The 69,752-nt window shown below is 48.2% G+C and overlaps 6 protein-coding genes, 1 long non-coding RNA gene and 1 other non-coding gene across 8 annotated transcripts in view; 4 read left to right on the top strand and 4 right to left on the bottom strand.

Moving 5' to 3' along the window:
- The window catches only part of LOC101761092 (mediator of RNA polymerase II transcription subunit 6), a 5,752-nt gene extending 2,951 nt beyond the window's left edge, over positions 1–2,801 (top strand). Inside the window, exons 4-5 of the mRNA XM_004964809.4 lie at positions 1,834–1,943; positions 2,195–2,801. Of these exons, the coding sequence (XP_004964866.1) occupies positions 1,834–1,943; positions 2,195–2,353 (269 nt within the window). The 3' untranslated portion in view covers positions 2,354–2,801. The remainder of the gene's footprint in view (positions 1–1,833; positions 1,944–2,194) is intronic.
- Positions 2,802–13,896: 11,095 nt separating this feature from the next.
- On the bottom strand, positions 13,897–19,533 carry LOC105914183. The gene is made up of 2 exons (XM_012845191.1): positions 19,397–19,533; positions 13,897–14,428 (listed from the first exon to the last, which is right to left on the bottom strand). Exons 1-2 carry the CDS (start codon positions 19,531–19,533, stop codon positions 13,897–13,899), a joined length of 669 nt encoding a protein of 222 aa, XP_012700645.1.
- Positions 19,534–32,559: 13,026 nt separating this feature from the next.
- LOC101760688 (MADS-box transcription factor 55) lies at positions 32,560–39,945 on the top strand. Its single transcript, XM_004964808.4, has 8 exons — positions 32,560–32,884; positions 37,398–37,479; positions 37,838–37,899; positions 38,009–38,108; positions 38,207–38,248; positions 39,097–39,138; positions 39,228–39,385; positions 39,616–39,945. The coding sequence occupies exons 1-8, from the start codon at positions 32,712–32,714 to the stop codon at positions 39,623–39,625; spliced, it is 669 nt and encodes a 222-aa protein (XP_004964865.1). The 5' UTR covers positions 32,560–32,711; the 3' UTR covers positions 39,626–39,945.
- A 76-nt stretch (positions 39,946–40,021) lies between these two features.
- Positions 40,022–40,095, bottom strand: TRNAV-AAC. The gene has a single exon. It is a non-coding gene; the product is annotated as a tRNA-Val (tRNA).
- A 3,632-nt stretch (positions 40,096–43,727) lies between these two features.
- On the top strand, positions 43,728–49,342 carry LOC101760283 (peptidyl-prolyl cis-trans isomerase CYP40). The gene is made up of 10 exons (XM_004964807.3): positions 43,728–44,106; positions 45,081–45,581; positions 45,950–46,037; positions 46,164–46,216; positions 46,779–46,883; positions 48,473–48,548; positions 48,633–48,670; positions 48,745–48,825; positions 48,909–48,984; positions 49,082–49,342. The coding sequence occupies exons 1-9, from the start codon at positions 43,885–43,887 to the stop codon at positions 48,918–48,920; spliced, it is 1,176 nt and encodes a 391-aa protein (XP_004964864.1). The 5' UTR covers positions 43,728–43,884; the 3' UTR covers positions 48,921–48,984; positions 49,082–49,342.
- Positions 49,343–52,416: 3,074 nt separating this feature from the next.
- LOC101759867 lies at positions 52,417–53,431 on the top strand. Its single transcript, XM_004964806.3, has 2 exons — positions 52,417–52,751; positions 52,881–53,431. The coding sequence occupies exons 1-2, from the start codon at positions 52,559–52,561 to the stop codon at positions 53,144–53,146; spliced, it is 459 nt and encodes a 152-aa protein (XP_004964863.1). The 5' UTR covers positions 52,417–52,558; the 3' UTR covers positions 53,147–53,431.
- An 883-nt stretch (positions 53,432–54,314) lies between these two features.
- On the bottom strand, positions 54,315–55,826 carry LOC101759462 (pentatricopeptide repeat-containing protein At5g18475). The gene has a single exon (XM_004964805.3). The coding sequence runs from the start codon at positions 55,824–55,826 to the stop codon at positions 54,315–54,317; it is 1,512 nt and encodes a 503-aa protein (XP_004964862.1).
- Positions 55,827–56,306: 480 nt separating this feature from the next.
- On the bottom strand, positions 56,307–58,153 carry LOC111257120. The gene is made up of 3 exons (XR_002677525.1): positions 57,625–58,153; positions 56,516–57,290; positions 56,307–56,382 (listed from the first exon to the last, which is right to left on the bottom strand). It is a non-coding gene; the product is annotated as an uncharacterized LOC111257120 (long non-coding RNA).
- Between the last annotated feature and the right edge of the window lie 11,599 nt (positions 58,154–69,752).

The following is a 69,752-nucleotide window of genomic DNA, read 5'->3' as shown; positions in this document are numbered from 1 at the left end:
TGACTACCCCGTGACCTCTTCTTCATCTGGTCGCACCCTCTTGCCCACTCCTTTACCTGAAACCCTAGCTCTAAGGCTACCCCCAATGAGCGGCGGCGACACTCCGGCGGCGAGCGCGAAATCGAGCGTGGCAACTAGCCTAACTCCAAGAAATAGAGAGCGCGTCACGAACAGGGGCTCACCAAGAGTCTATTTTGGTTGTTGGTTGCAAAAGGAAGGTCGGGGTGGTGAGGTGGGTGGTGACGAGTGGAGTTTTGGTCGGTGGCAATGGCGGCACGGGAGCTCTAATCCCTGGAGATTGGGGTCCTGGTGCCGGGCAAGGAGTGGTGGAGGAGGTAGCCGGGAAGGTTTAGCAGTTGTGGGAGGCCGTGATTTGGAATTGGTGGAGGGGAGCTCAAGGATTTGGCTGGCGAGCGGTGACTGCTTGCTCGATTCTTCTCTGTTTCTGCTTTGTCCAGCCGGAGGAAGAAGAAAGAAAAAGGGAGGGGAGAGGAGGCCGGGCGGTCAAGGGAGGAGATAAGGCCACAGTGTTGGCGTCTGTGCAGGGCCGAGCAGTGGCCAAGGATGGTGGGGATGAGCGAGCAGTGGTGAGCACGGGCGAGGCGGCGCTGGCGCGAACGTTCGCGGCATGGCGCGGTACGGCGCGGGATGTCCGTGGCATGGGCATGGTACGATTAGTCGTCCTGCGGGTTGACTGCGAGGGGGTCGTGCACGCGCGGTCGTCGGCGTGTGGCGGCATCGCGGGGAGCCCCGCTCTGTCACCCGCGACAGGGAAAACAGAGGGATGGGAGGAGGGAGAAAGGAGGAGTGACGAGTGGGCCCACGTCATTTTTTCGAAAAGATCTTTCCTCCTTGAAAAGAGCAAGTTACTACTGACCAAAAATCCCCCCAAAAAAAATATCCATTGTAAAGATAAAAACACAAAGAACACAAAGAAGCTTGAAACCACTGCAGAGCTCAATAGGTTGGCACAGAATTTGAAAAGGAAAACAGTTGAAATTGAAACTTCACTTAGCACACATCACCCAAAAAAATTAAGCAAAAATTCTGTAAATTCATCATTTTGCATCAAGTATTTAAATAAAATGAATAAATTTAAATTCATCAAGTATTTAAAGGAGCCACAATTATATTGCAAAAACTGAAGTTTCTTCACAGAGTTGCATTTGAACAATAAATGTCAATTTATCGGAGTTTAAACTGTTGCAATGACATGATGCTCATTATGCACTAATGAAGTTCTCTAATCGTAATATTAACACCCGGGGTGTTACACGGCTATAGTTCCATTCTTGGCTTTTGGAGGTGTGCTTACGAACCAGCAGCAACTTATGCATAAATTAGCAGCGCATGGATCACGGCAGTACCTGCCCTAACTTGCTTGGGCAGAAGGTTTTGTTGTTGTCCTTGTATGATTCATGGCATAAGCATTTCATTTGAGGGCCAGGTGGATAAATTAGTTCTTGTATTTCTTTCCCCATTCTGAAGAAGAGTATTTTGATAGTTTGATTCAGGCTTTTGCAATTTTTGGCAGTAGAGTCTGCAAATGAATTGGTAACTTGATCTATTTGCCAAATTAGTGCTTGGCTTGGCCTTCTTTTTTCAGTTCCTCTTGGCTTGGCTATTGGAGCTGAGAACAGAAACAAAATAGTAAGGGCAACTTAAGATTTGATGCAAAACTTCATTTTAACTTGACCCATTGGCCGTGCTCGATAGTGATAGTTGCATTAAAGATCATATGCATAAAATAGTTGCTGAGTAATTCATGAAGCACATCTAGCTTCACTTTGAAAGAGAAGTGTTACTAGGAATGTCTGTTTTTGTACATTGCAGTGGAAACTGAGTCTGATGCAGCAGCCTCTGAATCAAAGACACAAAAGGAAGCAATCGACCTGAAGGAACTTAAACGAATTGATCATATCCTCTCATCCTTGAAACGGAAGGTAATATGGTTTCTATTTTCTGTGGTTAATAACTTCGCATGTTATGTGGGATTGTGGCTCAGGGAGGAAATGCCTTCTATTATACGGTCACTTAATATAGATGATAACACTAGTTAGACAAAAGAGTAAATGCAGTGTAGAGATTCCTCCGTGGCTAACTTCTGAGATTACTGTTGATCCTGTCAACCTGCTACATCTCTTCCCTTGTTGGTTAATTATATTTTAAAAATTCTGACACATTTTCTTTGCAGATTGGTGCTGCCCCTCCCCCTCCACCTTATCCTGAGGGCTATGTCCCGCCATCAGCAGAACAAGAGAAAGCACCAGATGATGTGCTGGCATCAGAGGCACCGCCTCAACTTGACCCTATCATTGATCAAGGCCCTGCAAAAAGACCAAGATTCCAATGAGAGATTTGTAGCTTAAATACAGCTGACTCAAGAACTACCTGTATGTTTTTAAGTCGCAGATGTGGACTTTGGATTCAGTCATGATGGTTTTATTTAAGGCCAAAAGACAGAACTAACCACCTGGCATGATATTTCCATGGGTTAGGCTGTAGATTAGGCAATGGCATTTGATCCGGTGTTATCTGCTATTGTTGTTGACTTGTTTCCACTGAGATATTTTTGACTTCATGAAGTGGCTATAGTTTTTCGGTTTGACAAGTGTGCAAGACTGGGGGATTCATGCATTAGTGATTGTAGACTTAAAAGTCATATGACCTGATAGCCGGTGACCATCTGCGACTTCCATTTTCTGCTGCTGTCATGACGTTGTTACAGTAAGTTATTTGACTCCCGAATTTTGTACTTGCTTTTGTTAAGAGTTCAATCCTGATTGGAGGTTGTACCTGCTTTGTATTTGATCCCTTGTATGATCTTTTTGTTGATGCCATCCTGATATTTTTTCTTTTAGAATACAGTGTTGTACTATACCTGCCCGCACAGATACAAGTACCAGTGTAGAATGGTTAGAATGGCTGCTTAAAAAAGAAAAAAGAAAGAAAATGGCTGCTAGGATGACCAAACCTACCCCCGGTCACTGGAGATACGACCGTACGAGTAGGCTCATGCATGCATGCTCATGGCAGAGCAGTCTGTTTTGGCTTTTGTTTTATCTGACATCTCCAGATCCGACTGAGATCAAGGACAGGTTTAACTTTATTAGAGCATCTCCGAGAGTGCCCAAAAGATAAAAACTGGTTTTTAAACTTGCCAAAAATATTGGGAGGAAAAAACTCACTACTCTCCAACAGTTCCCACAATTACTTCCAAAACAGATTTAAATTCATGCCACCTCATCCATTGGGTGGGCCATCTATTGTTTTTTTTTCACGTCAAGATTTAACGAACAAACAGTGCCACTCCCATCTTCCTCGATCCAAGAACGCCGCGACTGCGGCTCCATAGTCGTGCCGCCGCCTATTGACCACCATTCACCACGTCCTGGCCTCCTGATTCCTGAAACAAAAGGGGAAAAAATACCGCCGGGATCAACACCTGCCGAGAAGATGCAGGGGGCGCACGATGCCCGCCTGCCGCCTGCAGGACTATGGAGATGCAGCGTCGGCTGTGAAGAGCGGAGAAGCGCGTAGCAGGAGAAATCACGCGGAGGAAGAAAAAAAATCGCGGCTGTCGGTTCGCGTTGCGGGAATCGGCTTTGCGGATTGGGAGCGCGAGCCAGGGGTGGAAATTTGGCTCCGTTTGCCGCTGGGATTGGGCGTGCGTAAAAATTGGGTACTAGTTTGGGTAACCGCTGGAGCAGGAGTTTCCTTTTTGATTATATTTTGAGGATTCTTGGAGATGCTCTTAGCCATTGCACGATACATTGCAGTACGTTAGGTCCACAATGCTAGCAACAGTGAATAACTTTAAAGCAGATAGAAGGTTTTGTCCATATTTTAAGTGATGGAAAAAAGTTTCGCAGCCATTACATTAGATCTAGACCTGATACCTACCGACCACTATGAGCCCTTTTGGCAAGGCTTAGCTCTGACTTCTCCTACAGCTCCAGCTGGAGTCCTACCAAACAGTTTGGTCAAAAACAGCTTCACATCTGAAGCACTAGAGGAGCCGGAGCCATTTTGTATTGAGAAGCTGGAGTAAAAAAAGCTCCTCCAGCTCCTCCCCGTTTTAGGAGTCGAAACCCTGCCAAGAGGATTTATGTCTATCATAACCAATTAAGACCCTAATAATCATGTCTAATCCTAACCAATTAAGTACACTTGAACCATCTATCCGCGTTCGCCTAGCGTTGATCCTCGCAGGCCGTAAATGCTAACATACACATACACACTGACACGCACCGCAGATATTTTTGTGATAAATGATAATAAGTGGAGGATAGCATGTCTTCTACTCCTTCCGTTTCAAATTGTGGGTCGTTTTAGTTTTTCTAGGTTCATAGATATTATTATGCATCTAGACATACACTACATCTAAGTGTATAGCAAAAACTATACACATAAAAAAGTCAAAACGACCTACAATTTGGGATGGAGGGTGTAATATATATGGATGCAAAGATACTTGACCGAGAAAACACCTCAAAATAACATGTTTGAAGAAATTAAAGGATCATAGGAAGACCCAATACTAAAAAAGAAAGAAAGGAGAAGCTATCAAAGTTTGTGATAGAAAGATTGATCAGGCCCCATTTAGTACGGCTCTCGCTCCTACCAAAATAACTCTGGCTCTAATTTATCTGGAAAAGTAGCTTTTTTTGGTTCCAGCTTGTCTAGTTGGAAAAACATTCGTAAAACGGCTTCACCTGGTGCTTTAAATAGATAAAAGATATAAAATGACCACAATACCCTTATGTTTTTTCTTTTTATTTCAATTTATTTTTTCTTTTTCTTCCTCTTTATTTTTCTTCTTTTTTCTCCTCCCTTACCCTTCCTTTTTTTCTTCCTTCTTTTCTTCCTCCTTTTTCCACTTTCCCAGCCACCCCTTTCTTCCTTATCCACTCCTCAGGCCACCTCCCTCCACCCGTGCCGCCAACGCTGGCTCACGCGCACCCGCTCGCCTCCCTCTGCTCACAATGCCTATCATCAAGCAGGCTCTGCCCTCATGCTCGCCTACTCGCCTGCACCGCACGCCGCGGGCTCCACCCCATGCTCGCCCAAGCCCAGCCTCCGCTTGGCGCTCGCTTGCCCCGCCTGCCACTGCCACTTCTGGTGCTCACTTGCCTTGTCTGCCACCGCTGCCTCCGGTACGCCCACGAGGTGCCACGAGGTGCAGTTGTGGGAAATGACCTCAGGAGAAGAGGACGAGCTGAGGAAAGCCACAATTTTTGGCTTCTCCCCCGCAGGGCAAGCTGCCCAGGTGTTTCTCCCCAGCTTCACGGCTGGAACCATTTTAGTTTGCACCATTTGGCATGGCTTCATCAAAAACCGCTCGATGAGCCGTGCCAAAGAGGCCGTCGGACTAGCTAGTCATCGTTGCACTGCAGACACTGGAAGTTTCAACTTATACCCCGATGCGTACAAAATGTACACCGTACCAGATGCTTCACACTAGAGGAATTAACATGAGAGCTTGAAGATGCAAAAGTTTAGTGAGAGACAAGTCATAAGATGTTCTAATGATGGGAACTAAGTTCACCGGATGCTTGACATAGGAGAAATCAACCGTAGAAGCTTTTTAGTTAGACAAAATTAAAGAGACACGAAGACCTCAGAACTCACCCGATATTCAGGATCAACGGACATGGAGCTGAGTTGGCATGACTAGTCCAACATCTAGTTAAGTTGTACTCACTCGATGTCCTACTGAATATCATTTTGTTAACACCAGGACATCGGATGAGAATAAATTTCGTAATCATGGTGCATCAACGGATCAACTAGTTTTTGGGTGGGGCTACATAACCACTCCATTGATCGTTTGGACGTTGTGAGATTATTAGTGCTTAGGGAGCAACAAATGTGCGTTCACATATCCTTTTAGTTTTTGTTAGGCGTCGGATTTAGTGACCGGCAGTCCACCAGGAGGTTACCCAGGTGGTAGATTTGTAGGCGGGGGAGATCGCAAGATTTAGACAGGTTTGGACCTCCGGAGAGTAATATCCTACGGCATGTGTTCTGGTGATGTATTACTAGTATGGAATGCGAAGAGTTGATGTACCCTCAGGGGGCATCCCTGGCCGCCTTGTATAGGCTGATGACCTAAGGTTATAATTGGATAGGATCTAATCCTAGTCGGTTGTTACATGGAAAACAATCTGAGTCTGACTACAATAAGTATCCCGTAATATCTGGGCAGAATCCGTTCGCCCGGCCTCTAAGCTTGTGCTTCACGTATCTTCATGCCTTAGCCCCCACGGCATGGTTGGGTGGGCCCACCTGTCAGGGCCAACCAGTATTCTGATCAATGAGGACCCATGGGTACCCTTATCCCTCAAGCCCTCGAGAGCAATGTGGAGTCGAACAGGAGCCTGATGGATGCTCAACGAAGCTTGTAATGTACTCAGCTGAAGTTGTGGTATCGTCATAGTGATGGAGAGGCTGCGCAGTGCTTAAAAAAGAAAGAAAAATTGAAGCTTCCACAGGCATATGACCAAATGTGTATGGTTATGCGACTGCCGAGCTCTCAGATGTCCGGCATCCTGTAGATCGAAGGGAAACACATGGAGGGCGTCACAAGATGCACTCCATATGGAGTAGCCCCTGAGCATTGAAGCGATTAAAGTAATCGGTCCAATGGTCAAGAATCTGATGTATTGTTTTTGTTGTAAAAGCAATCCAAATATAGCGCCCAGCCCCCGAGCGTGAGGACTGGTGGAGCCATCTAGGCACACCGATCTGAAATAGGTGCCTAGCCCTCGAGCGTGAGGATTGACGGAGCCACGAAGGCATGCCGACCTGAAGTAGGCACCCAACCCCTGAGCGCGAGGACTAGCGGAGCCGCCTAGCGAAGTAGGCGCCCAGCCCCCGAGCGCAAGGACTGGCAGAGCCACGGAGGCACACCGACCCGAAACAGGCACCCAGCCCCTGAGCGTGAGGACTGACGGAGCCACGGAGGCACGCTGACTTGAAATAGGCGCCCAGCCCCCGAGAGCGAGGACTGGCATAACTGCAGAGGCACGCCGTGAGACTTAACGGGAAACCCGCGGATTTCGTGCATCGCTTGAGCCTTAATAGGTGACCGCGGATTCCGTCGCTAGGTTTACACCGTCGATGCCTTTGAAAGCCGAAGAGGCGCAGTTTCCATTTTCATTTCCACTCTCTCACTCTCAAAGACCGACGTCCGCAGATTCCATCATTTCCGCGCTTGCGTACCCTAGGTTGTGCCGTCGTTCTCCCAAATCGACTCGCTCACCTCCTCCGCCGCAACCCAAATCCGTTGTTGCCACGCCGCCGTATGCGAACCAAGAGGTCCACCTTCATCAGATCTATATCCCAGGGGATAGAAACTGAAGAGATGGTATCGGAGCAGGCACCAGATCCATCCACGTACTGGGTGAAGTCCGTGATGACGTAGGAAAAGATCCAAGCCCTCGTCAACTAGGGCTTGCTCGGGCCCAAATCCCTCCTTGACTGGAAGGCCACAACGGGCTACGAATTCCCAACTGAGGACAAGACTGAGGCTGTTGTCTTCGCAGCCTTCTTCAAGTGTGGATTTGAGATTCCTGCGAGGGATTTCTTCCACGGGCTGCTCAATTACTACAAGATTAGTTGGTACATCTGAACCCTAACTCTATCTTGGATATCACCGTCCTTATCCATTTCTGTGAAGCTTTCCTAAGAATCCCCCTTCCCATTTGGATCTCTAGCAGTATCTGTACCAATTCAAGATTGTGGCGACAAAGGGGAAGGGGCCGAGGGTCATCGGTGGGTGTGGATTTTCACTGCGACCAAAAAGGGTCCTGGAGTATTTTGATTTGAAGCTCAAGAACTCGAACAAGGGGTGGCACAAGGAATGGTTCCTTGTCGCCAATCAGAAGCCCAAGCTGCCGCCCTGCCTCGGGTATGCATCCATGATAATGCCGGAGTGGTCGAACCAGCCGACCTCCACAAAAATGGTCCAAGTGAAGCAGCTACTGAAGGAGATTGCCGACCTAAAAGGTCGTGGGCTCATAGCCAGGGCTGTGAGCATCAACTTTTGCTAGAGGCTAACGCAGATGATCAAGGACAGGGTCTACCCGGTGTATGAGTACTCGGGGCCATTGGATCCGACTCGATAGGCACAACGGAAGGTTATCCGGGAAGAGGTCGCTGGCCGGATAGCTGAGTTCTTTTGCGGGGTCATAAAAAACAAGCGATGCCCAAAGGTGTACTCCCTTAGGAGGCCAACCGATCCGGTAAATTCTTGTTTCGGTTGTTGACATTCCTAGTTTAGTTTGTGTTGCGCTTACCCGACCTGATCCCGTTGATTGACCAGAGCCGCGAGTGCAAATTCTTCTATCTGGCACTGCTCCTCAGAATCACTGAGCAACAGTAGCCCAAGCTGCGTCCATCCGCCAAGGCCAACCAACCGCCTGCTGCCCTTGATTGGGAGTCAGACTCCTCCTTCGATGGCTCCGACGAGGACGTGCCAGTCCAAGGTAGCGGGACAGAGGCAAGGAGCGCTGCTCCTACTGGTCCGCAGACACGCCAAGCCATGCGAAAGGTGACGGAGTCCAAGGCACCGAAGGCGGAGAAGAAGAAGCAAAAGAAGAACGCAGCTGCAAAGACCAAGGCCCCCGCTGTGGCATCTGCCTCCGCGGCTGAGGCCTCATCTGGGGTGGTGAGCGAAGAATCCGACTCGCCCAGCCTCGCCGCGAAAAAGAAGAAGGCCAAGCTCCACGGGGGAAAGCAGAAGGAGCTGACCCTGCCACGGCAACCGCCTCTCCGCCCAAAGTTTCGAGTGAAGAAGAGCATGATGTAAGTATATTCATGACATTGTTTGTTGTTGAAAGTTTGTCTGTATGCTACGTCACTTTATCTCTGTGTCCCACCATCCAAGCAGGAAGGCGGTGATGGAGGACGAGTCGAACCCGCAGGATGCTGGCGTCGAGATCCAGGCAGAGGGTCGGACATCTGATGCACCCCAGGGAGCTGCATCAGCATCTGCTACTCAGGCTGGTAGTGAAAGTGGCCTAGTGACAGAGCCTGAGAGGCCCAAGTAGCAAGCGCCCCTTCGCCAAGACATTGCTGAAGATGCTGCAGTTGCCGCACCCAGTGACATGGATGCCAACATCGAGGTCCAGATGGAGGAAGACCCTAGGGAAGCACCGGTTGATGCTGGGGTGGTGGGCCATGAGGCCAACGTCAATGCCCACGAAAAATATGATCCCTCCATGTTGGACTTCTCCGGGATGGTTCTAGCGCAAGAGGCTGCCAACGACAAGAGAGACCTTGCCGAGCTGAAGCAGGCTTCCGGCAAGGTCGCGGAGCTGTTATGCGTAAGTTAGGCGACCTGATTTTATGTTAATCATCATTTCTGGTTTCCTTCTCTAATTAGTTGGGATCATTGTTGACCAAAACATGGCCGAGCATGTGCACAAGAGGGCGGACGCCATCCACCGCCCGAGGAGTATCGTCTCAAGGCCGACCGCCTATAGGCCGAGCTCAGGAAGGCCAAGGAGGACGCCGCAGAGCAGATCCAACAAAAAGATCAGGAGATTGCAGACCAAAAATAGATAACCAATGGCATCCAGAGCGACCTCGACGCCATGCTAAATGGTAACAGCTTCGATGCTTGTTGTGAGTCCAGATCCTCTAGATGCAACTAGTGTTTGTTCTTGAATCTCATTGCTTTGCATATGCCCAGAAGAAAGAAGAGAGCCTTAAGAGAGACCTCAGAAAGTGCGAAGCAGCTAAAGCCTGACTCTAGTTAGATCATGATATTGCCATGCACCGTGAGTATGCCATGTCACAAAACCTTGCCTATGAGACCGACTTGCGCAAGGATATGGACCGGTGCTTGATTGCGGCGATGCATAGTCTTCAGCATGATCAGGTGCTAATGGCAAGGCTGTAGGTGGAGCTGGAGGACTTGAGGTTGGCCGCGAGCTATGTGATGGACATGATCCAGCCTGAGGCCAACCTTGATGAGCCAACGCCGCTACTGGACCACCTGAAGAGTGCGCTAAGTCGGCTGAAGGCCTTCATGAAGGAGACCGCCGTGGAGTGTGCCAAGAATGTCATGGCGCTTCTGGAGATGCACTTCCCCCGGCTGGCCATGGAGTGCGTCGGAACGGGTGTTGCTAAGGACTTTGATCATGATAACCTCCTAGAGCTGGCTGAGCAATACCAACAAGCCATGGAGGACGTAGTTAAGGAACTGGACCTGTAATTAAAAATTGTAAAATGTATCAATCTATGCCGTGGGGCAAGAAAACTTGTTGATTAACTTATGTAAAGGAAAAACTCCTTCCTTCCCTTGGTATATTTGACAAGACACCATGTGGCCTAGGCCTGTAGCTGCTAAGCGCCAAGCCTTGCATGGCCAGCACTTTGCTGAGCGCAGATCTTGAGCTTGTAGAGGGGGCGAACGCAAGATTGTCTAGGTTTCGTATGGTAGGACGCTGTCCACATGAGTTAGTCGTACAACCTTGAGAGGGGTAGGAGAAAAGTTGGGACCCGAAGGTCGGCGCATAGCGGAGGAAGCCCCCGAGTGTAAAGGCGAGAGTGTGGTCTGTTGAACAAGTCAGATAGCCCTCGAGCATAATTAAGAGCTCGGATAAGAAAGCGAGAAGGTAGAAGGTACGCAAAGAACCTCTAGGGTTTTATTTATTCAATATGAGAAAGTTGAAAGAGTACATAGCTTTTATATCATAAGGGTAGAAGCATCGTAGGTGTTGGATGTTCTATGGGTTGGGGATGACTTAGCCATCCGCCCACTGCAGTCGGTATGTACCTGGTTGAATGACCTCTTTGACGATAAAGGGGCCCTCCCAGGGGCCGACAGCTTGTGCATGTCTTTGGTGGACTGGATCTGGCGGAGCACCAGGTCGCCGACACTGAATGAGCGTCCCAAGACATTCCTATCATGGTAGCATCAAATCTACTATTCATGCCGCACGTGCTGGATGAGAGCCGCCACATGGTGTTCTTCTTGGCTATCGATGTCAACCTACCGACTCTTTTCTGCTTCCCCTTTCTTGTAGTATTAAATCCGCGAGGCACCAAAGGCTACATCTATTGGTAGTACGGCCTCTAAGCCATAGACGAGGAAGAATGGGGTGTAGTTGGTGGCCTGACTCTTTTGGGTACGCAAATCCCAAACAACATGGGGTAGCTCGCGGAGCCATTTGGTGGCGTACTTAGATGCCTCATCAAAGATGCGAGACTTGAGGGATTGGAGGACCATCCCATTCTCACGTTCGACCTGGCCGTTGCATCGTGGGTGACCTACTGAGGTATAGTATACATCGATGAGGTTGTCCTGGCAAAAATCCTAGAACTCGTATTATGTGAATTGTTTGCCTAGGTTGGTGATGATCCTATTGGGGACGCCAAAGCGGTGCGTGAGCTCTTTGACAAATTGAGCGGCTTTGGCTGACTCTATGCTGATGACAGCCTTGACTTTGATCCACTTGGTGAATTTATCAACGGCCACAAAGATATGGGTATAGCCACCCAAAGCAGTCTTGAAAGGGCTGACCATACCAGCTCCCAGCATACGAAGGGCCAAGATGGCGGGATGGTACGTAGGGCCTACGCTGGGAGGTGCTGCTGCTTGGATAAAAATTGGCACCCTTTACACCTCTAGACGAGCCCTTTTGCGTCAGTGATAGCAGTTGGCCAGTAAAAGCCAGAGTGGAACACTTTCCTAACCATATTGCCCGAAGCGGCATGGTTCCCGCATGAACCCGAATGGATTTCGTGGAGGAGTTTGATGCCTTTGTTGCGGAGGATGCACTTCATCAGAATGCCGGTATATGCAGCCTTCCTGTACAACTCCTTACCGATCACAACGTAGTTGGTGCTGCATCGTGCAAGCTTTTCGTGCTCAGCTTTGTCCTCTAGGGACATGTTGTCGGTGATGAATGCGATGAAAGGTGCGCGCCAGTCTTCCTCCGCCTCGATCATTAGGATATCGGCGGACACTGGGTTGCCCTGAGGCTGGGCGTTGCTATCAGCTTGGTCCGAGTCTAGGATCTTGATGGAGGGTTTTCGCAGGTCCTGGATGAACACGCCGATCGGGACTTAGGTGCATTTTGAGCTGAGCTTGGATTGGATGTCGGTGGCGATGTTGTGTTCCTTGGGGACGTAATGGAACTCGAGGCCGTCGAAGTGAGCCTCGAGTTTGTGGACCTTGGAATAGTAGGCATCCATGGTTTCCTTGGTGCATTCCCAAGACTTGTTGACTTGCTCGATGACAACCTTGGAGTCGCCAAACGCAAGGATGTGCTTAATGCCGAGCGAGGCAGCAATGCGGAGCCCGTGTATGTGGGCCTTGTACTCGGCGCCATTGTTGGTGACCTTATAATGTATCTGGAGAACGTACTTGAGCTACTCGCCTTTTGGGGATATGAAGATAACCCCAGCGCTGGCCCCTTTCAGGTTGAGGGTGCTGTCGATGTACATTGTCCAGTGCTCCGGCCTCTCCAGGGAGGGTGGCTCTTGAATCTCAGTCCACTCAGAAATGAAGTCGGCCAGGATCTGGGACTTGATCGCATGATGTGGGCAGAAGTCAATGTCGAATTCCTCGAGTTCCACAGACCATTTGACGACTCGGTCATGGACATCCCTGTTGTGCAGGATTTCGCCGATCGGGTAGGAGGGAACCACTTGGATCTTGTGCGCTTGGAAGTAGTGACGCAGTTTACGGGAGGTGATCAGGATTGCGTAGATGAATTTTTGGACCTACGTGTAGTGGATCTTCGAGTTGCTTAGGACCTCACTAACATAATATACTAGCCTTTGCACCATGTGGGTGTGGCCGGGTTCCTCGCGTTCTACAACTAGCACCGTGCTCACAACGTGTGTTGTCATGGAGATGTATAGCTGCAGTGTTTCTTGGTCGATCGGGGCCATCAGGATGGGAGGGGTGGAGAGTAATGTTTTGAGTTCTTCAAGGGCCTTGCGGGTCTCATCATCCCACTCGAACTTGTCCGCCTTCTTGAGTAGCTCGAAGAAGGGGAGTCCCTTTTCACCGAGCTTGTTGATGAAACGGCTAAGGGCCGCCATCATGCCTGTGAGCTTCATGACGTCCTTTTTGTTGGCCGGCTGTGCCATGTTTCTGATGGTGTCCACTTTGACAGGGTTGGCTTTGATGCTGCATTTGCTGACCATGAAGCCTAGGAGCTTTCCAGATGGGACACCGAAGACACATTTTCCCGAGTTGAGTTTCCATCGATAGGCCCGGAGGCTGTCGAAGGTTTGGGCAAGGTCAGCGATGAAGTTCTCTTCGTCTTTAGTCTTGGCAACTACATCATCAGTGTAGGCCTCTACGTTTTTGCTGAGTTGTTTCTTAAGGCAACCCTGGATTGCCTTCTGGTAGGTGGCGCCAACGATTTTTAATCCAAAGGTCATGGTATTTTAGTAGTAGATGCCGTAGGGTGTTATGAACACAGTCCTATCTTGGTCGGCGGGGTTGAGGGCGATCTGGTGATAGCTCGAGTAGCAATCAAGGAAGCACAGCAGCGTGCAGTCGGCCATGGAGTCCACGACTTGGTCGATGCGAGGAAGAGGGAAGGGGTCTTTAGGGCAGTGCCTGTTGAGATCGGTGTAGTAGATACACATTCTCCATTCACCAAATTTATTTACAAGGATTGGATTTGCTAACCAGTCGGGATGCTTACATTCATGGATGAAACCAGTAACTAAGAGCTTATTTATTTCTACCCTAATGGCCTCATTGCGATCTTGAGCGAAATGGCAAAGATTTTGCTTGATTGGCCTTGATGCCTTGCTTAGCTCCAAGGAGTGCTCAGCCAGCTCCCGCGGGACATCGGGCATATTGGATGGTTTCCATGCGAATTTGTCCGAGTTGTCCTGGAGCAAGCTAGTGAGCACGTCTTCCTATTTGGGGGTGAGGCCAGCCCTGATGAGAGCCGTCTTGGAGGGATCTTCCAGGCCAAGGCTGATCTTCTTAACTTGCAAGTCAGGCTGTAGCGCCATGGACATTGGGTCCACCTCTAGGATCGTCAGATGACTTTGGTCCACCTTCTTGGACTCGGCGAGCATCATGGTGGTGTTGGCCGAGTACTCCAGGGTCTCGGCGAGCTGCACCGCTTCCGTGTCGCACTTGTAGGACATTTCAACATTGCCGAAGATGGAGATGACGCCGTTTGGAGCCAACATCTTGAGGACGAGGTAAGTATGGTTGGGAATCACCATGAACCTCGCCAGCATTGGCCTGCCAATGATGGCATGGTAGGAGGTCTTGAAGTTGGCAACCTCAAAGGTAAGGTGCTCAGTGCGGTAGTTGTCGGGGGTGCCGAACGTGACCGGCAGGACGACTCTCCTGATAGGATAGGATCTTTTGCCGAGTACTATGTCGTAGAATGGGTCTTCGTAGGAGCGGAGCCGCTCAAAGTTGAAGGTTGACGATCTACATCATGTGTCCGACCGTCTTGGGATCAGCCTAGAACATGGTGCGGAACATCGAACGGTTCTTGAGGCTAGTGCAGAAGTACCAGATGACATCGCGGTCTTCAATGCTAGCCAGCCTGCTGCGGTTGCTGAAGAAGCGGTTGACATACCCGCGGAGAGTTTCGTTCTTCTGATGGCGGAGTTGGCCGAGGTCTTCCGTGTTTTTGGGTCAGGCGTGACTAGCCTGATAGTTCTGGGTGAATGCTCTAGCGAGCTGGTCCCATGTGTCTGTAGAGAAGTAGATGGGAAACACCACACACCTAATGAGGTGGGGTGACCACTATATATATGGCCAATATGGCTTGGAGTGCAACGAATAATCAAGTGTACAAGGAAAGGATAAATACACCAAGTACTTTAGCATCCAGCTTTGCAGCGCCCCACGCCAGCCTCGCCATCTCCTCCAATTTATGGCATCTCCGTCTTGGTCATCCTGGTCCTGCCACTGTCGCTACACTTAGAAAGACTTCATCTATTGCCTGTAATAAAGATAGTCACACTCTATGTCATTCATGTCAATTAGGAAATATGTGCGGTTACATTTCTCACATTCTAGCTCTCATAGCTCTGCTCCTTTTGAGTTAGTTCACTGTGATGTTTGGACTTCTCCCGTTAGTAGCGTCTCTGATTATCGCTACTACCTAGTCATTTTGGACGACTTCTCGCATTTTTGTTGGACGTTTCCTCTAGTTCACAAGTTTGAAGTCACCTCACACATCACTAACTTCTACGCCTATGCTCACATGCAGTTTAGTCTTCCCATTCAAAGCATCCAAGCTAACAATAGGACCGAGTTTGTCAATAAGACTCTCACATCTTTTTTGACTTCTCGGGGTATCCACTTGCGCCTCTCGTGTCCCTATACTTCTCCCTAAAATGGGAAAGCCGAGCGTGTCCTACACACCCTCAATAACGTGACTCGCACCATGCTCATTCACGCCTCCATGGTCACCCCATACTGGGCCAAGGCGCTCGCCACTGCCACCTATCTCATGAACCGGCGCCCCTGCTCTACCATGTGGCGGAACCGCCCTAATTAACTTAGCTAAAGCACAATTAAATCACTTGACATGTGCTCTTATGCTTTAATCAAGTTAATTCGGCAGTCCGTTAGATTTCATCCGATAAAACCACTAATCAGGATCGAGAAAAGCAGAGCTCACACGAAGGTGAGTGGTTCCAGAGAAATACAACAGATCATCCAACTTAAACAAGAAAATCAATTTATTACAACACTGGTTCGAAATCAAAGTTTTACAGAGTTCATAAACAGTGGAAAAGATAAACCAGCGTAAGCTAGCACCGGGGTCGGATGTCACTGATGAGACCGATCATGACATCACTTATCCCTATCCTCACCGTCCGAGGAGGGATCCCACTCGACCGTCCACCCAGGCGGGAGCTGGGGAGGCCAAGTGCCAACAGCAGTAAACTTAGGAGTTTCAACACCACCTGAAAGATATGCCAGAAGCAAGGCTGAGCAACTATGCTCAACAAGACTTAACCGACTGGTGGGAACTACTCCACCAACTCCTAGACATGCAAGGCTTTTTGGCTGAGGGGTTTGTTTTGCCAAAAGCGACTACAACAGGTCCTTACTTTCAATATTTTAGCTTCCAGTTATAGGTTAATTTTGCCAAACTAAGTTAGCAGCTATACTAAATAAGCAAAAGTTTCCAAGCAATTTATGACAAGCATCCAGGTTAACATCACCATCAAGTTCCATTCTTTACTCAGTGTAATATAGCGATCAAGCAGTCCCAAACTGTGAGAGGCAGACAAATCGATTCGAATTTCTTAACCATGCATGATGAACCTAATCTCACAACATCCGCGCACCACGAAGGTCGCTTCATTTGTCAGCCGTCCCTATCAATTCCCAGGCGCGCGTCAAGTCCAAACTTCCCTTGGCATGCAATGCTCCACAGTCTCGGCCTCTTGTCGTACTGTGACCGCACTTGCACCCTCATGATACACCATGGAAACCTTGTTCTAGGGACAGCAGGGGTATAAGCCACGCCCTAGTTCAATCAGGTACTAGGCTTCCCCATCCCATACTAGGTATGAGATTAGTACTTTCAAACACTTGATCACGAACACCAACACTTTCCGACCTTAAACCAATTTCATGTAGACAGGCGGGGCAATCCACCAACCACCAAAATAGTTCACAGAGCCCTGCCCTGTCCATCGTCCTTATAGTTGTGACAAAAAGGAGAGCAAGCAACTCCTACAACTCGCGAGTGACAGGGAATCACTCGACTTTTACCGAGTCCTATTTAAGCATTGCAACTACTCGGCCTATCATACTAGTGTTCAGATCAAAAGGGATCTAAGTCATGCATCTATGGTTCCAAATAACTCCTGGAACGTAAATGCACATACATACAAATGAAGGCATGCGCAAGTTTAGAAAGACTGGGTTATGCTCCGGGGCTTGCCTTTAAGCGAGGTGGAAGCGAACTGGTCTTCGGCGCTCTCGGCTTCAGCTCCTGCAGGCGGCAGCTCGGCTACAACTCCATCTTCTAGCACTGGGTGCAGCTCGTACGTGTCGTCAGCGAGGTTTAGCTCTACACGGAATGCAAATGCAGGGGTTAAAACATTTAGACGGTTATTTCAACAACACTTGCAAGATTTAGCCTAGAAACTGTAGCAAAACTACAGGAAAGGTGTGAAACCCATTTTATTGGACGCTACTCAGAAAGAGGATTCCAACCCAAGTGATTTCACACTTTTCTAATTTTTCCTCGATTTAAGATGAATTTCCCAAGCTTCTGTTGATTTAGAACAAGATAAAAGAGTCAGATCGGGAAAAGCTTACGATCTGACCCTTAGACCTAAGGAATAACTGTACCGGGTCCTTAGACTTAACACAGAGAAGTCCCCGAAATTTTACACCGATACCCTTGGTCACAAGAAAAGGATACAGCCGGGCCCTCGGGTGAGGCGGACAGGGGTCGGGCGAAACAGATAGGGTCAGGTGAAATGGATAGGGGTCGAGCGAGACGGACAGGGGTCAGGCGAGACGGATAGGGGTCGGCAGCTCACCTTTGGTCCTACTGACAAAGTCTTGGGGTCGGAAAGAAGCAAGCTCAGGCAGAACGACGAAAGGCGTTAAGCTTTGGCGGTGGCGGTGCTTCTTGCGAACAACAAGCAAGCTCTAGCGCTGCGCGGAAGAAGGCGAAGCGGCTGGCAGGGTGTTGAGCGGAAGGGGAGCTCCACAGAGAGCTCAGGCGGCAGCACTTGCGCGTGAAGCAGAGGAGTGTGCGGCGGCGAGTGCGATGGAGAAGAAAACGCAAGCAATGTGGCAAGGCGATGGTGGCGAAGGAAACTTCGGTCAGAGGCTTTGGTACCCTTTTTATAGTTGCGCGGAAGTGAAAGAGCTCAAGTGGCGCGAGGATAAGATCAAGAGAGAAAGAGTGCTCTGCCTCGGCGGCGATTGGTCAGCGTCTCCATTGACCGGCGAAGCGGAGCTCCGGGGATAGGATCTTACGGCATTGGGCAAGGAAGACAGCGCTAGGCAAGCGTGGTTTTGCCAGGCGGAAGGATTGGCGAGGTCGAGCACGTGCCTGATCGCGTCAAGAGCCGGATTGGTTGCGGTGACTCGGTATCGGCGGACAGGAGGGAGAGAGGTGCCTTCCAGGTGAGGGCGCTGCAGGCGAGATAACAGGGCGAGCGATGCGACGCGAGCATGCGCGGACTAGCAGCTTTGCCGCGGCACACAACTGGCGAGGCGGGGGAAAAGGAGTTGTCACTGCCCGCACGGTGGTTGGCGAAGGTGGTATCATCGCGTAGCGCCACGTGGGCAGCGCGACTGAGGTGTGACTGGAGGGCCGGAAGGCGTGGGGGCGCGTGGCCGAGATCCGAGTGAGGCGATGCGCGCGGGAGGCGAGGCGGTAGTAGCACAACAACGGCCAATCTTCGGTCGCAGTGGTGGTAGGGCGCCTGGCGTGGTCGGCGAGGTCTCGGGCGAGATGAGACGGGACGGAGGGGTCTGCAGGGCGCTTCTGCACGCGATTGGGAAAGAGGCGTGCTGATTTCTCTTGTTGCGGCCGGCGACTGGGCAAGGCGGCGCTCGTCAGTGCGGTCACGCCATGCGGTGGTGGCGCTCTCAAATAGGGCGCACGCGCTCTCTGGTGCTCTTTGTCCGATGGATCCGCGAGATTCCTTGCCGGGCCCATCTTCCAGCCTCTTGATCTCCCAATTTCCGAACTGCACCACTTTGACTCCTTTAACAAGAGTTGGAGTACCCAAGCCAAGGCCCAACTCTTGTAATTGGACCGAGTCCAAAAACGCAGTGGATGCGGAGATCCAGGGCTCCAAAGTTCAGAGGAACACGGGTTTCGGGACTTAGAGAAAAAATGGCGGTTTGCTGGGTTTCAGGGGTCGGGGCTAATTTGAGCTGCAGATTCAGGAATCTTCAAAGGCGAATTAGATCAAGGTCCAATTAACAAAGTTGTGTACGAACTTCATTCTCCAACTTCTATAAAGAGGTTTCTGGATGTTCGGCTCAACTTTCCAAAGATAAATCGGTCCCAAGGCGCTAGGTCGGGCTAAAAACCAGACTTAACCGGTATGACTCAAGTAAGGCTGAGTCAACCAGATTAGGGACTTGTCTTAAGAATAAACTCAGCTGAGTTAATCTAGGTCATTACATGCCATTCAGAATGACATTCCCTGCCACCTCCTCTATTTCCAGCCTCCCGAGTAATCTCACTTACGTGTATTCAGTTGTCTTTGTTACCCTAACCTCTCAGCCATGGCATGCCACAAGCTTGCTCCATGTTCCACAGCCTGTTTCTTCCTCGGTTATCCCTCCTCTCACAAGGGGTACCATTGCGTTAACTTGTCCACTCGTCGAGTCATCATCTCTCGCCATGTTGTCTTCGACGAGTCCGTTTTCCCCTTCTACTCCCACCCTACTCACCCGTCGCAGCTCGACTTCCTCATGTCCAGCCCCTTCGATGCTCTTGCTCCCACCTCGGTCGCCCCATCCTCAGATGTCGAGCAGCCGTAGCCCTCACCCGTTATTTTGCAGGAACTCACTAATGACGACCCCGCCATCTTGGTACGTGGACCGAACGTGTACCCCGCTCCATCTACGGGTAGGACGCTGCTCTCTCCTTCACTCGCGAGTGCTTCGACTGGTAGGGCGAGCCCCCTGACCGCACCAGCACGCACTCCGACTGGTCGAGCAAGCGCCCCGACCGTCCCGACGAGCGCTCCGACCACGCAGACAAACACCCCGACCGCACCGACGACCGCCCTGACCATCCCAGCGAGTGCTCCGACCACGCAGGCAAGCGTCCCCACCACACCGGCGAGCGCTCCGACCGGTCGGGCAAGCGCCACGATCGCACCGGCGAGCGCTCCGACCGGTCAGGCAAGCGCTCCAACCGCGCAGGCGAGAGCCCCGACCGCACCGGCGAGCGCTCCGACCAGTCGGGCGAGCGCCCACGCCCCCCCCCCCCTCGCCCGGGGCACCCATGGCCCTAGCACCTCCAATGCCCTCCCTATCGCCACCTACCCCTCGCGCCCTGTCACTCGTTCTGTTACTGGGGCAATCCAGCGGGTCCACTACCAGGGCAAGACAGCCTCAACTACTTCTCCACCCTCTCCGATTCTGGTGAACTATCGTAGTGCTCTGGCTGAAGCCAACTGGCATGATGCCATGGTTGACGGGTTCCAGGCCCTCATCGACAACAACACTTGGCACCTCGTACCGCGGCCGCCTGGCGCCAATGTTTGTGTCGGGCAAGTAGATCTTCCAACATAAGTTCCATGCTGATGGGTCCCTCACCATGCACAAGGCACGCTGGGTGGTTCGTGGCTTCTCCCAGCGTCACGGCATCGACTACGATGAGACCTTCAGTCCGGTTATCAAACCGGCGATGATACGGACCGTCCTCAGCATTGCCACTTCTCACGCCTGGCCGATCCACCAGCTGGACATGAAGAATGCATTTCTTCACGGACACCTCATGGAGACTGTCTACTGCCAGCAGCCTCCCAGCTTCGTCGACCCCGCCATTCGTGATCACGTCTGTCTTCTGCAAAAGTCCCTGTATGGACTGAAGCAAGCCCTGAGGGTGTGGTACCAGCGGTTTGCCTCCTTCCTTCGACAGCTCGGCTTTGTCGCCTCCCGGCCAAGCATCGGCTACCTGCTGCTCTACGTCAATGAGATCGTCCTCACCGCCTCATCCTCGACTCTTCTTCAGTACATCATGGGCGTCTTCACTCCAAGTTCGCCATGACAGATCTTGGTGACCTACACCACTTCCTCAGCATGTCCGTCACGCGTTCCTCCCAGGGCTTGTTCCTGTCTCAGCGATAGTACGCCCTGGATCTTCTTCAGCGTAATGGCATGGCTGAGTGTCACTCTACAGTGACTCCCGTTGACACTCATGCCAAGCTTTCGGCACACGACGACGCCAAGCTCCAGGACGACTCTGAGTATTGGAGTCTTGCTGGGGCTCTTCAGTAGCTCACTCTGAGTCGACCTGAACTGGTGTATGCGGTTCAGCAGGTGTACCTTTTCATGCATGACCCGTGAGAGCCCCACATGGCCTTGATCAAGCGCATCCTGTGCCATGTGAAGGGCACGCTCTCCTCCAAGCTTCACATTGGCACCAACCCTGTTCAGTCTCTAACTGCCTACTCTGACGCCGACTGGGCTGGCTGCTCGGACTCTAGACGCTCCCCCTCCTGCTTCTGCATCTACCTCGTTGACAACCTGGTGTCTTGGTCCTCCAAACGCCAGTCCATGGTTTCTCACTCCAATGCTGAGGCGGAGTACTGGGCTATAGCTCATGCTGTGGCAGAGTGTTGCTGGCTACGTCAACTTCTTCAGGAGCTTCATGTCCCTCTTGCTTTGGCCACTGTTGTCTGCTGTGACAACGTGAGTGTTGTCTACATGACAGCCAACCCGGTGCATCATCGGCGCATGAAGCACATCGAGATTAATATTCACTTTGTCCGTGAGAAGGTGGCCTTAGGTGAGGTTCAGGTCCTCCATGTGCTGTCCTCCCACCAGTTCACGGACATCATGACGAAGGGCTTGCCAACTCCTTTGTTTACTGAGTTTACGTCCAGCCTGTGCGTCCGTGATCCTCCCGCTTCGACTGTGGGCGGGTATTAGGAAGTATATGTGTATATTAAGATGTATTTATTCTTTCCTTGTACACTTGATGTATTCCTTATACTCCAAGCCATATTGGCCATATATATAGAGGTCACCCCCCTCATTAGGGTGTGTGGTGTTTCCCATCTACTTCTTTACATGGTATCACGAGATTAGATCGTGGGCCTCCTCTCCTCTCCCTGCGCCTTCCCCTTGATCCACGCAAACCTAGGCGGCGCCCCCTGCTACGCCGCCGCCACCCACCCTCCGCTGCACCTCCCTGTCCGGTGCCCTCCCTCCTGTCGTACGCCATGTCCTCCGCCAACTCCTCTGTGTCCGGCAACACCACCGCTCCTGCTACTAATCTTGTGCCACCTCCTAGACCGTCCCCTGCTGCCGACGGCAGTGCATCTGTGTCACCACCTGGTACCGACAACTCCTCTAGCGGTGTGCCCCAAGCTCCTCCTACCGGTGACGCGCCCGGCAACGGCGGCGGTGGCTTCATCATGTACCCAGTGCCACCGCCCGCCGTCCACCCCTACGCCACCATCTTCGTCAAGTCTCATGTCCCCATGACCCTGACAATGAAGTCCAACGCCTACTCCAAATGGGCGTCCTTCTTCAAGTCCATGTGCGGCAAGTTCGGCCTCAAGTTGCACATCGACGGCACGGTGGTGCCCCATCCCCAGGACGCTGACTGGGATCAAGTGGATTGCTGTGCCCTGTGGCGGAACCGCCTCGGATTAGCTTGATTAATCAGAGTTTAGCCACCTAACATGCGACACCCCTGGTTAACTCAAGCCAACACGAAGCACCGTCGGACTTCATCCGATTTAACCACTTAAACAGGATCGAGTTCAGCAACCCACACAAGGCGAGCGGTTACAAAGAATACAACGAGTCCACGGATTTTGAACAAGTTTTACTCATTTTGGTTCCACCATGAAATCCAACATTAGGGTTTACAAACAAAGATCAACAGAGAAAAGCTAGCGGAAGACTTCGTCGGGGTCGGACGTCCGGGCGAGGCCAACCAGAACATCACTGAGTCCTCTCCTCGCCGTCCGAGGAGGGGTCCCACTCGACCGTCCAGCCTGGCGGGAGCTGGGGCGGCCAAGCGCCAACAAGGGAGGGGTCGGGAACTGCAACTTCACCTGAAAAACAGGAGCCACAACAAGGCTGAGCTACTAAGCTCAACAAGACTTAACCGGGGAGGAGCCCACTACTCTTCCAACTAGACATGCAAGGCTTCTTGGCTGAGGGGTTTGTTTTGCCAAAAGCACTAAGTAACCTATTTTCAAGTTTTAGCTCCGGTTCTAGATTTACTTACCAGTCTAGGTTGTGCAACCTATTCTAAGCAAACATCGAGCCAATCAAGTGTGTAGATAAAAACAACAACATTGCCATCATCAGATTCCTCATTTACTCAGGGTGACATAGCGATCAAGTAATCTCAAACTGTGAGAGGCAGACGAATCGATTCGAGTTCTTTAACCATGCATGGTGAACCTAGCCCCACGACATCCGCGCACCCGGAGGTCGCTTCCTGTGTCGGCCTTCCCCATCAATCCCCTAACCCGTGTCGGGCCCATTTCCTTTGGTGCAAGGTTCCACAGACCCGGTCTCTGCCGTTCTGTGACCACACTTTGCCACCACGTGCGACAACCAGCAGGGGAAACTCCGTTCCAAGAACAATGGGGCGACCGCTCACGTCTAGGTTCAATCAGGTACTAGGCTTCCTCATCCCATACTAAGTATGAGGCTAGTACTTTCAAACACTTGATCACGAACACCACCACTGTCAGGCCTTAGCAAGTTTTCATAGACAGACGGGGCAACCATCCGACCACCAAAGTGTTACCCAACCCTGCCCCGTCCACCATCCTTATAGTTGTAGCAGAGAGGAAACATGCAACTCCTACAACTCGCGAGTGACAGGAGATCACTCGGCTTTTACCGTCTCCTCTTTAAGCAATGCAGCTACTCGGTCCAACAGCTAGTGCTCATATCAAGGGTTACTAAGTCATGTATCTAGGGTTTCACACAACTCCTAAATGTAAATGCACAAACATGCTATTCGGAAGGCATGTGCAAGTTTGGCAAGAACACGTAGGATTTTCATGTAACCGGGGCTTGCCTGCAAACAAGGAGGGCTGGAACTGCTTGACTTCGGGGGCGGCTTCGACTTCCGCGGGCAGGATCTCGGCTACAGCTTCTTCCTCGGGCGCCGGGTGCAGCTCGTAGAAGCCGTCAGCGAGATGCAGCTCTACACGAATGCAATGCAAGGGTTAGCTTAAACGTTTGATTTGACAGCAACACTGGCTCTCCTGAGCCCAGAAACTTGCGACAAAGAGCAGGAGGTTGAGGCTGTTTGAGAGAGCTGATGATGATCAACAGGTAAGGGTAGGAAGGGAACTAGTGGTTTGATCCTTGAACTAGAGGATGTGATAACTGGGATCCTCAGACGTAGGCGCTGAAGGGTTCCCACGTTTTACACATACACCCTCGAGTTGAAGAAAAAGATCACAGCCAAGCCCTCGGGCGAGGCGGACAAGGGTCGGCGAACAGACAGGGTCGGACGAGACGGAACTGGGGTCGGGCGGATAGGAGGGGTCGGGCGAGGCGGACTTAGGGTCGGCACTCACCTTCTTCCTGAAAGGAAGCTTGGGGTCGGGAAGGAGCAGACTTGGGCGCGGAACTAAAGCTTCGAGCAGGGACTAAGACCGGCGATGCTCCGGCGGCGGCGCTTCTTGCGGATCACAAGAGAGCTCTACGCAGCACAAGGGAGCAAGCTGCGGGGTGACTTGGAGGAACTGAGAAGGAACTGGGAGAAGAACTTTTCAAGAACTGGGTGGGTGGCGCTAGAAGCTTGAGCAGGGAGGTAGAGGAGGCTAAGGGCAACAAAGACGGAGGGAACTCCGGCGACGGGGGCATTCCTTTTATAGCTGCTGGAGCAGAGGAACGGAAACGTCGCGGAGAGAGAGAAGAGGAGCGGCGCGAAGGCCGGGGAGAAGCAATGGAGTGCTCTGCCGTGGCGGCGATTGAGCAAACCGAGCGGTGCTGCAGAACTCCGGGGGTGACGCCAGCGATCATTGCGCTACTCCGTCAGGGCGGCGTAGGCGCGGGTAGACCGGTGGTTGGGATTTGGCGGAGAGCGGGTGTCGTCGTGCGGGAGAGGTGATAGAAGCGACCGGTTAAACGGCGCTAGGATCGAGGGCACACAGGTGGGAGAACAAGCGGACGCGGCGCGGGGGAGAGCGTGGAACAACAGATTGTCGGGCGGCTTCTGACAGAGCGGGGAAAGGAACTGTCGCGGCCGCGGTCGGGGTTGGCGGTGGGGGAATCGTCGTGTAGCGACGACCGGGCGGCGCAACTGTTGCTGGAAGGGACGGAAAAGACGGGCGACATCGGTCTCCGGGGCCGGGATCTGGTATCGCGATGATGAGCGTGGGAGACGAGGGTCTGCAGAAAGGGGTGCAGAGGGCTTCCGCTGCCATTGGGAAAAAGGGCGCGGGACCCAACTCTGTTCCTCGCCAGAGACAAAACTGGGCGATGGCGTCGGAGAAGACGAGCCACGCGGCAGGAAAACTCTGAGGCGGCCATGCAACTCGAGTGCAGCTGACGCGGGGGATCTGGATAAGGATCTCACGGGTCCACCGGGGGAAAAGATCGGACGGGTGAGGAAGGTCAGCAGGATCCGACGGAGGGCTGAACTCGCCAGGGTCGGGAAAGGAACGAAGCGGTAGGGGTCGGATCTCAGGGGTCGGGACTAGCGGAAGACTGAGCACTTAGGTGCGGTCAACAGAACAACCGACTGAGGTTAAGGGCGGAGATCAAACCTAACTGGGAAAGGTTAGGGGTCGGTCGTTACATGCCCGCTCCTGGTTCTTCGGCTCCGTCGATCTCTAACCTCGGCCTCGCTATGACTGACGATGATCAGATCGTCCGGGATCTTTGGCTCACCATCGAGGGCCTATTTCGTGCCAACAAGCAGTCCCAGGCAATGTTCCTCAGCCACAATTTCCACTCCATGACACAGGGCAACTCCTCCATCACTGAGTATGGCAGCCACATGAAGACCCTCGCTGACGCCCTCCGCGACGTCAACCATCCCGATTAGGACTCCCAGCTTATCCTGAACCTCCTCCACCTCCTTCGCAGCCCCAACCCGCGCTTCTCCAACACCGTCGATGACATCACCGACTCCACCGCCGGCTTCCTATCCTTCGCCTAGGTGCGGGACATGCTCGCCCTGAAGGAACTTCGCCTCGCCAACGAGGCGAAGATCTCCAACTCCACCACCCTCCTCGTCGGGCACTCTTCGTCGTCTACATCCTCTGGCTGTACGGGTGGGTGTCGCCCGTTGTTTGGTTCTATCCATACGGGTAGGGGCACTGCAAAGCCATAGCAACGGGATGGCCGACGTCACAGAGGGCGTCGGCGAGGGTCTTCATACGGCTGCAGTACTTGGCGATGGAGGAGTTGCCCTGTATCATAGAGTGGAAGTCGTGGTTGAGGAAGATTGCCCGGGACAGCTTGTTGGCGCAAAATAGGCCCTCGATGGCGAGCCAAAGATCCCGGGTGGTCTGATCATCATCGGTCATGGCGAGGTCGAGGACGGAGTCATCGACAGAGCTGAAGAACCAGGAGCAGACACAGCAATCCACTTGATCCTAGTCGGGGTCCAGGGGACAGAGCGCCACCGTGCCATCGATGTGCGACTTGAGGCCGAACTTGCCGCACATGGACTTGAAGAAGGACGCCCATCTGGAGTAGGTGTTGGACTTCATCGTCAGCATCACGGGGACGTGAGACTTGACGGAGATGGTGGCGTAGGGGTGGACAGCGGGCGGCGGCGCCGGGTACATGATGAAGCCACCGCCGCTGTCGTCGGGCGCGTCGCTGGCAGGAGGAACTTGGGGTGCACCACCAGAGGAACTAGCAGTGCCAGGTGGCGGCACAGATGCACCACCGTCGGCAGCAGGGGCGATCCAGGAGGCGGCACATGATCAGCAGCAGGAGCGGTGGTGTCACCGGACACAGAGGAGTCGGCGGAGGACATGGCACACGACAGGGGTGGCGCTGAACAGGGAGGTACAGCGGAGGGTGGGTGGCGGTGGTGAGGAGGGAGGCGCAGGGAGAGGAGAGAGGCCCACGATCTATTATCGTGATACCATGTAGAGAAGTAGATGGAAAACACCACACACCCTAATGAGGGGGGTGACCTCTATATATGGCCAATATGGCTTGGAGTACAAGGAATACATCAATTGTACAAGGAAAAGATAAATACATCCTAATATACGCATATACTTCCTAATAGTGTCGATGCAGCCTCATAGGAGGTTTTCGAGCCATAGGAGAGATGCGCTTCCGATCACCACAGGGAAGTAGGCAGCTATCTGGTCGTAGGTGCCATGCGCAGCCTTGACCGCGATGCAGTACATCTTCAGCCAGATCTTCGGGCCGTCATACTTCTTGTTGATGGCTGGCTTGAAGGTGGGTGGCCACTAGACAGCCCTAAGGCGAGGGGTGAACATGGCGAACCCGTCGATGTCCATGTTGTCGTCTTCCATGAGGTGGTAGTGTATCAGCGGGGCCCTGGGGTGTGCGCCGTTGTCATGCTGGGGTGGGTTGTAGGCATTGCCATGGGCGCCATAAGCGATGGTCGTAATCATCGTGGTAGCGTAGCTCCTCCCGGTGGTTGCAGGCCTCCTGCTCCACGTCGCGGTTTGGCTGGTTGCCGACCCTTGGAGCGCTAAAGTCGTGGTTGTACGGGAGCGCCGACAGAGCTCTACCTCATCCCGCTCCTGGTGACAGTTGTTGAGTTCACCACGGAGGCCACGGCGGTCGCGGAGATGATCCCGCTCCAGGCCGACCGCGACATTCGTCGTCTCCTCATCCGTCATGACAACAGTTGTCGCGGTGGTGGTTATCTGGTCAGTGGTCATCATCGTCGGGATGGTGGTCATTACTTTGGGACTGGTCCACCACCTCATCTTGAATGGATTCCAGCCGACATCACCTGTGGCGTCCATGATTGGCTTAGCAACGATCGGATCTACTCTGAGTAGATCGGCTTTGGGAGTGACAAGTAGATGTAGATTTGAAGTGCGATGATCGGCTTCTTGAGCGCCCTCAGATCTGCTGCAGTTGCTCTGAATCCGAAAGGTTTTCTAGATAGGCAAAGACAGCCCCTGGTTGGCCTGGGGTGTAGCGAAGACATCGTGGCCGGCTTGTTTTAAGTCGGCATGTAGATTGCGAGCACGCAGGGGTTTAGGGCGCCTCTACCGACCCCCTGCGTCGTCCTGGCCACCATTGTTGCCGTTGTTAGGTGCCGGCGTGACGGGCGGTGCGTCGGCCTTAGGGAGGCAGGTGGCTGATGATTTTTCTCGGCTCATTCCTGTTGGCGGCGCAAACCACGGTCTCGATTCCTGTCATTGTGCCCTTCCTCCTGGGAGGAAGTTTTGCTATCACAAGAAGGTTCGTGGTCAGAGACAGTGAAGACTTTCCGATCTAGTGACGTAGAGCTTCCGTCGTCACCCTTGCCATAAGGGTTTGGGGTTAGGGCAAAGCGAGGGACCTGGAACTCGCCACAGTCCGAAAACTGGATGGGTTCAGGTTCGTCATCAGATTGGATCTGGAAAGACTGCACGAGTTTTTCAGAAAACACGGCAACCAAGTTCTTGATGGTAAAAGGGGCGCGAGGAGAGCCCTGTGCCAACCTTCCGGGGCATAGTGCTGCCTCGGAGAGGTTGATGCACTCAACAATGGTTTTGCTGATGCGATCTAGCCCCGCGATTAGATCGGAGGGTGTGGGTGGGTGGGTTGCCGCGAGGATGCGCGGGATCCTCTCTGAGAGAGAGAGAGAGAGAGAGAGAGAGAGAGAGAGAGAGAGAGATCGTCGACCTGCTGGGCAGGCGGCGTGATGATCCTCGACTAAAGACCTTGCTTCGTCGATGCAGGTCCAATGGATGCCGAGCTGGCGGCGGACACCAAGTCGGCGATGGAGGCAGCGGAGTCGAAGTCCACCGGCATGATCCCAAAGCAGAGCTAGATCGGATTGGCTAGGAAGTCCTTCATGCTCTCGTGGAAGATGACGTCGGGGCGGGATGCCATCGAGCTCGCTAGAGAGGATCTCACGATCACCCCTACCTGGTACGCCAAATGTCGGATTTAGTGACCCGCAGTCCACCAGGGGGTTACCTAGGTGGTAGATTTGTAGGTGGAGGAGATCGCAAGACCAAGAACTCGAATGGTAACATATAGACGCTAGGTTAGACAGGTTCAGGGTCTCTGAAGAGTAATACCCTACGTCCTGTGTTCTGGTGAATTGTATTGCTGGTATGGGATGCGAAGAGTTGACGTACCCTCGGAGGGCGTCCCTGGCCACTTTATATAGGCTGACGACCTAGGGTTACAATCGGATAGGATCTAGTCCTAATCGGTTGTTACATGAAAAGTAATCTGAGTCGGACTACAACAAGTATCCCGTAATATCTAGGCAGAATCCATTCGCCCGGCCTCCAAGCTTGTGCTCCACGTATCTTTATGCCTTGGCCCGCACGGAATGGTCGGGCGAGCCTACCTGTCAGGGCCGACCAGTATCCTGGTCGGTGGAGACCCGTGGGTACTCTTATCCCTCATTAATTGAACAAATTTTTTTTCTTATTATTTTTAGTGATCAGTATTACCTAGATGGCTCTAGCTTTGCATCTTGGTAAGCTTCCAAGGATGTACCTTGTGAAGGACCTAAAAAGAACTTGTGCTTGGTTTAGAATCCCCAATCCAGGGTGGACAATGGACTCACTAATACAGAAAGGTACATCACCACCGGCCCCCAAACATGCATCACTGCTGTTTGGGGTTCGGCGGATAAAGGTAGGTGGTGATAGGGACACCTATCACCGCCGGACCTAGAACTGATGGTGAAGCCCAATTAAAAAAACCAAACAAAATTGCATGGCCGCCTCACCCCCAGCCGCATGCCGCCGGAGCCCCGTCGTGACCTGGAGAGAGAGAGAGAGAGAGGGGGGGGTGGCGCACCGCCGAGGTCGCCGCCGCCGCTCCACCCGCCGAGGCCGCCACAGCCCCGCACAACACGCATCCCCATGCGCTACCGCCACTCCTCACTACCAAGGGGCGAGTGAAGGGGAAGGGGAAGGGTAGCGGGAGAGGGAGAGAGGGAGGGGCCGGGGAGAGAGGGAGCTCCAGTAGGGAGGGAGACGCAGGAGGTGAGAGGGAGGCTGAGGGAGCGGAGGTGGGGAAGGAGGTAGAGGATAAGATGGGAGCGGTGGATGTGGATAATATGGGGGAAGAGGAGCGGACGAGGGGGGAGGGAGCTAAACTGTGTTGGAAAAAAATGGGTCCGAGGGAAGGCCATCACAAACGGTTCCTATTAGGAGCTAGCGGTGTTAAATATCACCGCCGATTCGTGTTTAGAACCGGTGGTGATACTTGTTTTCACCACCGGTTTTTACACCCACTACGCCCATCCATTTAAGAACCGGCGGTGATATAGTATCACCGCCGGTTGACCTAAACCAGTGGTGATAGGGTGGTTAGGATGGCGAAATCTGTAGTAGTGACTATCACTAAAAAAGCTTGTGATTCTTGCATGGATTAAGGCGGAGTAAGACCCTTGCATGGGTGCTCCAATTGGGACTAGAGTGCTTACTCTTTGATACATAGGGAAAATCGATCATTTTGATCTTTCTATTATATTTCATAATTTTGTTTCTTAGTATTGTCATGCTAGTTTAAATTTTTGGAGCCCAATTCAACCCCTTCACTTGGGCTTATGAAATCTGATATTATTTGAGCCAAAGAAAAAAAGAAACCAAACTGCAACCCGACCAACCCTCCTGGCGGCTTGCTAGTGCTAGGAGAGGATGATTGCGTGAGAAAAAGAGTCACGAACATGAGGTGACGAACGACAGGGGAGAGATTCGATCCTTTTTTTTCTTAATTGAATAGGAAAAGAAACCCTAACCTTCAGCAACTAGCTAGCAGTACCTAAAAACCAACATTATTTTTGGGCTGAAAAAATGCACTCACAATTTGTTCCTTTTTCGTGTGACAGCATATGGCTCGTGGGAGCCAAATTAACGGCCTCAACCTCTGTGTGAAGACTCCCAAGTGATTTGCTAATGGCAATGGAATAACTTTGTCTCTCATCTTCTCTTATCAGAAACTTTGGACATTCTTTGGAGCATCTAAATGAAAAGGTTGTGAATTTTCAGACGATGAAATTATTTTTTAGAATATGCATGTGAGAGCTGTGTATATTTATATTATAGGACTTCAGGTAGCACCGTCATATATAAAAGGAAGGAGGGAGTAAGATCGGTCAACATAATGATATCCGGTAGCAATTGGCTGTTATGCTTGGTAAGGATAGGTTTTCAGTTTAGTATTACCACCAAAGCTGAGCTGGGGCAGGCATGAATGATAAAATTGGAGACGAGAACAGGAACATCACAAAAACCACGCTGTCAATCTATAGTATGGAAATTGACTAAAAGATGCCTCGTTTAATGTATTATGACTCCAATTTTAAAGTTGGGAATAGTGTAGGTAGCTGAAGTCTGGCTAGTACATACATATATAGCACTCGACCCCGCTGTTTACATGATAGTGAGGTTTCCAATTTAGTCCTTGATCCATTTAACAATTGTTAGTTTGAGCCCTTATTACTGATTTTAACCGCAAAAAATAAGATTTACTTTTCGCTTTCTTTTTTTTTGGGGGGGGGGGGGGGGGTGGGCATGAAATTTGTTATTTATATGCATGACCAGAAACTAGAGATTGACAAAAAAGAAAGGTACTCTCTAGGTACGAAATTATAAGCTGCTGTGAAACAATCAAACTGTTCATGAATATTGAAACCACCATGACGACACACATTCTCCGTGTGACCCAATGCTAGCGTAATGCAAAGGATCCTTTCCCCTCATCAGCCACTGCTAATAATAGCGCGTCAAAAATTTAACCAAAAAAAAGAGCCCCGTATTACCGCGGTACTGCTCGCGCACAGTGTGCGTACGCGCCATGATTGCACATCAATCAGGGAAACCAGCACATCTCGCCATAAAAAGGTGATGCGTACAGCGCGGTTCGATACACCAACAAACCCACCGGTCACTAACCTGGTCACTGCACTGCACCCCGCGATACGTCCACTCCCAGTACCAGTCAGGTCTCGTACCACTCGAGTACTTGTACTCCAAGCGAGCGAGCACCAAATCAATCGGAGCCAACGGGAAAAAGCAACCAGACGCTACGCGTATCATATCATCACGGCGAGTTACGTTCGTACGGTGACCCCTCCGGCCGGCCCTCCCCGCGTCGCACGTTCTGGCCCAGCGTCAGCACCAGCCATCCGTTCCGTTCGTGCCCACCCGTCCCAAGTCCCAACCCGACCCCGACACGTCCGCCAGGCGTCCGGCGTGCCAGCCCAGCGCTATCCGCCGAGCCAACGCCGTGGAAAGCGGCTCGGCCTCCGATCCCGTCCGCGCGTGCCGACCGGCTGGCCCCCGCGCCGATCCCACCGCCGATCCGCCCACGTGAAAATGCGCGAAAAGCCACACGGCTCACGCCGGAACAGGGGGGGAGGGAATAATCCCGGCGACGCGGGCGGGCGCCGTCCACACACTCGTTTCCCCCTCGCGCGCGCGGGTGCGCCTGCATGCCGTCGGCCGCCAGTGGCACTGTTCCTTATCAGGAAGGGAAGCCCTCCGCCATGCCGCGCCGCTCCCGGGGCCCGCGCGTCAGCCGCACGCCGGCACGCTTCACGGATAGAAGTTACCGGGCCATAAACAAGGAACGGCGGTCAAGAGGAGGATCCCTCCTGCTGCCTTCCTGGCTTGCTCGATTTGTTTAATCGCAGGTTACTGTGCCGGGTCGCCGCGCCAATAGGAAGGAGGCCAGGGAAGAAACCCGCGGCCTTGTCTGGCGTCGCTTTCCTTTCCTGTCGCTTCGGCTCGGCTCTCCCCCTCGCCGATTGGCGCGAGTCGCGTTTTGGGGTGCCTTTTTTCCCCCTGCGAATCCACGGGATTTCTCCTGGCCTTTTTTGGGGACGAGGAGGAGGAGCAGGAGGAGGAGGAGGCTGCCGCGGGGGGAGATGGCGCGGGAGATACGGCGGATAGAGAACGCGGCGGCGCGGCAGGTGACCTTCTCCAAGCGCCGTCGCGGGCTGTTCAAGAAGGCGGAGGAGCTGGCGGTGCTATGCGACGCCGACGTCGCGCTCATCGTCTTCTCCGCCACCGGCAAGCTCTCGCAGTTCGCGAGCTCCAGGCACGCACCCCCGCTCCTCCGCCCCCTCCGTTGCTCGCCACCTCTCTCGCATCTGCTGCCGTTTTCGATGCGTTCGCTTTTCTCGCCGTGGTTTTCAAGTTGAAATGGTTTTAGATCTGGCTCTTCTCCTTTACCAACAACGTTGCCGTGGTGTTTCGGATCCTTGCACTAGGGTTTCGAGCTTGGCTACCAAGAGATTTCTCTCTTCTCCTTTTCTAGGGTTTGGTTTCGGTTCCGAAGACGATCAACTTGAGAATTTATTTCCTCTAGAATACGGTTTCTGTATGCTTTGTGGAATGAAAATCCCTACTTCTCTTGTACACTTCCTTAGTTGTGTGTCGATTCTGGCGGATTTCATGAACTCGCTGACACCACCGAGAATGGGGAATTTTCTACAGTATTTTCCCCCGATCGTTATCGCGCGGACCACTCTTCTGCCAGGCATGCTTTCGCATGTGATGGATATGGCAGATTGCTCTAGCTCGTGGTACGTTCTGATGCCGAGAGCACTCTAGTGCCCGGTTAATTTGCTGCGCCGCCGCGGCGTGTCCTGTTGCAAAAACACTGCTCATGTCCAGAGACAATCGACCTCTCTGGATCGGCGCGTGCCGGGCGTTGATAAGCGAAGCGGCCTTGCGCCCCCTCTCATGGCGACCGGCGTGCCGTACCTGTGATTTTATGTGCCCCGTACGCCGCATGCACGGGACGTGCTCATCGCTCCCCGGGTGGAGCTAAGCTATCTCTTGTGCTTTGTGCGCTGCTGGGGTAAATTGTTCTGGACTAGTACTCATGTGGTAGCTGCCTATTGAAACCCGTCAGGTTTTTGGTAGCTCTTGCTTACCATTATTGTTTGGACTTGTTGTTTCTGCGCAAAAGAAAATTTTAACATATTTAGGTACGGCCTGCCTGTAGCATGTTTGATGACGATGAGCATTTGGCAATATATTTATTTAGCAGTACAGATTAAAGACGCATGCAGCAACAGGCATAATTGTATGTACGATTGCTGTGATATTAGCTTATCTAAACGCCCGGTTTGTTTCAGTTTTTATGTAGTATGGTTTGTTCCGTACTACGTATGTATGCCTGCAATTTGTTTTTTTTAATCCAAAAATGTGTAGGTGTCGTTTGCTTGACCTGACTATGGTCAAGATTCCTTTGAGGGTTAGCCAGTATTGATGCTTTGAGCAATTCACTGTTTGAGACGATAGACATGTACTGATGTACTTTTGTTTTGAGATGTACCAAGTACCAACTGATGCATGTGCTCCTGCATATGGGGGTGTTTGGCCAGGAGGGGCTAAATTTTAGCCCCTGTCACATCGGATGTTTGGACACTAATTAGGAGTATTAAACATAGTCTAATTACAAAACTAATTGCACAACCCCTAGGCTAAATCGCGAGACGAATCTATTAAGCCTAATTTGTCCATGATTTGATAATGTGGAGCTACAAAAGCCATTCGCTAATGATGGATTAATTTAATTAGGCTTAATAGATTCGTCTCGCGATTTAGCCTAGGGGTTCTGCTATTAGTTTTATAATTAGCTCATATTTAATCCTCCTAATTAGCATTCGAACGTGTGATGTGACAGGGCTAAAGTTTAGCCCGTGGCATCCAAACGCCACGTAGTATACTGTCTTATGGACCTCTTATAGAACAGCAATCATAGGGACGAGAAGTGCGCGCTGCCACGTAGTATACTGTCTTATGGACCTCTTATATGTGTTAGGAAAGGAAGGCTTGTGTACTCCTCGTGCTTTAATTTGTCCTTAAGCACCATTATGCTATCTGCTGCGTGTCATATATCTATCAACACGAATTAGATGAGTGGATCTCTAAACTATTCAACAAAATTTTATAAAGTCTGCATGCAGGACATTTATACGCATAATCATTTCTTATGTTTCTCTAGCTAAGAGGCTAAGAGCAAATGCTTGTGATAATGCCTCCCAAACAGAAATAGAAAAATGAAAAATTATAATGTTATTAAGGGATACTAAGATGCTACCTAATTTCTTGATAAATTCTGTATGCCAGCAAAGAACTGTTTCATCAAAGAGTTTCTGAGGATCATACATGCAGATACTAAAACTAAAGCACAGATTTTTTTCTTCTTCTTTTCCTCTAGCTAGTGACCAACTCATTAACTCTCAAATTGCAATCCTTCAAAGAACCAGATCGAACTAAGAATAAAATCTCTTTTACACACACACTACCGTACAATAAGGAACATGTATGTTTGAACTTTACCTATATGTGTTTTGACATGAGATAGAAAATGGTAAAAGCATGCGGTATATCTTATGTTTTGAGCTCCAAAACCTAGCACCTGATCGAGATGACTCAGTGTTCGCTGACTGGTGTGGCATTGGGCATATCAAAGAGTATGCAAAACACTATGAAATGAATAATCCCCATTATTATATATCCTTGGCACTTGGTGGCTCTGGAAGCACTAGTGCAATAACTGCATGCTAACGGAATGACACCGAGAGTTTAGGATTTTAGGTTATGCTGGATAGATTTTGGGTGAAGCCAATCTGTGGTGTCTAGCAGGAGGGAAGGGGCCACAGAGCCCTTCGGCCACTTAGATCCTACTGGTTATTTGAGTTTATGTATGTGTTGTTTTTATTTTGTGCAACGTATTTGCTTTGCTACACTACTGGAAAACTGAGCATTCGTCCCGAGGCTTAGTATCAGTTGCATTTTGGCTCGGTACTAATATGAGCATTAGTACCGGGCCTAACAGCTAATCCCCCGACGAGCCTCCCATGAACCCCTTTAGTACCGGGTGGAGGTTTCACCCGGTACTAAAGGTTGCACATTAGTACCGGTTGAAGTCTCCACCGGGTACTAATGTGCCTGAGGGCCTTTAGTACCGGGTGGAGGCTTCATCCGGTACTGAAGGTTGCACTTTAGTACCGGGTGAAGCCTCCACCTGGTATTAATTTGGACTTCACTAGATTGAAGTCCACCACACGCGTATGCTCCTCACCATCTTATCCGCACGCCTCCCTCTCTCTCCCGAACGGCTCTCCTCTCTCCCTTCTCCCCTCACGGCGGCCTCGCTTCTCTTCCTCCCATTCTTCCAGGCGCGCCCCTCCCCTCCCCTCATGGCTGCCCCTCCCTTCTCCCCTTCGCGCGCCCCTCACTACGACGCCAATGAGGAGCGGCGGCGGGGCGAGGTGAGGTGACAGCACGGCGGTGGGGGAGCGCAGAGGCGGAGTAACGGGCGACGGTGCGGGGAGCTGCAGCGGGTGACGGCACGTGGAGCAGTACCGGGCGATGGTGCGTGGAGCAGCGGGATCTGCAAGCCGATGCGGTGGGAGAGCGTGGAGGCATGGCGGGGGCAGCGGGATCTAAGGGGTGGCAGCGCGGCAGGACGAGGTGCGTGGCCTCACCTCTCTCTCTCTTTCTCTCTCTCTCTAGGCGAGGGCAGCCAGCGGTGCAAGGGGGCCAGCGGAGCGTGTCAAGAGGGCGGCCGATCGGGTGAGGGGGCCGGCATGGGGTCGCGGGGGAGGCGAGACGGCGGGGACGAGGGCCGGGACCAGGCTCGGGTGACGAGGAGGAAGGGTGGCAGGCGGTGATGAGGAGGAAGGGCGGCCAGCGGTGATGAGTCGGAAGGGCGGCTCTCTCTCTCTCTCTTCTCGATGCGGGGCTTAGGTGCTGTGCTGCTGGGGCTCCGGGGCTCGGGCGGACGGCAGCGGGGTGCGGCCGGGGCTCCGGTCGGCGGATTTCTTTTTTTAAAATTTTTTAATACCTCTTTAGTACCGGTTATTTGACCTGGTACTAAAGGGAGTCCTTTAGTACCGGTTGCACAACCGGTACTAAAGGGGGGTTTGGAACCGGTACTGAAGGTGGATTCCCCAGTAGTGCTAACTTAGTTCTGGGCGCATGTGTTTGGGTGATCTTCCCCTTTAAGGTAAGATCTTATACTCTATCCGTTCTTCTCTCTTCTTAACACAAGATATGCAGCTCCTCTATCCGTTCTTCTCTCTTCTTTCTTAACACAAGATATGCAGCTCCTCCTCCGTATTTGATAAAAAAATTTGTATATGATATGATTTAATCTCATTTTCTAGCCGTTCCACCTTATATGAACCTTTGGAGATCAATATTGTGAATGTCATATTTGACATGTCACTTTATCAAATGGACAGCATATGCATATGTAATTGGAAGTGACTGCACAAATGGATCAATTTGTATTGAGGCCCAGTGCAGGGCTGCAGGCTAGCTACTATTATGTCACCACACATATATAGTACTGAACTGAGGCCCTGTTGGAACATGGAATGTTTTTCTTTCAATTCCTACAGAAGAATTTTCCTATTAAATTTCTGCATTTCAAGCCAACCCATAACGATGCCAACCTTGTCATACTATTATGTTTTTAACTACTATATCCTCATTGTCGTTCTAAGCTTTCTTTATACTTTTTTCATTATTTATTGTAACATTTTAGTTTGGTACAATATTGATATATTGTTTTTTCTTTTTATGAACAGTATGAATGATATCATTGACAAGTACAGTACACATTCTAAGAATCTGGGGAAATCAAATCAGCAGCCTCCTATCGATTTGAATGTATGTTAATTAAGCAATATTTTCTTTCTTTTTTCCTTAGATCTTTTTCTTGCTAATAGGCTAGCTGTGTAAAGCAGCTTGGCCGGGAGTACAGAAGCAAGAAGTTAAAAAAATGTATGAAAAACCTTAACAGATATATCAACTATTATCTGCAAAGTCAAGTGGGTCCACATGCAATAACTATTTTTTCTGTGCCAACAATTCAATATAGTGTTTTTACAACATTAATTGGTCCCAAATTTCTTTAGTGTAGGGTGCACAAGTGTCAGTGAGCAGATTTAACTTATAGAAAAAAACGGTATGTTTGTAGTTAGTGTTGGATTTAACTTATAGACTAATCTTATTTTCCCTTTTTCAGGTAGAGCAGAGCAAGTACAGTGGTTTGAATGAACAACTCGCAGAAGCAAGTCGTGGACTTAGGTTATGTTTTAAATTTGCTCCATATTGATTGTGTGATACAAAGAAAAATGTTTGAGATAGAAAAGGAAGGTTTTAAGGTAACAAATGATTTTACTGTTTGATACTGTAGACAGATGAGAGGTGAGGAGCTTGAGGGATTGAGTGTAGATGAACTGCATCAAATGGAAAGGAAACTTGAAGCAGGACTGCATAGAGTGCTTAGTACAAAGGTAGGCTGACTGCTCATGATGTTCTCCATCCTTCAGCTTCGTGTTTGAGTTGCAGCTTTGTGTATAACTGTATTTTCACACAATGTATGTCTCTTCAGGACCAATTATTCATGGAACAAATCAGCGAATTACAGCAAAAGGTGAGAAATGATTATATAAACCCGGTTGCTTTTTTGAATTGTTTATGTCAGACAATATATAGTAGGAATTACTGACATTTGGTGCACTGATATTTTAAATAAGGTGCTTTGTGCAATTTTCATTTTGTTTATATGCTATTTTTACATGAAGCTCGTATGAAAATCTATATGCTGCAAGAACCTTGGGAGATATTCAGCCTAATGAATGCTATTGCTTTAATCAAAAAGTAAAAGATTATTTCATCCTGGTTTCGTAATTTCCTGATTTTTCTTTTTAAAAAATTCAGGCTGAATTTTATGGATTCAAATTTGAGCAGATTCTGGAATGTTGGGACTCGAACCTCATTTAATATATGCATACATAGCAGATATGGGCATGTCAAGATTGTGGAAATATGATTCAGTTTACATGGGTGTGTGTGATAGTTCATGCGTCAATCTCCTATGGACGGATTATTACACAGTTTATAGGCACACACACACAAACGATGTGAACAGATGTATGCCTAACTCTTTGTCAAGTTGTTATGATGTTTCTTAGTCTTATCATTTAATTTTTTGTGAAATAGTACACATGTACTATATTTATTTTATTACGCCATCTGGCAAAAAAAATGTTAGTTTTTGGGGATGTTGATTTCTCCATATTCCATGGAAATGTTTTGCATCTGCAATTCAACAGATTTTCATGTAGATATTTGGAATAAAGTATGACCTTTTTCCACAGAATTGTCATGTAGGATTAACTTGCAGGAAGTGCATCCTTCACCATGCACAAATGGAATGAAATATAATTAAAATGAGGGGAGAATGTAATGATGCAATTCTGTTTTCTTTTGTTCGTGTAGGGTGCACAGCTGGAAGGTGAGAACATGCGTCTGAAAAAACAGGTTACAAATCAGTATGCATTTGTTAGGACTTCCATCTATCCAGTGGCAGCAAAGAGCACGTTTATATATCCGTTCATTCTTGGATGCAGGTGCCTCAGGTGCCAACGGCTGGCACAGCGGTAGTTGCTGCTGATACAGAAAATGTCCTCACTGAAGATGGGCAATCATCTGAATCTGTGATGACTGCATTGCATTCAGGAAGCTCAAATGACAACGATGATGGTTCTGATATATCCTTGAAACTATCGTGAGTTTACTCCAAATTAAAGAATCTTACGCATATACCCTGCGTGAGCAAGAAGCCAGGACCTAGCTAAGAAGTTTTTAGATAACTTGCAACATATATTTTTTTTAAAAGCTATCACTTTGATTGGAGTGTATATTCTGAGCCCTTGTCATGAAAACTACACGTTTTTCTTTCCTTTGTACATTGATTCTAAAGATCTCACCTCAAATATGAACTCTTTGGCCCTGCAGGTTGCCTTGAAAGTAGGGACGACGCCCATGCATATACATTATCTGCACAAGTGGATGGATCGGATGAGTGCTACTAAGAAGAGGGAGACTGGAACAGTGCCAAAACTTGAGATCGGTTTAACCAGAGCTGCTATCTACAGTTCAAAGTTGCGATGCTAAATTTGTAATGGTGTATGCATTATCTTCGTTCTGAAAATTCTACTATTTGCTGCCTGTGCTACATTGTTCATGTCATTGTATTTGTTGACTCCTATATGAAACCTATGCCCAGAGCTTACAAATAGTGGGTTTGATTTAAGCCCGTTCTTGTATAAGAGCCTTTTCCCGTGATGATTTGTTTCACAATATAAGACTGCTGATTGCTGCGATGTAAAAACTGAAATAGTAAAAACAAAAGCAAAAATGATGGCGTCGCCCGGGTTCGAACCGGAGACCTTCAGTGTGTTAGACTGACGTGATAACCAACTACACCACGACACCTTTCTACTAAGTGGTTAACTTCCAATTATATAAAGAAATTAGGCCTGCATTAGCATGACCGTGCCCCAGATATTATTGGGGCCGTCTCGTCTTCCTCGACTGATCTGAGCTATAATCTTTGCGAGGCCCGTCGGACGGTCGGGTTACACCAGCCCGGCCCAAACTGAGGTAAAACTACGACAGGCCTCTGAATGATCCCGCGTCCCCAGTTTTTTTTTGTCTACCCGGCCCGCCTTCGCTCTACCGCCGACAGGCAGGCGGGGCGGGCTCGGTTCCCGGCATCTTCCGTTAGAATCGAGAGAGGGCAAAAGGCAGGCCGATGCAGGTACGTTGGATTCGATGTCTGCGCACCGTCGTGTTACGACGATGCGTTCGACCTGCACGATCCGGGGAGTCGGATCCGGTCCAGGACACTGTGGGGCCCACTCGTCCTACGAAACTGGAACGCGGGCTGCCGTTCTGGAACCGTCTGTCTACTCCTCCTGCCTGCAGGTGCTTAATGGCAACCGGGCCCACTCGTCCATTCAACCTGGCTGCGCTCGGTCGAACCGCTCACCGGTCACCTCCGATGATCCGAACGCGAGTAATCGACCAGTCACTACCGACCAGACGTCATCCCACTTGCGATCGCGCCGCACCCATGGGGCCCAGTGTGATGCACCGACGCATCATCCAGTGCACTCAACTGCTGCAGGTTCCGACCCATGCCGAGCCGGGCGCCTACTCTCTCTGCTCTGCATCCACTAGCCGTACAGCCTCAGCCCTGTGGACCGCCGGGGCCTGGAGGCCGGAGCAGGGCGGCGGTGCTGAGCAGTGAGCAACAATAGCCAGCCTACGCGCGGCGCGGCGCCGCGCCGAGGAGGCCGGCAGGTCAGGTGGAGGCCGAGCGCCGGAGCGTCACGTCCGTGGCCGTGGGCGCGGCGTCCCCACCGCCGCTCGCTGGCTCGCAGTGGCAGTCGCAGTCCCCGCAGCTACTGGCTCTGGCTGGCTGGGCTGGTCGCCGATCGAGGCGGGCAGGTCCGGACTCCGGAGGTCCCAGGTGATAGGACAGCGATGGATCGTCCGGTCGGGCGGTCACGGCTCACGATTCGTGGCCTGGCAATTGACCCGAGATGGGGCCGCGACGAGAGGGTCAGACGTGCGCCGGTGGCCGGGGACAACGGGCACGGCCTGGCCTAGCCGCCTACGGACAAAGGGCGAGGGAAATTTGGAGATTTGTCGAGACGGGCGGAAAGGGTGGAGAGAGGTGGAGCGTCAGATTGATAGGCGGGTGGTGCGGGCCCACGCTGGGCGTGAGGCCAGGGCCAGCGGCCCAGCGCGTGCGCGTAGATGGTTCCGGAGTGACGGGTAGGTGAGGGACCAACGCCAACGGGCCAAAATGTTTGTTAGTGAGGCCATCTACTCCGACGGAGTATGAGGTACAGAGGTGCCGTGGCCGACGAGGTTGCTGCTACTGACGCAATCGCGCAAACCGATCCTCAGCCGGCCTTTCCGGAATTTCCATTTGCGACGACCTAAAGTGAGTTGGTACATGTTCGCAGAGGGGCATGTCTGGTTATGGTTGCTTATCCATAAGCAACTTAAAAATAAGCAAATAAGTTGCTTATAATCCAAACACTCTTGCTTATAGAGTTGCTTATAAGTTGCTTATGCATAAGCAAATAAGCAACTTTTGGGTTGCTTATGGTTGCTTATGGGGCACTTTACTCCTCCTACCCTCATTCTCTCTCCTCTCTCCCCTTTCTCTCTTCTCTCTCCCGTCACCACTGCCTGGCGCCGCTTCCGCCGGCCGCCGCCGCTCCCGCCCGCCCGCCCGCCGGCCGCCGGCCGCCCACGGGATGGGATGGAGGGAATCAGATAAGCAACCCAAACCAGATAGGAGGAGCTGGGTAATTATTAGGGGTAGAGGGAAATGGGATGGCAGGGGCAAATATGTCAATAGCAATCAGATAAGCAACCCAAACCAAACACCTAGAGTTAAAAATAAGCAACTACAATAAGCAACTTAAGTTGCTTATAAATAAGCATCCATAATCAAAGACCCTAAACTATCTTTGTATTGCCTATATCCTCCGTTTTAGATTGTGTTTGGATCCCGTTTAGGCCAGCTAACATCGTACCCACTTTCCAGCTAAAAGTTAATGGTTATTTACCCCTAGCTAACGCAGCCAGTAGTTAGTTGTTGCTAACACATCTAAATAGGTAATTATTGGGATCCAAACATGACTTTAATAATATTTGGCGACTTTTCAATTCTTTTAAAATACATAGTTTGCTACGAAGTCAGGCCAAATAATCATGACTTCTAAATTGTATAAAATAATTCATATCAATATTTTAGCTAGCTCTAATTTTTCCAAGCTAATAAAGTACACCCAAGCCCACTCACAACATTCAATGGGCCAAGCTTTTTTTACTCACCTCCAGTTTAAAAATTTCCAAATGCTTCTCTCTGTTTTCCTTAGTTCGTTTATATTATAAGAGTAGTGATGCGGTATACAACGTTGTGAAACTCCATGCCAACATAGAATGCTCGAAAAGAAAAAGAAAACCGTAGTCTTACCTCCTCTCACTCAACCTTAAATGGTTAATATGCTTTCCCTTTTTTTATTGAGAATGAACCTTGTCAATTACCCCCTTTGTCCTAAAATAAACTTCATTCTAGTTTTATTCTAAGTCAAAACTATTTTAATTTTAACTAAATTTATACAAATAATAATCATATTTATCACACCAGACTAGTATGGTTGATATCATGACCATTGTTCATTTATTTGATATTGTAAGATAGTATGAATTCGGATAACTCTAGAAATCACCTTAATTTTTGAAAGAGTGAGTATTCAAAACAATTCATCAGTTTGGTAGTTTCGAAACCCTCCATCCCTCTTTAAATATGACATTAGAATGGTCAACCTAGCATTTTGCAAAGAGCTAACCAAACACCACTCTCCCCCCCCCTACATTGTCCATTTTTATCTCATACACAAAAGCAATAGGAATAAAATTGGTGTTTATAGTGTTGCGATTGCGTTTTTGCATGGACTTTAAGGAATAAGATTTGAATGGGAAATTAAAAGGTGTTAGGAGACATTGAAGCGAAGTGAGAGGTGAAATCATGAAGGATTTAACAATAATGAAGTGTGGGACAAGTGACTTTCATCTATGAATATATGCGATATTACCAAATTTTAAATATTTTAATTACATTAGATTTTAATTTATTTTCTTGCCGATGGAGAGGGAGCATTAATTACAAATTTAAAAATATGCATATTTATTTTAACAAATTTTGTCATTAAAAATGTTGGCTGCCAATTTAGCTAGGATTATACTTATTTTGGGATAAAAATCTTTGGATCAAATCTATTTATTTTGGATGGAGGGAGTATTCAATAGGAAACAAAACAAACTAAGTTTCAAATAAAAAACATATAGAATTCCTGCAGACTCTTGTTCTTTGAAGCGTCAACAAGGCAAATTTGTCTCAAAACAAACCGTCATAAAAAAAACATAACTGAAAATAAGTTCAATCACACACGGTGCAAATTGTGAAATGGGGGGCATGCCAAACGACGGCCCTTTGAAGATTTTAGAACCCCTGTCCATAAAACCCCCCGCACCCACCACGCCGCAACCCAAACGCTGCTATCGCCGTTAGTCCCCCGAGATAATCGACGAAGGCACCACCTCCACCACCACCACCACCACCTCGCCTCGAGAAGTTTCCATTAGGCTCCTCGTCTAGGGTTTGGTCTCGTGGACTTCTCCCTGCGGCAGGCGATCGCAATGGAGGGCGGCGGCGCGGAACCAGCACCCGTGGCGGCGGCGGCGGCCGAGGTGAAAAACCCGAGGTGCTTCATGGACATCACCATCGGCGGCGAGATGGAGGGGAGGATCGTAATAGAGCTCTACGCATCCGTGGTGCCCCGGACGGCGGAGAACTTCCGCGCGCTCTGCACCGGGGAGAAGGGCGTCGGCGCCGCCAGCGGCAAGCCGCTTCACTTTAAGGTTGGTACGGATCGACTGGATCGTTGTGGGGGGCCTTTTGCCTTTACGCCCTTGCGTGATTCGGGTCGGTTGCTGCTGCTTGTGCAGGGGCTTGGATTCTAACAACGCTAATTTTGGTTGCTTTTGCCTCTCTCGATTTGGGAATACTGCGCGTTGTCAATGTGCCGCCGTTACGGAATAAAGGGTTGAATATCGGTGCGATTTGACTTGTCCTAATTGTTCTCAGCAACTAAAACCGAAAAAACACTATTTCTTCTGCGATCGATTGGTTGTTCTAGGGTTTTAATTCAGATTTCGTAACCTGAAAATAGGAGGAATTGTTTTAGATGTACTTTCTCTGTATAAATCGATCCCCTTCGACGAATTGCCTTCTTATTGGCCGGTAGTTTAGCATTTTCAGTTTCTAGGTGAGTAATTTGGTTCTGATGCGATTGCTTGTCTTCTCCTATCAATTTGGTCCTATAATTTTCTGCTGGCATTGTAAGCATCGTACTTTTTTTTTGTCATATAGCTGGATATTCTGCACTATCAGTATATTTGCTTTTGGTGCTAAGGTTCTGCCTAGTTCTTTTTGTTTTTCTTGTTTTTTTCCTCGGCAGTACTGGTGCTGTGATGTCAAATCAGTGTCCTTTGATGTGCAGTGAACTCTATGCATGCACTGCTGCCACCAGTTCTGATACTGTTGTAAGGGCCCCTCCCTTTTGACTTCATCCTCATTTTCGGCACATTTTTCACCATCAAGTTGATGCTTGTGATTACTGTTTTGTCTGAGGCTCCACTGTCCTAGCTTCAGAAGCATATTTGTATTTTGTTATTTCCTATGGCAAGTCTGTAAGCTAGTAAATGAGAGTGGTGGGTGGTTCTCAGTTATTTTTCAACTTTTCTTTCTTGGCTATCTTGGTACAGCTGAAAATGTGGCACTAGAATTGCGGTCAGATGTGGTCAGTAATCACATCTACTTGTTACTGTTGCAGGGCTCATGCTTCCATCGTGTTATTAAAGGGTTTATGGTTCAAGGTGGAGATATAACTGCTGGTGATGGTACAGGAGGAGAGTCAATTTATGGGTCCAAATTTGAGGACGAGAATTTTATTTTAAAGCATGAGAGGAAAGGAATGCTTTCAATGGCTAATTCTGGTCCCGACACAAATGGTTCTCAGTTTTTCATCACTACCACGCGGACACCTCATTTAGATGGGAAACATGTTGTTTTTGGGAGAGTGATAAAGGGAATGGGGGTAGTTCGCTCTATTGAGCATGTCCCTGTTGGAGAAGCTGACTGCCCCACTCTTGATGTGAAAATTGTTGATTGTGGGGAACTCCCTGAAGGTGCTGATGATGGAGTTGTGAACTTTTTCAAAGATGGAGACAAATATCCGGATTGGCCCAATGATCTTGAAGAGAAGCCTGCAGAGGTTTCATGGTGGATGGATGCAGTGGAGTCAGCTAAAGCTTATGGGAATGAGAATTTCAAGGTAATTTCCTTCGTGGTTCAAATTGTCTTATATAGTGTCATAAGATTCATTGAAACCAAATCTGTTTTACAGTTGGGTCAATTTGGAGTGAAATAAGCAAATTACTGTAAATTCAGTGAGATAACAGCTGTATTTCCTGGCAGTGTTACATATATCTTATTCTCCACTTGCTGGAAAAAGTGACTTTGTCCAATATGTAGTATTTATCTCTTTGATCGGGGGATGTTATCCTCATCTTATTCCAATCCATGCACACCTACATCTCAGGAAAACCAAGTTATGAAGTTCTATGCAGTGTTTCTGTTCTCTAGATGCCTATGGTTATATTTCCCTATCTGGAGCTGACATCGATGCTTTTATTCTCACAGAAACAGGACTATAAGGCGGCTCTCAGAAAGTACAGGAAAGCTCTGCGCTACTTGGATGTTTGCTGGGAGAAAGAAGAGATAGATGAAGGTAAGTATACTGTATACTGCTTCTAATACGCTGTTCAGTTTTTGTTATTTCTTTCATGTGATACACACTGGTCATTGAGACACACCACTTGGAATTTACTGGTATTGTAAACTGATTGATATGCAGAGAAGAGCACAGCACTGCGGAAGACCAAGTCAATAATACTCACTAATAGCTCTGTAAGTTTTGCTTATCTAATCACTTTACCTGAATATATGGAATCCTTAGATCTAAGAGAAGCAATGTTAGTGCTACCTCACTAGCTTTGTCATGGTAGTACCTAGCATCCAAGCTTTTGCAATGATGCATGGCCTGAGTAACTTGATGTCTATACATGTTTTGTGCATTCCAAATTACTGCCTTTAGGCCTGCCTTCTGCTTGTCTCTACAATCCAGTACACATTCAGCTTTAAAGTAGACGAGCGTTTGAATTCAGTTGAGGATTTTAATGTCTAGGGTTTTAATCATCATTGTTGTTCATTGTATCAAACCCCATAACAAATCTAGCACGAATTCAGTTGCTTGAATTGTATGATTTGGTATTCCATTGATCTACTATAAATAATTACTGTCAATCTGTTGTAAACAGTTTGAATTTTTCTAATCAGTGTCTGAACCATTCTAACACTGCAGTAGATTGATCATTGACCTGACAATAATATGATGCTGCTTTGAATTGAATAAAATAATACTATGTCTTGCTTGTTTCCTCAAAATAATATGCATACATGACTTTTTCAGGCATGCAAATTAAAGTTGGGAGATTTGAAGGGTGCTTTGTTGGATGCGGATTTTGCACTGCGTGAAAGGGAGGGAAATGCTAAGGCTTTTTTCCGACAAGGACAGGTTGGTTAACTTTTTCATATAATTTGTGTGCCAATGCCTGCATATTGTTTGTGAAATTCTGGCTTAGTTCAAACTACGTCTTATATTTATGATTGCTCATTGCAATCCCTGAGTTATTCTCTTGCATAAAATGCTGTTTCGTGTTTGATGGTGCTCCTCTCTTGAAGTGTTCACTGTAAAGTAATACTTAACTTTGTTGCTGAACACTTCTGGTGAAATGACTTATCTGTATGGCATACAAGGAGAACACTTCTGGTGAAATGACTTATCTGTATGGCATACAAGGAGAATTGACACCATGGTTTTAGCAACCAGGATTTGAGCAAACTGTCCAGTCCCATCAGTTCACTGGCTGTACTGTGTAACCACAGCCCATTGGTTCAACCTCCGGTTTTTTTAATAGTGATATTAGATTGATATATAGCTAAATGAAAGCCAATATGCACATATTTGCAAATACACTTAAGTTTGTACTCCCTTCGTTACAAATTATAGGTCATTTTGGCTTTTCTAAATACATAGTTTTTACTATGTATCTAGACATAGCGTATACGTAGGCGCATAGAAAAAGCTATGTACCTGAAAAGCCAAAATGACCTATAATTTAGGATGGTGGGGGTAGATGTTTTCCTGTCATACAAGGCAATGCTTACTCAATTTCTGAGGACAGCTGAATATATCAGTAAAAAGAAAAAATGGAACTTTGGCCTCACTTTGGTATGCAGAAAATTTTGCAGTTTATGTGGAAATTGAACTGTTTCATATCAATTTTTTAGTTCCAAACAGGGTCCTCGTCCGCCAATCGTTATCCACTAACTTGGATGTGAGCCTTTCCTTTAAAAACAGTCTAGCAGTTAACTACAATACCAAAGGATTAAAGAAACCTGCATGGCAAGCTACTCTATTTCAACCATGAAATAATTCTGCTACAATCTTGTGGTTATTGTGCAGTCACCTGTCCAACCCGAGCCTGCCATAGTAGTGTTGCCCAGCTGTCTCCGCTATCCCCCATATCTCGGTCAGTCTCGCTGGACCCCTACAATATAGGTTAGCTAGATAAATCCTCTGGTCAGAGGATGATTAGAAATGTAAATAAAAAAGGTCAAGGAAGAGCATTAGAGATAGAGGTGGTGGCAGGGCAGGGGAGCTAAGCTCCCTTGGGCCAATCTATGCCACAAGGCCATTCACCAAATTAGCTGCTTCAGTTTTTGCTGTTAAACTGCTGGTCCGATCCTGTGTTTAAAGCTGACTGAGGATTATACTGGTAAAAAAGAATCTCAACACAGGGTCAACTGCCCCGCAGCTTTTACATTACTTTGAACTTGACTTACAGCCTGGTCACCAGGCCCTTCTTGTTCTGTTCTGGTTTACTTGAGAAAATGATCCGTAGGAAAAGCTTAGGGTCATGGTGTTCTGTTCTTTTAGTTGCCCTATTTGTTGTCCTCCCATTGGTTATCAAAACTGATGTCTCAAACTCTTAAGATGTGATTGAGATGAAATGTTTTTCTTACCAAAGCACTTAATGCCCATAGTATCCAGTTTTTAACTGATGGTGTCTGAATTCCTGATTCCTTAAATGCGATTTTCAGGCACACATTGCACTTAATGACATTGATGCTGCAGTGGAGAGCTTCAAGCACGCACTGGAGTTGGAGCCAAATGATGGTTTGTTTTCCTTACTTTCCATAGTAACATTAGAATTCATAGCAGTAACTGATAATCTAATCAGTTTATTTTCAACATAATTAGGTGGAATCAAAAGAGAGCTGGCAGCTGCAAAGAAGAAGGTAAGTCAAATAACCTGTTGATGACATTGACAATTCTTGCGAATTGTTTGCTGACAGTTTAAAACCTGCTACAGATTGCTGACAGAAGAAATCAGGAGCGGAAGGCATTTGCTAGGATGTTCCAACCTTCTGGAAAATCTGATAAGAGCAGCGAAGTAATTTTCTAACACCAATTCATTCTGTTATCCTTCAAAACTTGAGAGGTGATGGAGCTAATGGTTGCTTCACTATCATGTAGGAGAACAATTAATCTACAGCTTCTTTCCCCCGGCAGAAACTTTGGTTAGCTAAATCTGGGACACATACCGGAACAGGTCCGAGCCTGCCTTAAAACATAATTACTTCCAGTCATCTCTTCTTTGACGGCTTATTTTAATCGATATGCTGACATTGTTCTGTTCTCTGTTGCAGGAGTAACAAGGGAATCTGTGCTGCAAAATTCAGATTCCCTATCTTAGATAGAAGGAAACATAGTGGGGGGATGGAAAGCTTTTGTTTTCTTTTACTACAGAAGTAGCAATTCGTGCGTGTCCCAGTATTGTTCTTCAGGAAATCTAGGACATTGAACATTGAACTTAACAGTGCAATTTTTCAGACGTTGCAGCAGGTCATGCCGATAGACCGTTCCATTTTGTGTGGACTGGGGACCGTTGTCGCCAACCCGACGATTCACACCTTTTGTGCGCTTGTTTCACTTTCGTGATGTTTTCTTGTTGCCTTTTGTCTGCCACATCTGCTTGTTGCCAGACTCTGGATCAGGTCTGGCGCTTTTATTTTTTTTCTCTGCCCACGTTTTGGTTTTCTGGGACCTTCTTGAAAAGATTGGTTTTCTGGGACCATGTCCTCTGTTTTGGCGTGTCCGTGGCTGATGTTTCGCGTGCACGTAACGCCTGCGTCAGAGAATGCTCTCTTGGTCATGTTTTTCTTGGTTTAGCTCCGCAGAGTAACTTGTAAATGCTTTTTTAGTCTCCATTTGTATCCACAGAGTGCAGTTCTGGGTGTCGACAGTCGCCAATGCATTATTTTGATTATTAAGGGGTGTTGGTTCCCACGTCACATCGGATATTTGGATACTAAAGGGGTGTTTGGATACCAAGGGTCAAACTTTAACCCTGTTGTATTGGATGTTCGGATGTTAATTAGGAGGACTAAATATAAGTTTATTAGTTAATTACAAAACTAATTGCAGAACTTTTAGACTAAATCGTGAAATGAATATTAAGTTTAATTAATCCATCATTAGCGAATGGTTACTGTAGCACCACATTGTCAAATCATGGACTAATTAGGCTTAATAGATTCGTCTCGCGATTTAGCCTAGGAGTTGTACAATTAGTTTTGTAATTAGTCTATATTTAATACTTCTAATTAGTGTCCAAACATCCGATGTGACAGGGGCTAAAATTTAGCCTAGGGGAGCCAAACACCTCCTAATTATCTAATTCGTGAGATGAATTTATTAATCCTAATTAGTCCATGATTTGACAATATGGTGCTATAGTAACCATTTGCTAATGATGAATTAATTAGTCTTAATAGATTCGTCTTGCAAATTAGTTCAGAGTTCTGTAATTAGTTTTATAATTAGCTCATATTTAGTCCTCCTAATTAGCATCTGAATATCCGATGTGACATGTACTAAAGTTTAGCACCTGGTATCCAAATGCTCCTAAGAAAAAAAAATGTGTAGCAAAGTTTCAGAAACAGACGATTTGCTCTTGCTATGTGAAGCCTCGCAAAAAAAAAATAGTAATAAGGAAAATCCACTATTTTGTCCTCACTCTCACGCATTGCCTATTTACATGTACACTACCTTACTATCTTCATCCTAAATTATAAATTATAAGTTGTTTGCACTAGATTTTATTCCAAATTTGTTTTAACTTTTCTTAACTTTTCTAGGTACATAGGTTTTGTTACGATATATATTTATATGTATAATGATTTCATGTATTAAAAAATAATATATAATTTGAAACGGACGAGAACGGAGGAGTTTTCATGATAGAATGGCTGTAGCACTGTAGCGTCCTTAACATGGCATCCTAATCATTCCTCGAAGCCATACGGGACATCCTTCGATCAAGCAGCCAGCCTGAATCGGTGGTGTGTACTCCATCCTAGCGCTTTCGGAATGGCCGACCGATCCCGATCGAAAGAGTCTCCAATCGAATGTATATCGTGGACCTCTACAAGATCATTGAGCTCCGCACATTCTAACCTTGTCTTCCAAGCTACGTACTGGTCGACGCACCACAGGAATGCGTGTGTGTGGGTGTGGACGACACCCTACGCGAACAGTGCGTAGCACTATCACAGTAGTGTTGTTTCATGTCGTAAGCTAACCTCTCGCATGTGAAACGAACAAACGCTTGAACACAACAACTCACTCATGATTCGTGGAGTCATGATTCCGTACACTTTCCGGTTACCAGGCAAGCAGGCACTGCCTGCTGTGTTGTGAATTACTCCCTCTCGTCAAAATATTTGTTGTTATTAACTTTTAGCCACGACGTTTGACCATTCATCTTATTCTACTATCATAGGTATCTTGAGCATGACTTATTTGTTCGTGTATCTGCAATAAATTTTTGAATAAGACGAATGGTTAAATGGTGCGAGAAAAGAAATTAATAATGACAGATATTTAGATATTTTGATATAGAGGTAGTCCATTACAGACGGAGAGCGATGTGTCCGTATCGATCATATATATACACGCGTGATGTTGGCGTGACGCTGCAGAGAGCGCGCGCGAACAGTCCTGACGGCAAATTCGCAGCGAAAGCAAAGCCTCTGATCTCTCCCTTAACGCTGAGATTGTTGGAGCGTGCACGCATTACATCACAGATGAAACTCAGTGTGTGTGTGTGTGTGTGTCACAAAGAGCATGCTAAACGATTCGAAGGTAAGCAATTTTCGGATACAGCCCCAACAAGTGGCAAATAATGGTCAGATCCCGTGCTGGAAACGTCGACGAATCAATGCTTGACCGCAAGCTGACCTTGCCGCTTTGAGTGTCTGACGGTGGTCGTGATCGGAGCAGCATGGACGCTAATCACTTCGCGCTCAACCACATATCATACGGCAAAATAAAGTTCCCGGTTAATGAAAAGTACAAAGCATTAGCACTACTCAAGTAATTAATTGCTGACCAAAGTAGCACTCTCAGCATGACGTGATCGTGAAGCATGATGTACATATGCGTATACCTCTATGTTGGTTCCAGTTAATTACAGCGTGTCTAATCATCTCGCACCGCCCTAATCCTCTACAGTAATCATGCATGCCACGGCCCACGGACCCGCACCAAGGGAACACAACACACACGCTACGGCAAATTAAGCGTAGTAGTAGCAGTAGTTGTAGCTAGTAGATGATGGCGAATTCCACCTCTCACCAACCCCCGCGCCCCGGCCCAGCGAACACCGCCACTAAGCACGCCGGCTAATGGCGCACCCACCAATGGCCGCCGGGCCTCGTGTGTTCACGCCGAGTGCGGGTGCTGCTTTAACCGAAAACTACGTCGTCGTCGTGCGATCCGGAACCAACGACTTGGCCATTTTTCCTTCCAGGTCTCTCCGGCCCCGGCCGGCCGGCGATCGAGCCACGGAGTGGCCGGTCAACTTTGCCCCATCATTACGCGCGCGTGTCCTGAGTCCTGACCGATCAAGAGCAAGCAAGTTCGACGCTTGGGCTCTGGTCGCCCCCACCTGCTCTGCTCCGCCCTATTTATACCCGCTCGGCGTCGCGCCATGCCATGCCAGCCACAAACCCAAGGCGTCCAATCAGCTCACAATTGTTGCAGCTAACTGAGTGCGCGCTTGGACTCGGAGTACGTGTGGTGTGACAGGCTAGAGCTTTGATCTCTTGGTTGAGGTAAGATCGATGGCGGAGGCGAGGAGCGGCGCCGCGCTCGTGGCCGCGGCGGCCGTCGTCGCGCTGCTGGTGCTGGCGCTGGCGCCCGAGGGGTCCCGGGCGGAGCGGTTCATCGTCGGGGACGCGGCGCGGTGGACGTGGGGGTACAACTACACCGACTGGGTCATCAAGAAGGGCCCCTTCTTCCAGAACGACACCCTGGGTACTACCCCTTTGCTAAGTTTTAAGAAATTTTGAAGCACTTTTCATCCATGAATATTGAACGATCGTTTGAAATGAGTGGGTCTTTTCCTAAAAATGAATGATCGTCTGAAATGAAATTCTCCTGCAGTGTTCATGTACGACCCGCCGAACGCGACGGTGCACGCGCACAGCGTGTACATGATGCGCAACGCCGCCGACTACCAGTCGTGCAACCTCAAGGCGGCCAAGCTGGTGGCCGGCGTCACGCAGGGCGCCGGCTCGGGCTTCGAGTTCGTGCTCACGAAGCGCAAGAAGCACTACTTCGTCTGCGGGGAGCGCGGCGGGATCCACTGCACCATGGGGCAGATGAAGTTCATCGTCAAGCCCAAGAGCTCCGCCTGCCGCGACGACTGACCTGCACAACTGGTGACCGGCCGTCGTCGTCGCAGGCTTCTTCTGCATGCCGCCTTCTGATTCCTCTCCTGTTCAATCGTTGTTCGTGCTTGTATTAAGTTATTAATTGCTGTACTTACACGGTGTCGTGTGGTGTACCTGTAGTGTTTGGTATTTATGCATGAATGGTTGGCTGAATAAAGGAGTGTCTTAGTGAGTTGTAAGTTGTCGTTAATTTGTTTCAGGGGAGAATGTAATGAGAATTGAGGAACTACACGTAGTTGTTGCTTTAAGCTGCCTGCTTTACTGCTTTGTTTCGACTGAACATCAGACTCAGTCAAATTACATCAGAAATAAACTGAGTTTGAGCCTGAACTTGCCAAATCACCAAACGATCATGGGCCATGCCCGCGTTACCTCGAAAGTAGTCAACTACATTAGCGCTAGGTGCACGAAGTAAAAATGGGTAATTATTTTACCTGGGGAAGCCCTTTTATGCAGTCCCCTTTATACAGTCATAAATAGAAACGCTTTGTGTACACCGTTGGAAAAACACCCCTCGACTTGCAGTACAATAAGTTCCAAAGGAAGCTCTTTTGAGACAATTGAAACCGGCTTCATCATCTGCACTGCTCATTGTAATGGGCTATTTCCTGTACTGCATCATTGTTTACCAGAGTTGATAACAGCAAGGCAGGTTCCTCTGTGAGTCAACCCGATGCCCTGCCTCATGCTGCAGCTGCACCACCTCCCCAGTGACAACTCTCTGGAGAAAGGAGAATGATGAAGGTTAGCCTCAAGGTGTTAAGGGACCTTGTCTATTGATGGCTGATATCTTTTGGACGCAGTAGCTTGTTCTGAAAGAGAAGTTTGTGCTAGGTCCTGTTGCTTTGCTTGCTGTCAGCTGTAAGGCCTGGCAGTCATTTCTTCTTTCGTTGCTCAACATCCATTCAATCCTGTTAAGGCTGCTGCTGTTTCCATTGAGTGGTGGAAAAGGGAAGTATCCCAGGTTGGAGAAAAAAATCTTGTTTACACCCGTGCTTGTTCATTTTTCGTAGAGGTGATTTCTTACCAGTATCATCACTGCATTGCCAGATAGATCTTCACACCTGGTTCTAACAGTATCTTCCCTTTGGGTTATCACTTATCAAATCAGTCAAACAATCTGTGCTGCTGTGGGTTCATTTCCTCAACCTACACCAATCAAGACATTCAGTAGCTCAGTGGATCTCCTTTGCTTTCTCTCCCGGCACACGGTCTCAACAAGCTTCTCCCAGCAACTGGCCTCTGGCACAAAGCCCATATCAGCCAATCCATACAATGCCATCGTCGCATTCGCTAAGCGGCCAGCATCACATAGACCAATTAACAGGTTGTTTGAGGCTGCATAGTGAGGAACAAACCCTCGTCCAAGCATCAATCCCAGCAAGCCAACTGCCTTATCCATCTCCCCACGGGAGCACAGGCAATTCATTACAATCCGGTAGCTAGCGACATTCAACTGAACTCCTTCCAATGGCACGCTCTCAAGCAGGTCCATTGCCTCCATCATCCGCCCATCTTTACACAGGCCCTCGATCACCAGATTGTATGTGACAACATCAGCCTTACATCCCTTCCCCTTCATCTCCAGAACAAGATTGATACCCTCATCCACACTGCCATGTCTACAAAGGCAGCCGATCAGAGCTGTGTAGCTGACAGCATCAGGCTCCACACCAGCACTTGCCATCTCCTCGAACACCGACCTTGCTGCCTGAATGTCTCCTTTCTTACAGTGCCCGTTAATCAGAGTGGCATAGTTGAAGGCATTTGGCTCACATTCGTTCTTCCTCATAAACCCAAAGATGGCATGCGCCTTCTCCACCTGCCCCAGCTTACAGAATCCATCGATGATCACATTGTACAACAGCTGATCGGGCACAATGCGGTCCTTCTCGATCATGTCCTCAAATAGGTCAAACGCTTCCTTCATCTTACCCCCACGGCAGAGCCCTCCAATCAAGGTTGAATAGGTGACCAAATTTGGCTTGACGTCCGCGCAGGTGTACTCGCGCATTTCGTCGAGCACTTTGAACGCGGTCTCCAGTTCGCCGCTCTTGACATAGTGCTTGATGAGGATGTTGTAGACGCAGGTGTTGGGCCTGGGAAGGTACTTGTTGCGTGGATCGCGCAGGTCGGCGAGGAGCTCGTCGAGGACGCCGGAGCAGCCGCGGGAGGAGACGAGGCGGTCGAGGCAGACGGCGAGCGCCTTGTGCGAGACGCGGCTCCTGCCGAGCAGCGTGGGCAAGAGGCGGAGCAGCGCGAGCGCGTGGTCCGGCGGGAGGAGGCGGGCGAGCGGCAGGAGAAGCGGCTCCTGGAACCGGCAGGGCTCGGAGGCCGCGCGGCGGAGCACGGCGGCGGCGGCGCGCGGGAGCCGCGCGCGCGCGAGGCGGACGAGGAGCGCCGAGAAGGTGGCCGGCGTGTGGGAGAAGCCGCGCTGGGAGGAGGCCGCGTTGAAGAGGTCGAGCGCGCGCTGCGCCGAGGGGGAGGACGCGATGAGGCGCGCGAGCTCCGGATGGTGGAGGTACCGCGGCGGCGGAGGGGAAGGAGGGGGAGGTGGTGGAGGCGGGGAGGGCGGCGACCCGCGGGCGGGGCTCCGGTACTGGAGCGGGGAGATCCAGGGGAGTGCCGGTTTGGTGGCCGCGGGTGGGGGTCTCATCGTCGGCGGGTGGTGGCGCGGATGGTTTCCGCCGTCTCGGCATTCACCGGGAGAAGCTGGAAGCCTGGAACTGGGAGTGCCGAGAGCCCGAGATGCGCGGGGGCATGAGCCAGCAGAGGCCGCGATGGGCCGATGGCAAACGACGGATTTCGGGCCGGGCCGCGCCTTGGCAATTTTCTTTCGGGCCGAAATGCAAAGGGTAGCTTAAAACTTTCATGTGAGACGCAAACGAACCTGCCATAGAACCAGCCGTGAATCCATGATGTTTGCATCAATCTTCCATTGAGAGCTATGAAAAACACCTATCAGGACTTGTAAACGCATTCAGATTCCACAATTCATACGAAAGTGAGCACAGAGCTTTACACAGTTGTCGAGAACAGTCGAGGAAATCAAAAGTTGTTGCCGTTATTGTTTCAGCGGCAAGATGGAAAAGCCTAACTAACTGTAATAAGGCACTAAAGCCCAATCACGTGCTAACTTATCATTCATCACCGGATCCAACAATTCTTCTCTTAAGATCTTCAACTTTGACGAGCAGCTCATCTCTGTTTTCCTGCACATGGTGAAGACATTATTCAGAAGCCTCGACATGGTACAGATGGTGTTAACTAAGTGGTTGATAGTAAATCCCAGAGGTAACAATTTTAACAAGGAATTTTATAAGCAGGTAGACGCATCATGCATACCTTGAAAGGGAGATACCGAGTGCCGAACCAAATTGTGTATTCAAGGCCCACAATTTCCAGAATCTTTGGGAGCTGCAGACAGGACTACAATCAGTTACAATTTACAAGTACTTCCATGGTGCAAAGAACTGTGCGTTAATGCAAAACTTGATAACTACTGACTGACCAATGGGATGGAATCAAGTGCCGAAACAATAGCTGACAGGATCCACCAGCAAAGAAAGCACTAGTGACATATATCAAATATGTAGAAATCTCCTCGAAGCCCAGCTGTAGTAAGAAAAACAGCGCATAAGCAGCTGAATAAGAAAATGACGTATCGAAGGATAGATGACTGAAAGAGGGCAATGAGTCCTCAACGTTCAGATATAGAAGTGTCCTAGATCAAAGTTCCAACAGGAAAAACAAGGAATCATTGAGAATACTGATACTATAATCACTCTATGTACCATTTCATGCCATATGCTTCTATTGGTTGATAAAATTAAGATCATTTCTAAATTGTAAGTTGCAAAGCACAAAACTACAATAGAAAAGCTCTAGCAATTACCCTGCTGACCTCTGTTTTTCAATTAAAGCTTACCAACTTCATAACATACGGGGACATCTAGAGCTTTCATTCCAACCTAAACCACATCAAAACCAATTAGCTTCACTGTTTTTTGCCATTTGCTAAAATGTCATAGCATTGTTTATACAGCTCAGTCCTGCATACCCGTAGTATACTTTGAGCATGAACGGCATGCCAAGTATTAATAGACTGATTAAAGTCCTTCTGCACAGAAAGACACCACAAGCCAAAGTAAGCCCCACATGTCAAATTAGCAAACTGATTTAGTATTTTTGTGGTAGCATTTTTAGGTAATGAATTCCACCGTCTGCTGTTTCTAGCTGACTAGTTGAGCGTGATATGGTACAGTTATTCTATCTGTTTGTTATCAGTCAGCTGATTTTCCTATGGGCTTCAATACAGAATTTGTAACCATTTATCATATTTCGTAACCGATGCATTCCAAATCAATATAAAACGTAATCACACGCTACTTCGGACGGCGGACGCAATAGGACGAACAACCTTCCTGCTGAGTACTGAGATAGAAATGATTCACCTTACTGCCGAGCGCCCCGACACTATCCACAGGCACCAAGCTCTGATCCAAAGGTGCGAACGGCACTGCTACAGCCACTGGATCCTCCATTGCACCACTGCTCACACCGTTAGATAGCCTCGACCCGGCCCTTCTCCTCCTCGCCGCCGGCCCCGGCGAACGCTCGCGTCTTCCTTGCTGCCGCCGCCGCGTCGAGCTTCTCCGCGACGGTCACCAAGGCCGGCTCGGACCAATCCGCGCCGGCGCAACGCAGGCTCAGCCATGGACGAGCACATCGAAGCAACAAACGGTCGTCAATTCCGAAGTGAACGGCGGTGAAACCGGTGCGTAATTCGATGAATCCATTCCCTGCCCCCCTTGATCCCTCGCGCCGGAAGACTGCGGCGGCGGAGGGAGACGGGCGCAGAGAACGGAGGCGCTCCGCGGCGCGGGACGGGGAGACCATGACCACGCGGGTGCCGGCGGCGGCGTTGGTGCAGACGGGGGACGCCATTTCGCTGCGCTGCTCTGTTTGTTCTGTTTTTTTTTAAGGGCTGTCTGTGCCGTTCTATTTTGGTTCGAGAGTTTTTGGCGGCCGCAATGACGGGATGATAGTTGGGGGGACTTCCGGCGTTTATATATTTTGGGCCTTTATTGGGCCTATTTCCTTCCACCGGGGAATTACTTTGCGGGGGTATAGTACGGGTGGGACTCCTATACGACTTTCGAAAGGAAAAAAAAAAGCTAGTGTCAACCACGCAACAGGTCTATGCGTGACATGTTGGCTGGAGATATTTATAGGCTACTTTTTTTTTTTAAACTGATATTTATAGGCTACTTAAATAAGTTGGGTTAAGTTGAGCTAATTAGACAAAAGCAAAAGGAGCACATCGCGGGGTGGAGTGGGTTATACAACCAAGTATTTTACTATTGTGTTGAACTTTTGAAAATGCGATATTTTTCAAATGAAATGTCTATTTTCAATTCCGATTGCACCAGTGTGTTAGTTACGATAAAATGATCGATGATGAATATGTTTTGGATTAATTTTATGTAGTGGCAACTTATATTGTGGTATAGTAGCTACCTCTGTATCAAGTTTGTAGCAACTTATGTTCAAAGCTCCAAACAAACTTTACATAAAAGTTGCTACACAAATAATTTTAAACCTAATCCCATTACCTATATGAAGTATCCACATAAGTTACCACATTATCTTTACTAGAGTTGTTATTTTAGCTGCGCATAAGTTGGGTACACAGTCTTTACCTATATGCATAAGTTGCGCATAAGTTGGGTACACAGTCTTTACCTATATGCATAAGTTGATAATATTCTGACACACAACTTGTAGTTTTACCACCCATTAGATGTGCATGGTGTGCTGCTAAACACATAGATTACTATATTTTACAGTATAAGTTGCTACACGTCCATAAATATGTAATTGACATCTAAGACAGGTTGTTATCTCCGAAATATAACATAATTTGCTACACACTTTATGCATAAGTTACTACTATCACACAACATAAGTTGATAGTTGTGATAAATGTCTTCAAAATATATTCAATATGGATCTCATTTGGTAGATTTTGTCATAGCGAATAAAATGATGTAAACGGATTTGAAAATGGATACTTGATGAGAGAACAATGATCATTATAAGAAAATACAACCAATTTTCTCGTTTGCGTGAGCAACTACTCCATTGGAAAGCGACATCTCCTCCCTTCTACAATCCCGCAAGCATTTATATTTGGCGCCCACGCAAGAGAGATAGGGTCGCGTGGTCCCTGATAGCGTGATTGGTCGCACTTTATCCTTGTCCTTTTGAAAGCTCGTTTGTTATTGGACTTCCAGTATTGGAGATCCGTGCGAGCAACCGCGTTCGTCGGATGCATCGTAGCCCTAGCGTCCTTCCCTCTTCCCCACGTTCATATGTTGGTACCCAACTATGTCCAAAGTTTAGCAGATGTGTTATTTTGCCGTGTTATCTTCTTCTCTTTTTTTCTAAGTTTTGTCATTTTATCTTCACCAATTATAAAAGAGCAGTTGCAATAATGCAATGTGTTGACGCTTTTTCTAGCCAACACACAAGTGCGCTAGATCGCACGGGTCGCGAACGGACCGAATAGCAGAGGTGCTGCGTATTCCGGTTAGACTTGTCCAGCAACCCAGTCAGACCGGTCTCCTGTGATTTGGCCCAGATCAGTCGTTCGAGGGGGTAACGACAACACTTACGTGGTGGAGGACGGCTAGGTTTACAAGCAAACCAGCAAAGGGATAACTAACACACTTACGTAGCGAAGAACGACTAGTTTACGAGCAAACTAGCAAAGGCCGTCGAAGCTCTCACCCGGGAGGGACCCCGTCAGGGTGTGGACGTCGTTGGCGTGCCCTAGGTCGACCAGCAAGCCTAGAACGCCATCTATGATCGTGGAGAACAGTAGATGAACAACATGGAGGTTGGAAAAGTATTAGGGTTGAGAAGATAAATGTAAATTGTAGATTGATTCGATTGGGATGCCCTCAATCGGCCGTGGCCCTTTATGTTTATAGGGTGGGGAGGTCTTATCCCAGTAGAAGTCGAAGATTACATGAATTTCATGTCAAAATACAACTCATAACTCGGACTAGGCTGGCAAACCGGTCAGACCGCCCATCCCAACCGGTCTGACCGGTCAGCCCAAGGCTGAATGTTGTCGAAGTCATAACTCTCTCATCCGGACTCCAAATTAGGCGTTCCACGTATGCATTTTGATCGTCTCGACAAGCTCTACACAATGGTGAAATACAATATGCATTTTGAGTACTTTGTTCAGACCGGTCTGGCCGGCCAAGCTCACCGGTCAGACCGGTTGGCCGTGTTAGACTCTGGCTGAGAGTAGCCTGATCGGGCTTGCTGCCACTTTTGATCATCAACACAAAATTTTTATTAGAATAGTTTCCATAAAATTAAATGTCTTGCTATGTCAGAAAAATATGATGTGGCGTTAGAGTTAACGAAGGAGAGGGGAAGAAATCATTTCTTATTGATGGTCTACCAAGTCAGCAAATTGTTCATGTGTCCTGCAATTTAATGTCCATAGAACTCCCATGAAATTCCATTAAGACTGCCTAAGAAACCATGTCGTCCAAAACGGAAGACACGAGCTGTTTCAGCGTCGGCCGGCCCCTTCGTTTCCATAGTGTTGTTTGCGCTCGCGCTGCTTTGTTGCTGGCTTGCTGCCGTCCCGCCCAAATCCACCCCAGCGGTTCCGCAGCAAGCACGCGCATCAGTGGCCGATGCGGACGCAGAGGACCCCATTGCTGCCTCCCTCTTCATTTAGCTTTTCTCTTTACTCATTCAACACACGGCTTCAGCAACTCTGCGATCGTTGCAGGTTAGCAGTAGAGTTTGTGTTTGGCATTTGGTGTTGAAAATGCATTCATAAAACCAAGGTGCTCTGTGCTCAGATAGCTACATAGGAGCCTAGCGTGTACGTTCTTGGATTCGTCATGGCCGTAGTATCGTAACCGGCCACCAAAAGGCCACACACAATTTGCCACAGCTAAATCATGCATGTGTTTCAAGTACTCATTAAATTTCTTCTCCACATTGAAGTTCTAATTAATTTCCTTCCTTATAGAAATTACCCATAGAAACTATGGGTTTTGAATGGTTAAGCCTATACACATATTTTTACACCTTCTCTCCTCTAAAAATCACCCATGGAAATTACCAGTTGCGTGCAGCGCCTATAAATGAAGAGGATTTTTGCAATGTTTGGAAAAAAAAATGAGAGCCGTACATCTAGAGAAATCGTGTGGTGAAAAGATAGGAAGTAAATAGAGATACCTAGATAAAAGTACCAAGTACAAAAATAGTGAGACTAATACTAATTTAATTTATTTTTTAATTACATTTCTACGATCAATGTCATAAAAAATTTAAAGAAAAAAGTACCTGGAAATACCCACTGTTAGCGATCATTGTAACAAAGCTCATGAACGAAAGGAAAACATGACTGTAAGATAATGAAAATAAAATTGGAGATGTAAAGCAAGTCCGAACCGATAACTTATTACATGTATGGATTATTAAAGTAACAGAAAATCCAGCATCTATATGTTCCAAACCATGCACGCTAATTAACCTTCGATAATAAGCCACTTAATTGTTTTCAAACAACTCCCCCATCCAGCATGCTGTACATGGGAATGAGCATTCCATTTCCGTTACATGTAAGGCGCTCAAGTCTTGAACCTTTAAGGTATTCAAATGATAAGATAGTGCCCTTCTTGATGATACGCAGAAGAAATGATCGGTGAAATCCAAGGAAAACCATATTACACTGCCAGTATGGTTGATCGGGTGTTGTTTCGAGGATGATGCCATTGTCAAGAATTATTTTTTATTTTAACCCTTTTAGATCTAAAATTTTAAAATAACCCCTCCCAATCTAAATTACCAAAAACTAGGACTTTTGGTCGTGCTAAAAGACGTAGCGCGACTTATAACAGAGTCACGCCACATGCAATGGCGTGACTAAAATATCACGATGGCGTGGTCACCGCGTGGAGCTGACGTGTAAGAATGAGTTGGAACTGTCACGCCAAGTTGCGTAGCGTGACTGGCAAGCTGGTTGCATGTTGCAGCTTTGTGTAGTAAGTGCAAAAAAAAATCAGCTCACTTAACCTTATTTCCTTTTATATTTTAATTAGCTAATGAGCACTTAAATTCTCCAAACTTGCTAGACATAATACATAAATTATACATGTTCCATTTTAAGTGATTGCACTCCAAAATATGGTGTAGATAATGAAAAATCCTATTTCAAAATAGTCTAAGTGTCATTGTTTCCCAAGTGGCTGAAATGTCTTTGTTGGATATGTTATCAAATAGCCATGTTGAGGGGTGTGGATTTTTGGATTTTGGCTAAACACTCAAAATTTGGAAAACATGAAAGTTGGAGTAGAAATTATACACATTGTCATGAAAGGATTATGGTTCAACAATTTAGAGCAATGAGAGTTTAAAGATCAAGTCCAAGTTGGCAAATTATCCCGTTTTCAGCCTCAACTGGAAATCTCACCAAGTCCTGAAAACAGTAATAACTATGCATCTTTGGATTACGTTTTAAAAAAGATTTCATATATCAACTTCGGAAAAGTTCACCTGAAAATTGAGTAGGAATATCGGGTAAATGGATTTGGGAAGTTAAGGAGGACCAAAACGGAGACTTGATTATTTATTTTGGAGCCTAAAGTTTGAACTTATCACTGTTTTTGACTGACAGGATATCACTAAAACTCTTGAAACTCTGAAGCTAAGCTCGATATCACTTAACCTATTTATAAATTGGAAACTTCATTTTATACATCATATTTTAGAGTACCAACACTTAAAATGGAACATGTACACTCCATGTATTATACCTCACAAGTTTGAAGAATTTATGATCTCATTAGCTAATTAAAATGTAGAAGAAAATAAGGCTAAGTAGATTGAATTTTTGTGCACTTAGAAGAAGGCTAGCAAGGCATGGAGTTTGTCACGCCATACTTTCTGGCGCCATGCAACTTGGCGTGACTGTTTCAGCTCATTTTTACACGTCAGCTCCACGTGGTGACCACGCCATCGTGAGATTTTAGTCACACCATTGCATGTGGCGTGACTCGGTTATAAGTTGCGCCACGCCTTTTGACGCGACCAAAAGAATTAGTTTTTAGTAATTTATATTGGGAGATGTTATTTTTAAAATTTTAGATTTAAAAGAGTTAAAATAAACAAAATTCGTGTACGTCGCGCCACCACCGGCTGGGGCAGCGGAGGAGGGGACGGGGGGTGGGAGGCGTCGGGCACGAGGAAGAAGGCGGACGCGAGGAGATGCAACGGGAAAGAAGCTGAGCTAATGTTGTTGGACCTCAAGCTAGCTACCTATCTAGGAGCTCCCTTGGCTTTCTTTCTTCTCGTCCTGTGTCATCTTCTTCTGGGCGACAGTGCTGCTTGTATCCGTAAGCAAAGCCGCGACGTGGATGAAGCGCAAGTCAACACACGTCTGTCTCCAGCAGCTGTCGTCGATGACACAGTGAAATTCCGATGTGCGCATGGGTGTGGCCGTCTGGGTACCGAACCTTCGTGTCCTTGACTTGCTTCACACGTCCTGCCAACGCAATTGTATACACAGGAACTGCACTTTTTTAGTCGCAAGAGGAGGGAACCGTGTCTTTTCCTGACAAGAAATGGTTCTACTTCTACCGTTGCTGTACATTCCAGTTCAGTAGCAGTGGTACCAGGGTCTGTAGGCACCGACCCGCTGTTCCTTGGCCTGAGCTACACTCGGCTGATGGCGACGCACTCACGCAATTGACTAGAAATTCCAATTGGTATCGCACTGTCACTGTCTCGGGCTCTTGGCGGCCCCTGAGATCAGATGGACCAAGCTCGTAGGCCAGCTCGTTCTTGCACCCAGATGCCGTGTGACGAAATGACGAGAACCAGACGCGCCTTGTTTGGGTAAATAACATGAAGTATGATAACATGGGTCCAATCAAATTTGATTGGGTAATAAGAGGAAAAATAAAATTCAAGTTCTAGCCAAGAGCCTGAAGCTCAGTTCCATCTCCATCAAAATGACTTAATTCTCCAGCCATATAGTAGAACAGACACAGGCTGCCATTTATAAGAACACACTATCTAATCTAACTAGTATAGTGCAGCAAAAAATGTACGCATGAGGTGAGCAAAGAACATGTTGCAGATATTCAAGTATGATTATGCTACTACTATAGGGCACACAGCTCGATCACATGCATCGATCAGGCCGAACAGGCGCGGTGGCTAGGGCCCAGGTCGCTGCTCCCGCACGGGGCGGCGAGTAGGCAGGCCGCGACGACGAACGCGACGGCGACGGCCACCATGTGCACCATCTTCTGGAACAGCTCCACGCCCAGGGCTGTTATGGCGGAGGCATCATCGCGCGCCACGCCGACGCCGCGGAAGTATCGTGCAAAGAGCATGGTACCGAGGACCGGGGTGACAGCGGCGGCGATGGCGAAGACGCATATCGCGACGTCGACCGCAAGGCTCTTCCCGGCGATGGCGAGCAGGAAGCGGAGCGTGTCGGGCCCGCCCACCGCGGCGGCGCCCATGGCCAGAACGATGGTCGGGATATGGTCGGCGTCCATTGGGATCGGCAAGGACTGCACCACGGACACGGATATGATGGCCGGAGAGAAGCAGATGGAAGTACGTTGTGCCGCGGGAATGCGGGAGATCCTCGATGATCGGATGGAATTTAGGCCGGAGGGTTTTTCTGAAACGCTTTCATCGGTAAAGTCAAAATAGTGACTTCACCTGGCTTCTAGTTCATTTTAGCATCGGCTTATAAAACAACTTCACGCAATAGTATTTCGTTATTTTGCACAAATAGATGAAACCGATGTTAAGATAAGTCCTGTCAAACAGGATAAAGTGTGGCATTTGCCTTGTCTTCTGGCAGTCACAGCCGCGGCCCGCGGTAATGAAGCACAAATCGTCTCTCCCAGATCGGGCTTGACCGCCTAGCTGTTGTCGTTTGCAACCGCGTTGGCGGCGCGTGATGACGGTGTGCCCACAGGCCCCGGCCGCCGTGTGACAACGATTTCCTTTCCTTGTTTTGCAATCGTACTTGAAAATTACGAACTTTTCAAATCCAGCTGCGTCACGCCATGGTAGTACTAGACATTAAGGGAATGTTTGGATACCAGATCCTAAACTTTAGCCGTGTCACATCGGATGTTCGGATGCTAATTAGGAGGACTAAACATGAGCTAATTATAAAACTAATTGCAGAACCCCTAGGCTAATTCGCGAGACGAATCTATTAAGATTAATTAATCTATCATTAGCAAATGGTTATTGTAGCACCCCGTTGGCAAATCATGGACTAATTAGGCTTAATAGATTCGTCTCGCGAATTAGACTCCATCTGTGCAATTAGTTTTATAATTATACTATATTTAATACTCCTAATGAGTATCCAAATATCTAATGTGATAGGAGCTAAACTTTAGCACGTGGTATCTAAATATGCCCTAAGTTGCTTTTCTGGCACCCTCGCGTCCTCAGCAGCGCGTTACAACACGGATGACGCAGCTGCCGTGTGTGCGGGCAGAGATTTCTCCAATGTGCGTCAGCTTTCTTGGCGGGACCGGAAAAAGGGCAGGCGGCGGGCCGTGGACTCGTTGGGTCATTGGGTGTTGACTTCGTGGCCGCCGGTTCCACTCTCTGCCAGCTACTCATCATCCTCGTCGGTTTATGGAAAGCACGGAAGATTTTGCAGCTCTGGACATCCTCCGTATCGTATGGCGCTTTGCTTTTTCCCTGACTCTTGTGGTGGGCAACAGGCAACAGCTGAGGATAGCTCCGGTGTGTGTATCATAAAATAAAAAAAATTGTTGTAGTTTCCTTATAAAAGTCAGATGATCGGGGGAGTAACGAATTTGTCTAACCCACCCACGGCCCACGGCCCACCCTCCTTCGAAACAAAGTTGTGTCGCTGTAACGGCGAGAGGCAACCCGCGGCCGACATACGCGTCCGCGTCATGCTCGACGAGTCGGAAACGGGCGCGATTAGAATTGCTTCAGCCTTCAGGTGATCGAAAATTTTCCATCGCCTGAAGCGCCGTCAACGAGCGCTCGCCCCCCGCGCCGTCTTCCTCGCCACCGGTCGCTGCTTTGTCGTCCCCGCACCGTCCTCCTCCACTATCTCCAGCGGCTCCTATCGCTGCATCATATCCGCATCCATAGATCTATGTTTTCTCAGTCGCGCCACTCCCCTCTCCTCCGCTCGTCTCCACATCCTCCTCCTCTACCCACCGTCAATCACGACCATCGGCGCTGCCGCTCCCCTCTCCTTCGCTCGTCTCCACATCCTCCTCCTCTACCCACCGTCACTCACGGCCGGCGGCGCTCCACCGCACTGTCCACAACCCATCACCGTTGTCGGACCCCCAATAAGGCTGAACGCCGAGCCAGCTCGGCTCGTTAACCTAACGAGCTGGCTCGGCTCAACTTGTTAACAAAATGAGTAAAAAGTTTGGCTCGGCTCGGCCCACCTCGTTAGGCTCATGGGCCAGACGTAAATTTAGGATTATCATCTTAACATAAAAAATAGTTATTATAATGTTCTAAATTATAAAATTTACCATACATGGAACACCTTGGCATGCTCGGCTTTGACTGTTCGGCTTTGTTTTAACGGCTCGGCTCTCTATGTTGGGCATTTAGCCTTCTAGATCATTTAGCTCGTGAGCTAGCTCGAGCCAGCTCGTTAACAAGACGAGCAAAAACAGCTGCTTCGCTTGTAAAAAAAATCCGCCGAGCCAAACCAAGCCACGAACAAGTCGAGCCACCTATGAACAAGTCGAGCCACCTCGTGAGTTTCTGGCTCGTCGTCCAGCTCTATCCGCCGCCCAAGGGCCTTCCTCTACGGTCGGGGGACTGCCGGCAACCCAAACCCCCAACCTTGACCCGAAAGCCTTGAGCGCTAATCGAAGTGGCTAGGAACGGCGGCGTTGGCGGTAAGCAGCAACACAGGTGCGATCGCGAGGAGGAAGGAGACGATCTTGAGATGTGGGACCCGCTGTTAGCTGCAATAGCTTGTCGTGTAGGCGACAATTTCATATCGCATATGCGATATATAGTCGTTGGCGATAAAAACCGTCTTACCCATGGAGGCATGGAGTTAGGGGGTGTTTGGTTCTTTATAACCTCCTAAAATTCCTATCACATCGAATGTTTAGATACTAATTAAGAGTATTAAATATAGACTAATTACAAAATAAATTGTACAGATGGAGGCTAACTTGCGAGATGAATCTATTAAGTCTAATTAGTCCATGATTTGACAATGTGATGCTACAGTAAACATATGCTAATGATGGATTAATTAGGCTTAATAGATTTATCTCGTGAATTAGCCTCCGTCTATGTAATTAGTTTTATAATTAGCTCATGTTTAGTCCTTCTAATTAGCCTTCGAATATTCGATGTGACATGAATTTTAATACGGAATAAAAATCCAAGCACCCCTAACTCGTTGCTAGGCTACTAATGTTACGCCCAGCAGCCTAGGCATTTGTGCACGTTGCAATCATACAGAACGTGAAAACCAGTATCAGCGTATCGCGCAAGACTGGTTGGCCGTGTCCCAAAAGAGACAAGAAGAATGCGAGATATGGACGTAAGGGAAAACAAAAAAGAAAAAAGAAGGCAAAATAGGTATTTTAGTTCTATCCTCAACTTTCAACTTTCAGATATGCCAATTTAATCCCTCAACTTTTATTTTTTAGTCAAACTTGTCCTTATGTTGGTGTAGTGCTCTATACTGGTACGAGACCATATACGAAATGTCCTTTTTACTCTTGGCTTCTTCGTCCCCTCCTCTCATATTTCTGTCAACATTGGAATTTTTTTATCGGTAATTTAATAAAATTGTTGAGAAAGATGCAAATTATACTGGAAATAATGTCGGCCACTTGAGAAAGAAAAAACAAAAAACACTAAAATTGGTGGCTACTCATAGAACATAAACTGTTGCAAGGATAGATAACAATTTTTCTAAGGGCTACAATCAAATGATGGATGTGCATGCACACACGGTTTGCATGCACTTCCGATATTCTTTCTATTATTAGTGTATAATAAACAGGCATCAGAACAGCAAATGCAGCCCAAATTATCACCTCACCGCATCATGATAATCAAGTGGTCCGTTAGTAGCTGTTTAATCAACTGCAATATTTTTTCCATTCTGTTCTTATTCATCCGTTAGTCATTAATTGTGCACCCACAGTTGCACAGTAAGTGCCGGCGGAAATTGAGGAGAAGAGCAGGGGTAAAAATGACGTTTTGCATTATTCTCACACCGGTACGGAGGGTGGCGGTTAGGTGTCGCCGAAGGCGACATATTCACAATCATCACCTCAAGGAACGCGCGATGGGCCACGTTTTTGCTTAATTAGTTGGTCTGTTTCTCCTCACGGTACGATCCATTGAAACGTTGTGCATGCAACATTAGCTAGAGAGAAAAAACTAGAGTACATACATGCAAAAAGGATAAAATGATGACATCACCCATGTGCATGCAAACACGAAACTAAAAAAATATAAATCTTAAATTGAGCATCCAAATCAAATTTTGATTGCATCATTATATTTCTTAACAAGAGCTTCAAAACAAGACCACACTTAACTATATTTGGATGATATTTTAAAAAATAATTTTTTAATATAAAATAATTAATTTTGGCTACTGCAAATACATGCTTCAGCACCAGGAACAAATAATTATTATCGTGAACAAAATATCAAACATGATGAACAAATAATAATATACAACGAACAAAAATATTGAACACTACGAATAAATAAGTCAACATCGCTGAACAATTTATTCTATAAAGCGAACAAATTACTCTTGGAGGAGAAGAAAATATGTATATACGGTGACAATACTCTTTGAAAGCGAAAAAATTATTTTTGAAGGCAAATAAAATATTTACATGAATAAATTATCTATTGAATACGGAAAAAATATGTACAAGTTAGTAGGTAAAATGAATAAATCAGTTTGCATTACCAACTAATGCAATCATGATGTAGTACCACTACGGGAACAATAAAATATATATTTATTAACTTTTGATTATATATGAAATAATGATGATGATATAAATTATAATCAAGGAAAATATCCATATGAGTTTTAGAAATAAAAACTAAAAATAGTAAAAGAAAAATAAATAAATAAATAGGTAGCATAAATAAAAAGGAATTCACGGTAAAAATAAGGAAGAAGCCGAAACAGAAAGAAGAGAAGAAGAAATTTTAACACGAGGCAAGAACGATGGAAAAAACAAATGAAAGAAAGGACGGAAGAAAAAACGGAAAACAAGCATGCAAACGGAGAGAAAAAAGGAAGTGCTTCTGTCGTTACCACAATGCTCATACAAGCCCATAGAGAAAGGTAGTCATTGGGCCAATTAATTCCGAGTCTGGACCAACGAGGTTTGATTGGGCCAAAATAAACAGCGCAACTGGGCTAGGAAAGCCTCTGGCGACAGGTGGGGATTCATCGCGTATGCAATGTATAGCCTCCGCTAGTATGGAGTGCTACATT

Source organism: Setaria italica, chromosome IV (assembly GCF_000263155.2).
Source record: "Setaria italica strain Yugu1 chromosome IV, Setaria_italica_v2.0, whole genome shotgun sequence".
In the NCBI taxonomy this organism is placed as follows: Eukaryota; Viridiplantae; Streptophyta; class Magnoliopsida; order Poales; family Poaceae; genus Setaria; species Setaria italica.
Note: the sequence above shows the minus strand (reverse complement) of the source record. Positions and strands in the feature narration are given on the sequence as shown.

What these genes read in the sequence shown, in the direction of transcription:
- LOC101760688 (XM_004964808.4), top strand. Translation starts at nt 32,712, where the DNA reads ATGGCGCGGGAGATACGGCGGATAGAGAACGCGGCGGCGCGGCAGGTG. An exon ending in GAAGCAAGTCGTGGACTTAG is followed by an intron (nt 37,900 to 38,008) that starts GTTATGTTTTAA and finishes TTGATACTGTAG; the next exon opens with ACAGATGAGAGGTGAGGAGC. An exon ending in ACATGCGTCTGAAAAAACAG is followed by an intron (nt 39,139 to 39,227) that starts GTTACAAATCAG and finishes TCTTGGATGCAG; the next exon opens with GTGCCTCAGGTGCCAACGGC.
- LOC101760283 (XM_004964807.3), top strand. Translation starts at nt 43,885, where the DNA reads ATGGAGGGCGGCGGCGCGGAACCAGCACCCGTGGCGGCGGCGGCGGCC. An exon ending in GAAAGAAGAGATAGATGAAG is followed by an intron (nt 46,038 to 46,163) that starts GTAAGTATACTG and finishes ATTGATATGCAG; the next exon opens with AGAAGAGCACAGCACTGCGG. An exon ending in GGAGTTGGAGCCAAATGATG is followed by an intron (nt 48,549 to 48,632) that starts GTTTGTTTTCCT and finishes CAACATAATTAG; the next exon opens with GTGGAATCAAAAGAGAGCTG.
- LOC101759462 (XM_004964805.3), bottom strand. Translation starts at nt 55,826, where the DNA reads ATGAGACCCCCACCCGCGGCCACCAAACCGGCACTCCCCTGGATCTCC.
- LOC105914183 (XM_012845191.1), bottom strand. Translation starts at nt 19,533, where the DNA reads ATGGCGGGGTCGTCATTAGTGAGTTCCTGCAAAATAACGGGTGAGGGC. An exon ending in AGGAAGTCGAGCTGCGACGG is followed by an intron (nt 14,429 to 19,396) that starts GTGAGTAGGGTG and finishes CACATGATGTAG; the next exon opens with ATCGTCAACCTTCAACTTTG.
- LOC101759867 (XM_004964806.3), top strand. Translation starts at nt 52,559, where the DNA reads ATGGCGGAGGCGAGGAGCGGCGCCGCGCTCGTGGCCGCGGCGGCCGTC. An exon ending in CTTCCAGAACGACACCCTGG is followed by an intron (nt 52,752 to 52,880) that starts GTACTACCCCTT and finishes ATTCTCCTGCAG; the next exon opens with TGTTCATGTACGACCCGCCG.